Raw genomic sequence first — 71,416 nt, forward strand, 5'->3', positions numbered from 1 at the left:
AGCGTTGACTGTCCTCTTTATCCACCCCACACTTTTATCTATCCCCTCTTTCTTTTCCTGTCCGTTCCTTCCATTTTCTCCTCTCCTTCCCCCACTTCTTCCGCTATTTATTTATTTATTTTTGGTTTTGTTTTTTAAGGGGTGTTGACCTGGGTTTAGTTCTAGTAAACGGAACCCTCTTGCAAGTGAAGCGATTGGTTAATTGCGCCGGTGACTGACGTGCTAAATGAGTGCGGCTCGCAGCAGCCGGGAGCTGATTGGCTGCGCAGGGAGTCTCCGAGGGCTTTGCAACAGGAGCACCGGGCACTCGAATCCTGCAGCCTCCCGAGTAAGTGCCGCGCGCCCGCCCGCCCGCCAGCCCGCCAGCCCGCCGCGCGTCCGGGAGCCGGGTCAGCAGCACTCGGCCCGCCGCGCGCGCTCCCCTTCCCCGCGCGAGCTCCCGCCGCGGCGTCCGCCGCAGGCCGAGGGCCGCCACTCGCCGAGGACCGGGCAGGAGCGCGCGGCCGCCGAGCCGGGCAGCGCTGGGGCCGGAGCCTTTTGTCCCTGGAGGTCCCTGGAAGTTTGCGGCGGGACGCGCGCGGGGAGGCGGCCGAGGCAGCCCCGACGTCGCGGGAGCCAGTGCGCCGAGCCACCATGGGCAGCGGGCGCGGCGCTGGGGGCCGCCGCTGGGCCGCCCCGGGCGTGCTGCTGGCGCTGGCCGCCGGGCTCCTGGCCGCGGGCTCCGCCAGCGAGTACGACTACGTGAGCTTCCAGTCGGACATCGGCTCCTACCAGAGCGGGCGCTTCTACACCAAGCCGCCGCAGTGCGTGGACATCCCGGTGGACCTGCGGCTGTGCCACAACGTGGGCTACAAGAAGATGGTGCTGCCCAACCTGCTGGAGCACGAGACCATGGCCGAGGTGAAGCAGCAGGCCAGCAGCTGGGTGCCCCTGCTCAACAAGAACTGCCACATCGGCACCCAGGTCTTCCTTTGCTCGCTCTTCGCGCCCGTCTGCCTCGACCGGCCCATCTACCCGTGCCGCTGGCTCTGCGAAGCCGTGCGCGACTCGTGCGAGCCCGTCATGCAGTTCTTCGGCTTCTACTGGCCTGAGATGCTCAAGTGTGACAAGTTCCCCGAGGGCGACGTCTGCATCGCCATGACCCCGCCCAATGCCACCGAAGCCTCCAAGCCCCAAGGTCAGGCCGCCCCCTCCCACGCGCGCGAGTCCCCCGACCCGGGCCGGCGGGGCACCCGGGGACCCGCCGCGAGGATGCCGCTGCCACGCTGATCCGCCCCCTCCCCCCAACCCTGCCCCGCTGCTCCTCCCTGGAGTTCGGACGTGCTCCCTGGAGGTTGCTCTCAATCTGTGCAATGAGTTTTAAAAAGTCCGAGGTGTCGCTTAGCACCTCTACCAGCCCAGGTGCACGGCGGACTTGGCCGGCAGCGGTGGCCGCGCCTGAGCCCCAAGCAAGCTCCGTGCGGTGCCCCGGGCGTCGCTTCCTGGGATCCAGGGTCGCTGCCTCCACACCTGAGACAAAGCCTTATGCTCCACAGGAAAGGAGAGCCCTTCTCTCTCTGGGAGGGAACCGATGCCCCATCGAAGTTTTTCACACCCGAGACGGGATGCCCCAGGAGGAAAACACCCAAACCCACAGTGTAGGAAGCCCAGAAAGGCCGAGAAAATGCTAAGGCGCAGCTTCGTTTACTTTCATAGGTTCGACGAGGATTAAAAAACCCCAAAACCAAACACCTCTCGCTTCCCTCCAGCTTTCCTGAGCTAGTCACTGGGCCTAGGAACTCCGGGAGGGCTGAGAACTGGCTGAGAAAAAAAAAAAAAAAGTTTAGAAGCTGAGGATTTCTGTTTCTCCACCCTTTTCAGGTGGTCTGCTTGGGGAGGGTTGGGGCTGGAAAGCTGGTCCTCCCATTCTTGCATACCCCCTGCTTCTCCCATTTACACAAATCCTCAGGTAATTAGAAAGATAAAAATGTAATTAGCTCATTGTTCATCTCTCCTTGGGGAGTGGGGCTCCGCAAATTGGAGACTTTCCTAACAGTCCCTGGAGGGGCCTGAGCTTCCTCTCAGAACCCCTCCCACTTAAAGGGCAGCTTTTGAGTGGGAGGGAAAAAAATCCCCGAGAGGAAAAAAAAGAAATCAAAATAAACAAGCAAAAAATGCAGCGCAGTGGCCTTTTATAGGAGCGAATTCTTCAGAAGCAGAGTTGAGGCTGAAAGATGTGCATATAGTCTGGGATGGGGGCCCCTAGGTGCCCTCAGCACCAGGGCACATGTCTTGCGGGTTTGCTGAGGAGGGGTTTAGGGTGGGGGACCGCCTGCTTGCTGGCTTAGCTCATCTCCAAGGATGCCTGAGAGAGAAGTGTCCTCTGAAGGGCTTACTCTTCCAGAGTGAGGGGGTAGCATGGGGACAGGGGGCCCCAAACTTGAATGCTCCTGCTTCTTCTAGGGAGGGAGGAGATCGGTCCAAAGTGATGGGCATTGGGTGGCATGGACCCCTGCTGGGTGGGAAACCTGGCTGTCTGGCTGCAGTGGCCAGGGCACCTCTGCTCCCCACCTCCTGGGTGTCTGCACAGGGTTAACCTTCGGGGAAGTGCGGCCCTTTGGGAGCAAGAGCTGAGCAATTACCTAGAGCAAACAAAGCACTTTGTGTTCTGCGGGTGTGGAGCCATCCCCTGCAGCCGGCAGGATTTTCCTTCTCCCCTTCCTCACAGGCCAGGAGATTAGCCCAGCTCTGCCCCAGCAGCCTCTGCTCCACTCCCGGTTGTCTGTTTCTGGGACAGCCCAGGCATGTGAGGTGGGGGCCATTGGGGGAGCACCTTCAGAGGGGAAGATGGGGACTGCTTATAAAGGGGGAAGAATCCTCCTAACAGAACCCCTCAAAAGGCTGTGGTGGAAGTAGAGGAACACCGAATAATTGTTGTCTTGCCTTTGACTCCTTGGCTGCTCTTTTCACTTGTCTGCTATCTCCTCAGGGCCCTCGGTCCCATGCTCCTCTCCCCTCCGCTCTGTCCCAGTAGTGCCTAGGCAGTCACCCTCCCAAGACCAGCTGCCCAACGGAGACAGGCTGTGGAGGACCAGTCAGGTGTGGGGCTTGGGGACTGGTTCTCCCCTCAGTGTTTATGGTGAGAGGCCCTGCCCGGAGAGAGCACCCACTCCTCTCCAGTGCTGCAGCCCTGTGGTGGAGGGAGTCCCACAAGACGTCCCCCCCCACCCCAGGATGCCTGGCCACTGTCAGCTGAGGTGGGTCTGGGAGAGCTGTGTGTGTGTGTGTGTGTGTGTGTGTGTGTGTGTGTGTGTAAGGGTAGGTTGACACAGACCAAACTGCCACATGGCTAGTGGCTCCAGAATGGAACCGGTACTTTTGGGTGAGAATAAATACACATGCGTGACTTTTATTCTTTCTTCTGATTCTCTGAAATTAAAACCAAATTTTTAAAGCAATGCGTATCTCTGCATGCTCTAGGCTGGTTTCTGTTCACGTAATTGGTCATGTTTTGGGATATTGGGCAGGCTTTTGCAGCCATGTGTTATTAAAGATAAATTTGACAATGAGAAATGAATGAAAAGATGCTTTTCCCTCCAAAAGGCTGATGCCCCAGCGACACCCACATCTGTTATCGGAAGAGGCATAACTGTATAAACTTTCCAGGAAAGTCGTTTCTAAATCTTGCACTTAACATGAGACCTGTACGTTCCCAGGCTGATAAACTGTTGTTCCTCCTTCCCGCTTAGGTTTCACTGATTTAAGTTCTATGAGGGAGCACATCGTTTTGGTTTTAGTTTTTGTTGTTTAGACCTGTTGTGCATTAAATCAGCCTGGCTGTTTTAGTTGCAGATTGCAGAGGTCATGGTGCCCTTGTGTCTCAAGAGCCTTTCTTAGGGTCCTTTCTCCATGTATCAAGGAGCTGGTCAGGGAAGAACTGCTGTGTGTGTGTGTGTGTGTGTGTGTGTGTGTGAGAGAGAGAGAGAGAGAGAGAGAGAGAGAGAGAGTAATTGTGTGCATGTGTTTGTGTATGTATCGGTGTGTGTGTGAGAGAGAGTGCAAGCAAGCTGTGTGCGTGTGTGCATTGATTTTTGAAAAATCACTTAATCTTAATTCCAGTGTTGGACTTTCTCCTCTACTCCCCCTAAAATATTAATGAGCCACAAAACCTTTCAGTTTTTGGTTCCTTTGCTTTAAACGTTATTTTAAGTATACCTTCCAACAGTGATTTAGTTCTCCTTCTCAGATGGATGGTGGATTTCTCCTACTGAGACAGCCTGCAGGGCCCTGAGGACACGCCGGAGGGGGCGCAGATTAATATTGCATTACACATTCCTCCCTTCCCGGATCAGGCTGCTGCAGAGTGCCATAAGAAAAGTTGAGATGGGGGTTAGCCCTGTGGAGAGCACACAGAGCTCACCCCAAGAGCTCTTTCCACCTTGAGTGGCGCTGAAGGTCAAACATTAATTGATGAGACTGAGAAAATGTCCCTGTTGGCTCCGGAGCCCTCAGCTGCCAGTCAGATCAGGGAACGCAGAGAGTCCAGAGGAGATGATGGGGGTGTGCCAGGGCGATGGTGTTTTATATTCTCACAGCTGCTTGTTCGGTGAACACCATATTCATAGACACTTTCAGTATGATAACTTCCACTTAAAAAAGATAATAATAAAACAAAGAAAACCCCAAAGCACAGTTCACACTCCTAGTATAGGTAACATGTAGGACCTCCTTTCCCTGTTTTTTTCCCCATGGAAGCAGGAACCATAATGCAAAATTCTGGCTAAGTTTTTCCTTTTGTCAGAAACACCACCTCCAGAACCCCATTGCAAGTTCTGACTGAAAAGCAAATTTCCAAATTCTGGGCCCAAAGACAGTCATAGTCTTCTGCTTGGAGTGTAGCTGTGATTCTTGCTGCCCCGAGGACGTGGATGGTGTCCGGCCCTGGGTACAGAGTGAAGGTGGAGGGGTGTGGCCTCTGCTGGGCCATGAGGGGACCCTGCTTGGAAGTGGGGGTGACCGGCTGTGCACTAGGTATATCCTGGGGGCAGCCCTGGCCTGGCAGGGCTTGGCAGCAACTTCCACAGCGTCAGTATCGGGGGAAGCTTTGCCCATTTCACTGAGCCGCAGGGGAACTCCCAGGCAGGAGATGCTGCCACGGAAGCCACAGAAGCCACGGAAGCCACAGGAGAGGAGAGGATGGGGAGGAAGAGGACCAAGGGCCTCACCTCTTACCATTTTGCCTTGGGGTGGCTTTCCTGGGCTCCTCAGCTCCAGCCAGGCTTGGCCTCCGGTGGTTGGCCAAGGTGTAGTGCCTTTAGAATGTGTAAAATGCTTTCCTAGATGGTGGGTTCCACTCCTAGACTTTGATAGGTGATGGTGGGGGTGGGGGTGACGGTGAGCAGCTGCCTCGCCCTTCTGGAGATTCCGCTGCCTACTTTCTGCCTGTCCTCCCACAGAGGCACTTTACTTTCAAGGGATCCCCTCCAGCAGTATTTTGGCTCGGAGACCTCCGGCCCTGGCCTCAAAAGTCTCCTCCCCCTGTGCCTAATGCCTGGCAGTGGCCCTCATGCCTGCCACACACACACCTCCTCTTCAAAGCCCTTCACCGTATTGTGAAAACGCCTTCGGAGGGTCCCCCATCTGCCCCCCCCCCAGCTCTCCCATTTGGCAGCTCTTGCTACCCCGGTCCCCAGCCCCCACTGCCCCCCCATCCCCAGCCCTCACCTGGCAGGCAGGAACTTGCACTGCAATAGCCTTTTTGGAAGGGGTGTTCAGGGCCTGCGGCTGGAGTTTGTGAGTCTGGCTGAGTTTCCTTCTTGGCTCCTAGAAAGGGGTTCAGATTGATCTGCTGTCCTATTGGGAGTTTGGGAATGGGAAGGGGGCAGGATTCAGAGAGGGATGTTTAAGGGAGAGGGGAGAAAGAACTGGAAACAACTGGAATAGATATGTTTCACAGGGACCACCACACCTCATCAAACCGGAGTTCAGAGACCCGCCCTGCCTAGCCCTGGATAAGTTTGGGTTAAATGGTTGTACCATATTCAACAGGTTTTCAAGAAGCTATGTCTGTTTGGCTTTAGGTCCAGGGCTTCAGGACTCTTCTCTTATTCTCTAGTTGCCCTTCAGAAATTCCAGGAGACCTTTAACTACTTTCAACCTGGCCCTGGGGCTGACCTCTTCCCCAGGGGCAGCTCCTTCCAGACACCCCTACCCCTGGAACTCACAGCTCCTCTTTCTCTTCTTTTCCTTTCCTAGGCACAACCGTGTGTCCTCCGTGTGACAACGAGTTGAAATCTGAAGCCATAATTGAACATCTCTGTGCGAGCGAGTTTGGTAAGAAAGCATCCCTGGCTGCCTCTAGGAGGTTTGGCATTGCCTGGTTCTTCCTGATCTGCGTCCCTGGTGAACAGAGAGCCCGGTGACACATCTTTTTGGACCTTTATATTCTCTCCGTCCATTCTCCCCGAATGGTTGCTGTTCTCGGGCCCGTGGAAATCTAGACAGGGTGTAGGGCTGGCTAGTTTTTATTAAAGTCAAACTTAGCTTTGGCCCTTCTGTGTGAGGGATCACTGGACAACTTTTGGGGACCTTCTCTGGGAGTGGAGGGAGGTAGACTTGTGGGCAGACGGAGAGGAGTTAGGTGACAACACCACTCCTTGGATGCCTCCAGGAGGTGCACCCAGGAGGTCCTGCCCACAGCTCGGTCTTCCCTCCACACAGGCTCTTTCTCTACCCACCCCTAGGTGTCAGCACCACCCTGCCCACACTCTGAAATGACTACACGGGGTGTCCTCCCAGGGAGGGAGTGTCCACCCAGGGAGGGTGTTGTCCAATGCTGAGGGCCATGATCAACTCCTTCCTGACACAGACAATTGACATTCCTCCAGTAGTGGGAATTGTCTTCCCTTCTTCTCAAGTCACTGTGCCTTAAAAGGGACTTCTAGATCAGCACCTGCAGCCCCAGGGGGAAGTGCTGTATGTGGCCTGGGGAGCAGATCTCAGGGGGCCTTTCAGGGATGGTTCCTTGTAGTCTGCCTCATAGGAGACCTGACACCCCGAGACTATCTTCTCTGGGAAAGGTAGCTGTCAACCGCATCCATTTGGAGGGCCGACTCCTTCTATTTTATATGGATGGTGAAAAGTGGCTTGGCTCAGGCCAGGCCCACTTTGCTGAAGGAAGGTTCAGCCTGGCACTGAAAGTGCATTTCTCAAGGTTCCTTAGCAGGAGAAACAGAACGGTAGGTAATGTGAGTCTTTGTCCATTTGGGGCTGCCAACTCCATGTTTTCATTAACTAAACATAATAAAGGGTATGAAAGGGACTTGTTCTGGCAAAGTGCTGGGCCTGAGTCACACAAATAGGGCCTACATATGCAAGTTGAAGGAAATCATATAAGTGACGCATACATTCTCAGGATTGTCATCATGACTGAAGACCCCAGGTGGGAGAATTCAGATCCTTTGCCGCAGAGAGCTTCTTGAGGATGAAAATGTCTTGCGTGCTTTATTTCTGCACTAGGTATCTCTGCCTCCTTTGTTCTTGGAGGACCGCAGGACCTCTAAGAAGATTAATCTGGTGTGCATTTTCCCTCCTGTCTTTGAATCACATCCTTTTTTCTTATTGCCGTTTTATTTATTTATTTTTTAAAGTTTATTTATTAATATGCTTTGTGTGAGAGAGAGCAAGAGTGCATGTGTGCATGAGTGAGCAGGGGAGGGGCAGAGAGAGAGGGAGAGAGAATCCTAAGCAGGTTCTGTGCTAACAGCATGGAGCCCGACTCAGGGCTCTATCTCAGGAACCGTGAGATCATGACCAAAGCTGAAATCAGAGTTGGGTGCTTAACCGACTGAGCCACCCAGGTGCCCCTGTTTTTGCCATTTTAAATGTAGCCAGATGAAATTGTAGAGTGTGCCTGCAGTGATGTGTGCAGATCCTGGTTACCCTTCCACCTACTGATAGTTATATTTGCTCCTTGATGCTCACCCCCTTGCTTCATCAGAGGGTGGTGAAAGCCCAGTCTAGCCTGGTACGTCTCCTGCTGTAGAGTCTGTGGGTGCACAGCCCCATACTGCATTAGCAACAAGTTTTTCTTCCACAAATGGAGCTGAGATTCCTTCCCAAAGATGCATGTGGACATAAAGGAAAACTCTCTCGTAAACCCAGATGAGAAGCCTTTTGCTGCATGGCTGGGGCGGAAAGAATCTGTTGAGATATGGCTGTGATCCCAAGGAATCCTTACAAGGGATACCTAAGGGGCCACATTTTGATTTCATGGGTCCTATTCAGATATTATATATCAGCACACTCACTTTTAGGAGTTGGCCCCCTGATATTCCAGCAAATCCAGGACACCGTATTAGAGTAAACTCTGAAAGGTAATATATCAGATGATGTTTTGTGCTCATATGACTTCTGTTGGGCTCACCTCCTGAGGGACAAGTGATGGCAAACTCTGGAACTCTGTGTGTGCAGGTGATTGACTGACTATGCCTTCCTGTTCAGGAACTCAAATTCAATGTATCTGATCATTCATTGATTCATGTATCCCTCCATTCAACATTTCTTGAGTACAAAACACTGTGCTAGATACCATGTGCAAAAATACTTAACTTAGAATAAATTAGAATTTAATTAAACATTTTTTTCTTAAACACTGACCAAGCACTAATCAGTGATTCTCTAGAGAATCATGGAGTCATGACATAACTCACCAACTGTGGAGGGGGCTGTGGGAACTCAAGGCCAAGTTAATGTTAAGGAGGTGTTGGAAGAGAACCCATGTCTTCATGCCCAGAGTCTTTGTCTAGAACTTACCAGCTTAAACTTGTCGTCAGGTCTCCTCCCTCCATTCCCACTTGCTCACCTCAATTCTGGTGATTAGGGGCTTTGTGGCAACCAGTCAAACTAGAGACATTCTCTAGAAGTGGGCCAAAGAGGCAAGCTTTGAGGAGGAATTTGAATGTGGAAGGTTGACCTTGCCGTGTAGGGTAGGGCTCTCAAGGGTGTCAAGTTCCTCACCTGGGGATGGATTCCTTTTCCCCACTGTAGTAGCTGCCTGCTGAGTCAGCAAGCCACCTGCTTACTGCCTGTGGGAAGGAGGGGTAGATCTTATTTTAATAACCAATCAGGTTTTGGCAGATCTGAATGATTGGTTGTTTGGGATTGTTCCTTTTTCCCTGAGATTATTTTCTTCTCAGGTTCAGAGAATTTTTGAGGTCTTCCTGGACCCCATAGGTCATCGTATCACATCCACTTATTTCATAAATAAGGAGTCTGACTTTCCCACCTGGAGTTCTTTTACTCTCTGTCATGCTGCCTTCCTCATTTAGGAGAAGAACAGCCATTGGGCTTTGCCACGGAGGCCTTTAACCCCTCAACATGGTGGGTATGGTGTATGCCAGGCTCCTTTGAACTGGATGCAAGAGAGACTTTTTGGGTGTTTTTGTTTGTAATGTTCTTATAAGGCAATAAATAGGATCTTTTCTTTTTTTTTTCACTCTGCAGGAGCTGAGCTTAGCTCTGCCCTTCTCAGCATCCTGGAGAATGCAGCCTTGTTGAGAAACTTGTTTCTTAGCTCAGTTCATTTCAAGTAAGTGAGGCAGTCAGCCACGCTGATGGGATTCAGTTAGGAAACAAAGAAATTCAGCAATGCAAGCTGACACACAACAGAGAAGAAAAAGAATGTTTTACTCCCTACTCCAGGGATCAAACTTTGCATTAAGTGGCCCTGACATCCCTGGTGGGAAGGCATCAGGTTGTTGGAAGGCTCTCTGTGAGCTCTAGGAAGAAGGGGGTGCATTCCTTCTGGGTCAGCACACACACTCGCCCTCCTGCCAATGCGTCCTCAGACTCCTGCGGCCTCCGTGGAGCTGGGCGTGCACAACCCGTCACCTCTTTCCCAGGCAGTGCATTTTTAAATCTCTGGCGGGTCTGCTTGGCCACTAGTCTCTCCACCTCTGCACTGTACCCCCTCAGTTCAGAGCGCATTTTTTTCCCCCAACAGGGAAAAAGCATCAGTAGAAACACCTGTGTGCTGATATTCAGGAATGCAGCTGGATCAGCCTGGATCAAGTACCAGATGTGGGAAAGCCAAAAGTTAGATGGTGCAGAGTCTCTGAATTCAACATGGTGGCCAGCCTGCCTGCTGCACTTAAATCAGGACGCACTGCTCTGCCTTTTGTTCTCTCTGCTTTTCCTGCTATGTGACAAGAGGGTGCTGCTGCTCCGTTCTCTTAAACAGGCCAATATAGTATTTGCAAGCTGCCACACTAGTTATCTTGCTGTTAACAACTCATAGCCATCTTTCCTTCATGTTAGCTTATCCCAGGCGTGTGAGGATCTGATTTATAATTGCTGTGAGGTTAGGTCCCCACCTCTGGCCAGTCTCTCTAGCTTCTCCAGTATCTGTAAACACCCTTAAGCTTTTCTGGTAGAAATGTGCATGGTGCTTCTGCCAAGATCGTTCAGACCTTCCTCTTGGACTGGCTCCTCCACTTTTTTGAGCTTGAGAGTTCAGGTGGCAGCATCCTTTACCCCAGTATTTTTTTGCTGTGGAAAAAAATTTCTTTGCCCCCAGAAATTTTCCTTGCCTTCTGGAAGGATTTTTTTTTTCCATTTATGTGTTTCCTCATAAAGAGTAAAACCATACTTTGTAACACCAAAATGAGTCAGATATGAAAGAAAAGAAATCAGCGCTCACTGTTAGCATTTGGGAGTATTTCCTAGAAAAGAAATATTTTCAGAGGTTCCTGAACCTTCACTAATTTGTTCTTGCTCTGCCTTACTCTTCTTTCAAGGTGTCTTGGCTGTGCTGCTGTTTGGAGGCACAGTGTTTTACTCCCAAGGGTAATTTGATCTCTTGCAAAAAGTTCAGCCTTTCCAAACTAAACCTTGGGTTTCCTCCTGCAGGTGAGGAAAGCTGGCTGCCAGCACAGTAATTGCAACATCTGTAAGCTGCTTGAGAGCAGAGTCTGTGTCCTGCACCTTATTTTACCTAATGTAAGATGCCCATTAATTATGAGATGCGCTATTCATTTTGTACCACTGACAAAGGAAATATACCTCATGTTAAAATGGGAAGATAATCCGTGTCTTAGAATGAACAAAACAAGGCCTGTTTGTACTTAAATAGTTCCTGGAAAAGTGTCTTCTTCTCCACGGTCGGCATGAGATGCAAGTTTGTCAGATGAGTATTTGAATGACAGGATGGCAGGGATATGGAAACTGGACTCCTTTTTTTGTAAAAGGAGAAAACTCCTTTCCAAGTGACTGTGTACAACAGGTTAATTAATTTCAAGGAAAGGTACATGCCCTGTTTTAGGTGAGTGAGTGTATATGTGTATATGTTAAAAAAAAAAAACCACTCACATCTAGAAATCTAGTTCGTTTAAAGTAAAATTAAATAGACATGGGGAAAGGGCACTGTTACCCCGGGGTGGAGTCAGCGGGCTGAAAACAACTGCTTTTTATTGTCATTGAAGATCTCTAAAATACATATCCCATATACAGATCTGTAAATACTTGGAAGGGATTGTTAAGGCATTTCACGTGCGGGAAAACCCACTCGGTGCTTTAAGTCCACGGGAAGTGTCGCTCATGGCCCGCAGCCTGTGTCTCTATGAATTTGACCATTCTGGGTACTTCATATAAGTGGAATCCCACAACATTTGTCCTTTTGTGTCTGGCTTGTTTCACTTAGCAAAATGTCCTCCTTATCATTTGATGTATGTATAAACTGTCATGGAGAAGGGGAGCAAGGAGGACTGACCCTTCACTTCACCTCTGGTCTCTGAAGCTTTTCTGGGTATGGGTGAAGAAAGGTGGGGGAAGGTATGAGATAACATAAGGGGGCTATTCACAGCCTGCACATGTGGCCCATTCCTTTGGGTGCTGCATTGCTCGTTCGTATCCCTTTGCCATTGTAAAGACATGCTGAGCTGGATGGAATCTCAGAGATCAGCCAGTCCGGGGCTCATCTTACGGAATGAGAAAAATAAGACTCAGAGAAAGGAGTTAGTCATTTGATTGCCCAAGGCCATTCTGCTTGGCATCCATTACAGCTTCTGTTCCCACCACCACTCACCTGGGCAGCCAGTCCAGACTTCATACCCTTCCTCCTTCATATACTCCTGTGCCTGTCACATTCCTGTCCTGCCAGGAGTGCTGGGGAAACTCCCTGGGAAGGGGGCCTTGGGTGCTCCTTCACTGCTTTCAGAACCTGTGGATATAAATGGACTGATATGTGTGCTTGCACTGTGGAAAGAGCTCAGCAGTCATTGCTTACTTTGTGGAGAGGCAGGTAGTACAGTAGAAAGAGCATAGGCTTTGGGCCAGACAGACTTGGATTAAATCCCAACCCTATAAACTGACTGACCACGAGAAAGTCTCTTAACCTCCCTGAGTGTGTCTCCTCACCTGCAAAATGTGAGTGGTGATTCCTGTGTTACTGTGTTGTAGGGAGACTTGAGTCAATCAGGTGTGTGCAGTTCCTGGAACATGGCTGCTGCTCAATCCATAATAATTATTGTCTCTTCTTATTGGAAAGAATTGTTTCAGGATGGAAATTAGCCTAGGTGGGAGGATTCTGGCACGGATGAAATCAGCTTGTTTGGCAAAAGATGTTTTAGGAAATGGAATGGAACGTTCTGGTTAATTCTCTGGTTAACAGAGAATTAAACTGAAGGAGCCTTTTAAGAAGCCCATTTGGAAAAACTTTAAAAGCTTTATGCAGCTTCAAGGTGCTAGAGTTAACCAAACCAAAGCAAACCAAAGCAAACCAAAATCAAATGAAACCAAACAAACAAACAAACAAAAAAAACACAACCTTGTGCATACTAGAAGTTAGATCTGGGTTTTAGTCTGATGATAGCCTTGAGGCACCATCAAAGGGGGAGTACCTGACATTTGTGACAGCAGAACTCAGGGAGCTAGGGCTGACTGTTTGCGCCTCCAGGACGTGGCTCCCGAGGTTATTTGTGTGTGTGTGTGTGTGTGTGTGTGTGTGTGTGTGTGTGACTTTTAGAAATCTTATTCCTGGTGTGAGTTTTCCTATTCATAATTTGTTGGGTTCTATTTAGGAAAGGTTTTAAAGCCCTTGTGTGTTGTGGTGCCCTCCACACTTCTCTTTTTCTCAGGCTGTATCTCCAGGACAGCCAATGCTGCTTTGCCTTGTGATATTTGTGAGATGTACCCGCTCCAGCCAAAAAACAGGCGGTGTTCAGAGAAGCGAGTGAGCATTTAAATATTGGTGAATTCCGTCCAGTTTTGCAGAAATGAGCCAGGAGCTCCAATCTGTTTTTTTTTAAAGGAGAACAAATGGCCAAAGAAATGTCAGGCCCTTGCCCTGCCCTAGCCTACTTCGAGCAGCCAATTAAACATGCATTAGCTTTGGAAGGCTTCTCAAAGGCCTATAGATTACGTTTGAAATCTTTGTTTAGTCTTTCAGGAACACTGTCACACGGATGATTTATCAAAGAAAGTTGTTTATCTGGCAGTAAAATAAACTCTGGGCCTGTTCAGACGAAAATTTCCCGTGAATTTCTACCAAGGTAAACACTGGTAACTGGCAGGTTGCAAATTCCGTGTGAAAGCCAGACACATACAATAAATATTTGAGCTATAGCTTTGCTGTGTAAGAAGCCCAGCCTGTCACTGGCACTGTCACTCCCGCCATGGCCCTGAGGACCTGGAGCAAGAACTGGGAGGGCCCATGTGTGGGCCTCCCTGGACTGCAGTGCCACTTAGCGCTGGCACTGGGGGCTTCCTGGTTCAGAGAGGGCAAGCCTCAGGATGGCTTCCATCAGCATCACACAAACAGCCTGTGATGTGTTACAAGGGAGGTGAACCTGAAGCAGCCAGCTTAGGTTTCTTGGAAAAGAGGCATTTGTTGTACCAAATTGGCAGGGGGCGGGGGCCTGTTGAATGATTTGGGAGCCGGGGCCAGGATGCGGTGGCAGGGGGCGGAATCACCTTGTGAATTCTGCTGAGCTTGAATTGTAGTGGCAAAAAGTGCTGGGGATGTGTCCCCAGGGCCTCTGGCTTTACTTGCTGGTGACAGATCCGCCTGGAATAGAGAGGGCAGAGCTGGTCCTGTAGGTGCCGCGGTAGTAAGTGCCCACGGCATGTTTGAGTGAAGGGTTGAATGAATAAGCTAATGGTAGTGAAAAGAAAGGAGATGAAATAAAACCTTCTAGGTCTTTCAAAGGAAGCTATTGTGGTAATTGTTTATAGTGGCTCTTCAGGGAGGGACTACTGAATGATAAACAGCTCGTTCTCTGACCGTCCTGATCCCAGAGTCTGGAGCTTCTAGATCACCCTGGCCTTGGGCAGGGTCCTTATTGCAGGACTGCCATTTATAGGTGTTCCTAGGCACATCCTGTGACTTAGATCCTGAGACTGAGGTCTTATTCTAACTTCCTTGGTGGGTCAGGGAGAGGAAGCAAGGACCCAGGAGAAGAGGTGACGTTTGTGTCATTTGTGAGGACGTTTGGGGTTGAGGTCTGGGCTCACGTGCAGAGAGAGCATCCACCCTTGTGTTTAAATCTTGAGAGTGACTGGTGTTGGTCTTTCCGGGTGAGAGGGGTGGGTGTGTGTGGGGGGCCAGCTCTCTGGGGATTGGGGTGCAGGTAGAGGATGCTTACTGGCTTGCATTTAGGGGAATTTATTTAGGGGAATAAAGGAGTATTTCTTCAGGGCAGGAATTAAGGGAAGTCATTTACAAATTCTGAAAGGGTGTCTGTGAGTTGTAAAGAGATTACAAAGTAGTGCTTTGGCAGTAGGGAAAACGAGGAACCCGCTTCCCTACACTGGTGTCACTCAGGCAGGATGACGAAGGCGGCTTTCTCGGGCTCTCTCTTGCCAGAGTGTCCGTCAGTGTGCTTCCCAGGACATCTCGCTCTGGAAGAACCTCGGATGTCTTGTCTTTGTGAGCCCTTTGAAAATCACTTCACACTGGTGTGTCTTCCAAAACAGATCCATTCAGTTTTCAGAAATGGCTTTATGGTGGAAGGAACTCTCTAGCTCTGTGTCCGTGGTGGCAGCACATGCAGAGACAGCTGGCACCTGGAGAGTGAGTCCCCTCTGGTAGCACCCCCTGTGTGGCAGTGGCTCCAGCCCGCCACGCTTACCTCCTGACCCCAGGGACTTGTCTGTGGTCCTTCGGGGCTTCTTTCAGTCTTAACTTTAGGCCAAGGACCTGATGTTTTGTCCTCAACAAATACAGGAATCTGGTGAACGAGGCAGGCCCTTCCTTGGCCATGCTTGTTTGTCCGTGTTCTCTGGTAACTTCAGATGCTCTCATGTGCAGTTTCAACTCTCAGGCTTGAGGAGGGAGGGTCTTCTGTTGGGGCTGGAGAAATTCAGGGAACTTTATGAGAGGAGATGAGTATTCTAACTTCAGACAAGATTAATGGAGAAAGTAAAGACAGGGATTCCTGGTGTCAGGAGACAAGGGCCAGGGAAGGAGTCAAGACCCCAGACAAATAGTAATTCTTAAATGACAGAACCTAATTCAGGTAAACAAATATGAGTAGAGAATATCATTTGTCAGCTCTAGCAATTAAGTCGGCATCCTGTGTTAGGACTCAGCCCTGGCCAGAGACTTGGAGACGCAAAGGCTTCGCTGAAGTGTGATGGGAGGAGTTGGCTTTTGGGATGCCTGTATACTCCACTGGGAAGGTGGGGGGTCCCCAGCACTGGGCCTGCTCCTCAGGGAGCTGCAGTTAGAATGAGCTGGTGTGTTATGGTGGTTACCCATTCAATGGGACCCCCCCCCCAGGTGGGGGTCAGCTACAGGAGGAAAGGAGATCAGTCATTAAGTATTGCTGTCTGCTGTGGGCAAGGTGCTGAGACATGGAAAGTGAGGCAGCTGAAGAGGGCAGCCTCTAACTTCCATGTAAGCCATGACTGCTTCTACCAGAGGGTGGAACCCATGGAAAGGGTTACCACCTTTTTTCTAAGATGCAGTAAGATGCAGGGGTGCAAAGGAACTCAGATGTCTGCAAGGTTAGTGTCTTTACTCTTAACCGTCTTCATTTAAAAATAAGTGTATGGGGTGTGTGTGTGTGTGTGTGTGTGTGTGTGTGTGTTTCACAAATCAAATTATCTGCCGAAGGTATGCACTCTTGCACAGATTAAATTCAACACACAGTGGTTGAGCTTCTAGTGAGTACGTGGCCTTGCTAATGCTTTGTACTGCGTATGCTGATTTTGGGATTGACACGCAGGGAGATTCCAGTGGGTACACACAAGTGTTTGTATCATTTCTTCCCAGGGCCTGGGAAGAGGAGAGTCCCATAGTCAAAGCCAAAGAGACCACCTCTTCCTCCCCGTAGGTTTTCTGAACTCTGAGGTGATCTCTTGGCAAGGAAGGTAGCTGGCCAGAAGAGAGCTCATACCTGTGCAGATAAGTACAGGCAAGGGGAGATTTGTTGTAGGCCCACTTCTATCCTGTGGTGCCTTTTACACTGGATTCTAAGTGAGAAGCCCTGCATAGAGCCACCAGATGAGGTAAGAACAGCCTACTTTATCATGCCTCTATCTGACTGAAAAGGAGCTGGTGAGTTTTGGAGGTGGAGGTGGGGGTATATCCGTAGGTGAGCTCATGGGAGACTGGGGCACCTCACCCTCCCCATTCCTGGGGCCATCTTGAGGCCAAAGCTTCAAGTTCGCCCTGGGCTTCCCAAAGGTGCTTCTGTTCTGCCTCCCAGGCCTGGCACCCAGCACTTTTGTGCTACTCCATGTGGTGTTTCCTGCCTTTGAGGTGCCTCAGTGAACTAATGGTATGCTAGTGTTAGAGGTTTAATAAATGCCTGGATTGAGGAAGTATTGTATGTCAGCCTTGGCACTGGTTAGTGCACTTGAGAATGGTTGGGTGGGATGATTAGGATGTGGTGGCTGCCCTCAGAGGGCTTACCTTCTGAGGAGACACAGAGGGAAACAAAGATACACATAATACCATGTCATGATATGCTGAAGTTTCTGTAATAGCTAGGGGGCTGTGGGAGCACAGGAGGGAGTGGGTCTTCCTGGGGAGGTGTCAGAGAAAGCTCCAGAAAGGAGATACCTTTTGTTGTCCTCCACAGAATTGGTAGGAGTTTGCCAGGCTGAAGAGATGGGCATAGGAAGAACACTCTATGTAGAGGGCCTAGTGGAGATCCAGACATGGAGGTAGGACATTATCTGCATATTGCAGAGCAGTGAGTCTTTTTGCCATTAGCTTATAAGGTAGGTGGAGGCAAACATTTAGAAATGAGATTGACAAAGTAGGCAAGAGTCAGTTTGTGAAGGGCCTTGAATGCCATGCTAAAGAATGGAACATTTGTCTTGTTGGCAATAGAGAGGCATCAGGAGCCTATTTTAAAATGTTACATTTACTTACATCTTAAAAGAAGATCTTGGGTAGGGAAGGAGACAGAAAGAGAAGGTACTCGGTAATCCAAAGCAATGAAGTGCGAATGGCAGAACTTTAGGCATCAGAGAGTGAGATACTTTGGAGAGGGGGTCTGTTGGGTAAGGGTGATGAGGGGCGAGAGAAGAGGCCCTCAAACCACCTCCCTTAAGAGAGGGCACAGGACCTGGGCCAGCTCTGGGCCACCCAGTTGAAGGAGCCCCCGAAGGCTGGCCTGATGAGGTCAGCACGTGGCCCGGGCAGCCAGGGAAGGGGCCATGTGCTGCGGTCAGAGCCCCCGGGAAACCTTTGTTCTGGGAGTGCGGAGCAGGAGCCAGAGCCCGTAATCAGCTCGTGCTCGGGTCACCGCCGAGCTGGTCATTACCAAGAGCAGTCATCATTAGGAGCTGTCATAAACTGCCCTGACTTTTCTCTCCAGACCTTGTTAGTGGCCCAGGCAGGCAGCAAATGTGGTGCTTCTGGAGCCAGCCCCGTAATGGTTGGACTGGTAACAGCATTACCCAGGGCCTGAGGGGCTGGGTCAGCTCAGGCGTCTGGAGCTTTCTAGAAGAGGGAGGTGAGAGGGGCTGTAGCTACAACAAAGCACAAGGGGAGAGGCCACAGATGGGGCGTGTGTGGTGTGTGTGTGTGTGTGTGTGTGTGTGTGTGTGTGTGTGTTTGTGTGTGCGTGCACGTGCACGCTCATGTCTGCATGTGTAAGGCTAAATCTGAGGCGTGGGTGTAGATGCATGTGTGTGGCCATGGGGTACAAGCTGTGTGCATGTCTGCGTGTGCACTGCGTGTCTACCTGGTGGGCTTGGCCATGCCAGTCGGCCCCTTGCCCAGCTGAGAGAAGCTGGCCTCTTACAGCCACTCTGGCTTCTCCAGGTGCTAGGTCTCCACTGGAGACTTAGTTTCCTCTCCCCACTGGCACTTTGGAGGGAGGCCTTTGAGAACAGGCAGAGGATGTCCCACACTTCAGGAAGGCTTTAGGGCAGTCCATGAGGGATTTTTCCACAGCACGTCTTTGTGCAAATCCAGGGCCATTTTGTAAGCTTGGGGAACACCCCTGTAGTCTTGGTGTTTTGTTTGTTACCTCAAATGCCAGTGAGGCCTGTTTTGTTGAGGTGCTAGTGTTTGCTAGAAGTCCATTTAGAACGCTGGTTCTGTGGGCAGGAGCTACTTCCTTAGCAGAGTCCAGTGGTCGGCAGGGAGTGTCATAAAGGGCAGGGTGCAATCTCAAGAATTTTGAAAGTGTATTGGCAGGAGCGTGCATACCCTTAAAAGTCATACAGACCTGAATCCGAGGTCTCGTTCTACGTTCTACCACCTACTGTGTCTGCCCAGGTAAGCCACTCAACCTCTCTGAGACTTAGTTTCCCCAGCTGCCAAAAAGCAAAAATAAAAACTCTGTGCAGGAGATAATCTGTCATGTGATAGAAAACAACTTCCAGAGTCCTGGGATCTAATTCCAACACTGACACTAAATAGCTCTGTGACTCGTGCCAGTTCGTTAAAGTCTCTGGATCCGTTTCCTTAAGCAAATCCAAAGGATCACTTGACATGATCTCTAATGCTTCTTCTAGCTCTGAAATTGTACCATTTTTCCCCTCAAATACTCTGACGTGGTTTCCTGATTGGTTGTCTTTATTGGCGCCTCCCCACTCTCCAGGAATGTTCACTGGGAGCCCTGGGCCCTCATCTTTGGCACCTGCAGAAGCAAAGCCTGCATCTAAGAGTGTACAGCAGAGGTAAAGTGAGTTGGATGCCCTAACTGCAGAGTTGAGTTGGGGCTACAGGCCTACTGCAAAGGGCAATGCATTGTTGCACTGTGGATCAGCATTCCCCAGCAGGGCCTGGGTGGCCTCTGAGCATCCTGACCTCAGTGCCTCTCCTGAGGGGACTGGTCCCACATGGAGATCCCTCTCCTGCACATGTTCCCAGGGCTCTTGTTCTTCCCGGGGTCTCCTCAGAAACCCAGGAATGGAGGGCATGGGAACTTCCTTGCCTGCACAGGAAAGGAGAGCCTGATGGGGAAGCAGCTTGGAAGCCTGGTGCACGTGCTTTCTAGACCTCAGAACTGCATTCTAATTCCAGCTCCAGAATTTACCATGAGGCATTGGCCAAGTCCTGTTATTTTCTCATTTGCCGAACAGGGATAATTGTGCACACTTGTCAGAACTGGTGTGTAGACCCCATGAGACTGTATTGAAGCATTGACTGTCCTGGAAATGACAAGTGCAAATTCACATCCAGCCTGTTACTCTGTGGCAGCTGGTCACAGGTGCCATCTTACATTTCTGCATGGTGTCCCCAGGACAGGCTTTTGGTTCAAGTAGGGGCTGTCAGCATGTCCGGCATAGCCATATTTTCCCTAAAGCACTCATAACAGAAAGCCACATTTGGCTTTCCTTAAAAAAGAAAAAAAAAATGAAGGATGGATGTGATTTGCAGATATATCAAATCTGAACCAGGATGGTAATGGTAATATTTTTTCTCAGAGAAGTTTTAGAGATTTGGAAGTTTGTTTTAATTTTTAAAAATTTTTGAAAATGTTTATTTTTGAGACAGGTGTGCATGCACGTGTAGGGGAGGGGCAGAGAGAGAGAGCGAGAGAGGGAATCCCAAGCAGCTCAGAGCCTGATGTGGGGCTTGATGTCAAGACCCTGGGATCATGACCTGAGCTGAAATCAAGAGTAGGATGCTTAACTGACTGAGCCACCCAGGCACCCTGTGTTTTGGAGGCTATTTAAAGTATAGGCTTATGTAGCCCATTTTTGGGCTCCTGGGGAGCAAATCTTAACTGAAGACTGAAATCCAAAGCACTGGGTAGGAAAGGACATTTGGAAAATCTAGGTCTGAAACTTCATGCCAGCCTGGCCCCCAAAGAGGGGACAATGGCCACGCCAGGCCCTGGTGCAGATGTGGCCTATCTAGGACCCTCTATCCTTCAGTCAAGAGTGACTTTTATTGGTAGTCTCTATGCTGTTCCCCTGCACCGATGCCAGCATTCAGACTGAGGGTTCAGCACATCTTTGGTCCAGGATGCGATGGCAGATATTTTTTGCAGATAGGGGATGTGAAGTGGGGGGAAAGTGAGCTGCCGGGCCATTGCACCTAGGTGTTGTGGGGTCAGGTTGGATGCTTCCCACTCTCCAAGGGGCCTGGTAGTTCTCTTCCCAGATCCTCTTTCAAATGGACGAGTCTGTGTGTTTAAAGATGTCCTCCTCTTGACTACAAATATCAGGAGGACAGTAGAGGAGAGACAACTGAGGTTGTCTGGTCCAGCAATTGGAAGATGTGTTCTGCATAGCTCTGATAGAACCTGGCTTGTTGAGGAAACAAAACCTTGATCAACAAGGTAGTGGGGTCTCAACCACAGGAGCTGTTCAAAGGCTGAATGGCGTCTTACTGCGGTGGGTGCACTCTCCTTATCTCATGTCAGATGATTTTCCTGAGGAGGGTGCAGGATGAAACTGGAGCCCCAGCTCATTAGATCACCCAGCAACATGGAAAAAAGCACCTTGGAAATGTGTTTCTATTCAGTCATGGGTAGACCCCCTTTTTCAGCAAGGAAAAGGACACTGCTAGGTGTGCAGAATCAATCCCGATGTCATTCCGATGTATGTGCCTGTGGTGAAGCCCAGATGGCTTGGAGCCTTCGGGTGGCCATGGCTCTTGGGGAGCGGTCCTCCCATTGCCAGAAGGGAGGTCCAGCAGACTGGGAATGAAGTGCAGACCCCGGGCTGGGCCTCCCTCTTCTCCTGCCTCCCTCTTCTGCCCTTGCCTTCATACCAGCAGAACCATCTGGTCCACCCCCACTCCCTGGTATCAGTTTTCCTGGTGACTTCTTAAAAAATCATTTTTTGCCTTCACAGTAACTGTGCATGATGGGGGAGGGCAGGGAGAAGGTTGAGCACGAAGCTGCCCCTTCACTGGGAAAGGAGAATCAATAGATTGTGTTGATTTTTCTCTGTGACTGACAGCTCTTTGCCTGGAGCCTTCTTTTCTTACAGACTTAATGTGTCTTCTGGCAGATTTCCTTGTTTTGAATGATTACCTGAAGTAGCGAGCAGGCGAGCCTAGCAAAGAACTCGGCGCTTTTCTTTTGCTCATCATCCCCACCTTCTCCCCCTTTCCTGATACTCCTCAGGGGTCGGTTGGTGAAGCGGAATCTAGTCTGGGCCAGCTGCAAACTCTCTGTGCTTCTTCCTTGCCCTCCACGTCTCTTAGAATGAGAAACACAGCTTGCACTAGAAAAGCTTCCTGTTCCTTCTATGGAGCCCGTGGCACAGACAGTCCTGCTGGGCCCATGTCCCAAGGAACTCTGGCACTGGACACCAGTGGACAGCTACGTTGGAAGTGGCCGGGGTCGGGGGGATTATTGACACCCACTCTGGGTGTGATCTGATGGCATGCTCTCTGACAAGGGAACTCACGAGAGCCCGTCCATCTGTCTTAGTCCCTGCCTCATCTCCAAATGCTCCTCACAGGCAGGCAGGTCAGGGGCTCACCTGGACAGGCCCCGAGATTGCTCAGTAAGTTTCCTGAGTTGAGGGATGGAGTGCTGGGCTGCAGCCTGCTGTTTTATCTGATCGGCAGCCCTGGGCCAGAACAAGGACCAGGCCTAGCTCCCCTCGCTTCTCCCCGAAGAGTGTGGGGCACTGGGGGAGGGGCCTCTGGTCCCCGCTTTCCTCCTTCAGCTCAGTCACATTTCTTGCAGGAAACGACTTATCTGATATTGAGCTGGGGTTGCACTTCTTCAGCCCGGATGGAGCTCAGTTTTCCAGTGTTTGGCATTTTATCCTGGCATTGAAATAGTGAGAGGAGGGTTGCTTGCATTTGGAGGTGGGAAGGGAGGCTGCATGGTCCCGTGCGCTGGAACCAGAGGGGCTGGGGGTCATCTTTCTGAAAGAGGGTGGGTGCAAAGAGACAGAAACGACAAGGACAAGTGTTGGGAAACTAGGGGATGGGAGACGTGGGCCACAGGCAGTTGGTGGCCCTGGTTCCAGTACCTGACCAGCTGCTGACAGCTGAGACCACAGTTCTCATTCCTCCCAGACTCTGTGACGAGATTGTGGCTGGATGGCCTCTTCGGTCCCCGTCCACTCTAAGAATTTGTTCTTCTATGTCCCAAGTTAGTGTTCTTTAAACACACACACAGGCCATGGAGCAGAACTTTCCCCTCATAGGAAGCCTTACCGTGAACTTCATTATAGAAAACTGGTCAACACAGACTGCTGGGCTGAAAGAGAAGGGGACCTGGAGGGGACTGGCTTGGCCACTACAAATTCCTGGGGCACGTGGGACACGCACTCTGTTATGAAGTTCCTGGGACCTGGGACAGGGTGTCTGACCTCAGGGATGAAGCTCTGGGATTATCCAATGAGACACTCATGCTCTACTTTCTTCCTGGAGGGACCATCGGGGACTTTACCCGATGTGCCCTGGCCTAGCAGCCTCTCGGTACAGATGGTGACAGTTCCATCCAAACTGTGCTAACCTGCTAGCCTGCACTTACTGGTGGTCTCCACCTGCCCACCAAAGACTTTGGGGGTAGGCTCTGCAGGGACTCTCCTCCCTGTGCTGCCGTTGCAGGGCTCCTGGAGTGTGTCTCCACAGGCTCGGGCCACCTGTCCCTGCTGCTGCTGGCTGAGCTGGTGATCCCCAGGCATTGCCAGCTCCACTGTCAGGCCAAGGCTCCCAGCTCTTGGAGACCAGATGTCCAAAGGCCCTACAGCAAGGGTGCCTGGGCCCTAAGGTGTCACAGCTTCTCGTGGAGCAGCTCTTTGATGTGTTTACAAGGCATGTTTTCCTCACAGTGTGGCTGATCCACACAACGGCCATGACTGGAGCCACACTTCCCTCCTTACCTTAGGTCCGGCTTCTGAGTCAGGGCTAATGAGCCACGCTCACTCCTCCTGGACGTCTCTAGTGGCGTCATATCTTCACTCAGTGATGTGGCTCCTGGCAGTTCCCCTAGATGTGCCTGTTTATGTATGGGTTCCACTAAGGATCTTAGGGTTTTATTTTCTCCAAAAAATTCCATGCAGTCATGTAACAAGTTAATTGCAAACGGGTAATGGTGGTGGGGTTGGAGGATGGTGAACACAGCTACCACTTGTGTTCTGGCCCTGCTGGGACACCTGTGTACAGTGATAGGCTGGATGGAGCAAAGAAACAGGTGCTAATCAACTCTGTGCATTAGTTGAGCTGATCAATAGATACAAGAAAATTGGAGGAATGCATTTTTTCCTCCATCTACAAGTTGTATTGATCTGGGAAGTTTTTACAAGCTCAGCTACTGATTTTGATCTGACTTTCTGATTCCTTCCATTGGAATGTCTTTAAGCAAATCTTGAGAATGGCTGAAAAAAAGCCATCTGGTGCCTGCATGTCGTCTTTCTAAGGATGGTTTCCCTCAGTTTCCCATCCAGCTACCAGGTCTGTCTGACGGGAAGACTTGACATATTGCCAGGAGAGGGCCTTCAAGATCATTCTGTTTCCATTTCAAGTGGAGAACCCACAAACTTTTTAGGGGACACGGAGGGGGAGAGAAATGTGATAGTCCTCCAGGAGGCTCTCTAATTCCAACACATCAGGAAATACTTTTCATTGTAGCAAAGATGTGGCTGTGTCCTGGAATTCAAGAAATCAAGATATGGAAATATAAATGACAGAAAGAGAGGGAGGGCAGGGCAGGGGATCCATGTTGTCAAAGGTCACATCATAGAAAGCAAGGATTTAAATTTAGCAGGGCTCTTATCTGTGGAGTCATTGGAGTCTTTAGTCTTTGGGAGTGGGATGAAGAAGAATGAGATCGTGCATAGTTACAGAGAGCTTCTTGAAAGACTGTAGGGGAATGAATCAAAATTGTACAGCTTGGGTTAATTTGGCCTAAGCACAGTAGAAAACTATATTTACACCACTCTGCTTCTCCTAAAGTCAGAGGGGTGCTTAAAATTGAGAAGTTTAAATGAATGACTAAAGTATAAGCCATTAATTTTCACACACATGCTTACTTACAGAATATATAAATTAAATGTATAATTTATTTTTGATTATGTAATTCAGTTTTGAAATGGCAATATATTCACCTGGTATAAAATAAAAATGTTCCAGGGTGCCTGGGTGGCTCGGTCGGTTAAGCGTCCGACTTCAGCTCAGGTCATGATCTCACGGTCCATGAGTTCAAGCCCCACGTCGGGCTCTGTGCTGACAGCTTGGAGCCCGGAGCCTGTTTCAGATTCTGTGTCTCCCTCTCTCTCTGCCCCTCCCCTGTTCATGCTCTGCATCTCTCTGTCTCAAAAATAAATAAACATTAAAAAAAAATTAAAAAAAATAAAAATGTTCCAAACAGTAGAGATTTAAAAGCAGCAGGAACAGTTTGCTTTCTCATACATGAGCTTATTTATTTAAAAAAAATTTTTTTTGATGTTTATTTATTTTTGAGACAGAGAGATACAGAGCTTGAACCGGGGAGGGTCAGAGAGAGAGGGAGACACAGAATCTGAAACAGGCTCCGGGCTCCGAGCTGTCAGCACAGAGCCCAACGCGGGGCTTGAACCCACGGACTGCAAGATCATGACCTGAGCCGAAGTTGGACGCTTAACCAACTGAGCCACCCAGGCGCCCCGAGCTTATTTTTATATTGAGCCTACCAGTGACCCTGTGATGTATGGAAAATATTATTATCCCTCCTTTTAGGTGGAGGAAGATGAAGCTCCAAAGTTTAAGTGACTTGCCCAAGGTCACACAGCAGAGTTGGAAGTCAAACAGGGCAGCCTGGGCCGGTATCAGGTTACAATCATGTGTAACTGATCACATCCCAAAAGACTACATTTCAAAACCACATTCTAAGGTTCCAGTTGGACATGAATTTTGGGGGAACACTATTCAACTCACTACAGGGTTCTAGAGCCAACTTTCCTGAGATTGAATCCTGGCTCTAGGTCATTTACTAGCTGGTGTCTTTTGGGAAATTATATGCCTAAATCCACTTGTCTTAAAAGGTGGATGATAATAGTACCTCGTTCATTAGGTTGCTGGGAAGATGAACTATAGGACCCTTAGAACAGTCCTGGCACTTGACAGTCAGTACCAGGGATCCCTGAGGCAAACTTGGTAGATGACAGTACAGAGTGGTCGTCAGAGGCATTATGGACTCGCAACCACACGAAGCAAAGCCAGCTTCACGCAGTGGGTTATTGATGTGTGAATCTTGTAAAGGGTTTCCACCGAAGAAAGCATTGTCAGTCTGGAGTGCCTGACTTGATAGAGGAAATTCTAGGCATGAGATGGTAACCCAAGGGATGCTGCGTCCCACGTGCTGCGGCCTGGCTCCTGGTAGTTACTGGGAGGCAGGGAGCAGCTTGACATAATAGCCAGTGGCTCTGATGTGTAGCTGCTGGAGACAGCGGTGTCATGAGACCCACTTTCTAACGTGACAGGCATGCTTGTGAGTGGAGCCACAGAAAACCAAGAGCCACGAGGTACATTGTTCTACACCTGAGGTCAGAGGACATCTGCATGCAGCCAGCCTGGGAGAGTCAGATGCAGACGTGGAGGGCAGTCAGCTCCCCAGAAGGTGCTTGGGAAGCAGTGCCCCAGCACTGAGTGCTCAGAAGCTCTCTAATGAGTTGCTCCAGCAGCTCAGTAAAATAAAGATTTGTTGAACGGTAGGCACAGTATCTGCCTTTTGCTGGAGGAACCATGATCAGGGTAGACTTGAGCACGAGAAAACAGTCAGCAGCTTTGCACAGGGATCCTAGATCTTGAGCCTGCATCTTTATGCAATTCTCCATACCACCGGGTGTGTCGGCTCCTCTGACCACTGCCCACAGCCCCTCAGGCTACTGATCATAATCAGCTCTACCGTGCATGCCATATTAAGAATAGTTTCTCAGCAAATCCTCAACTTTTTATGGATTGGCACTGTGGCTCTTGTTTATATGGTGTCTCTCTGTACACATCTGTCCACAAAAGATATAAACTGGTATTGGTGCTTGTATAACACCCCACAGTTGACAAGATGCATTCCCACTTACCGACTTATCTGAAATCTTTGGATGGTAGCCACGAACTTAAACATTTTGTGTTCTGAAGTGACTGCAAGCGCTCTATGTTTGTATGCGAGTTGGGGGTAAGTGTGTGTGTGGGAGGATGATTGGGGGTAGGGATGGGGGTAGTGTGATGAATGCCCATGGGGCACAATCCCAGAGGCCTCCCCCTAGCTCTCTGGGTGGTGCACTGAGAACCAGAGAAAGGAACTAGGCAAAGTGAGTGTGTTTTTGGTGGGAGCGGGGAGAGGGGACTCTACTGACCCTCTCTCTGTACTGGGCACACCTGTTGGGGGAACTGGGTGATCACAGGACTGTCCAAAGGGACTTTGGAGCCAGAGTCATTGCCCCTAACCCCTGGGACTTCGATTGTTCTCAGTAGGAAGGGATGCATCTATGTGGAGAGTACTTGGGCACATTGAAAGACCTTGCCCAGAACTTGGTAAATACCCAGAAGGCATTTGCCACCTGAAGGGTAGGAATGCACTTGCTATGTTCTGTCTCTGCAGTGCCCGGAGTCTTTGCCTATCCACCAGACTTCGTGTGGGTCTCCCTTGGGCCTGGGGTTATTTGTCCCTTCTCTGCTGCCCCAGGGGACCACAGCTTTCACAGCCATGTAAGTGTCAATCCTGAAGAAACAGCAGGGAGTTTAGTTGGGGGCAGAGAGGCATATGCATCCCCACTGCCTTTATTTCCCTGGCACCCTGGGCTCCTCTTAGGCTCCGGATCCCATGGATGGGGAATGTGTGCGCCAGGGGCGTAGGTTCGGGCTGGACCTTGGTACCTGTGAAGGGCCACCGTTGGGCAGGTTGCTAGGGCGACTAGGTCTTCAGAGTATCCCTGCTGTTTACACAAAGACTAGAATGGTGGGGAAAAAAAGAAACAGAAAATTGAAGTGCAGAAAGTTGGGTAGATATGCAGGATCAGAAATGTAAATGAGTAAGTGCACGTAATATCAATGGAGGGGTGGGATCAGGTCTTGAGATGAGGCTTCTGTTTCTGCCTCAGAGCAAAACCATATGACGGTCAGAATGAAGGATTTCGGACACTGGCCTCTGTCTTTTGAGCTTTCTTAGCTTGGTACTTTGGAGAAGACTGTGATGGGTCAGAGGGGTGTTTCCCTCTCTGAGTCCTTTTATTCCTAGCATGCCCTTGAGAGGGAAAAGGGGTACAGTGAGTCCTGAGTGAGAACATTCCCTCACCTCAGACCTGATAAGCAGCTTGCCATAGTGAAGGGAAGATACTTCAGGACAGGGGTCTTCTGTTCTGCATATTATACCTCAAATAGCTTTGTGCCTCAAATCACTGATTGGGCATTGGTCTCCTCCCTAAACTGAGGGAATGGCTTAGGACTCATGGCTGTGTCAAAGGTTTTTACCAGCTGAATGGTTATGTATCTACTGGACTCTGTTTTCCCCCAGCCAGGGCTGTCTCTTTCACCACTTTGGAAGGGTTGGGAGCTCCTGGGTTAGATAAAGTATGCCTTATTCTCTGACTTGTGCACCTGCTGGGTGGCTTGGGGAGTCCAGAGAGGGAGAAGGTGGGGATCTGTCACCTCCTGTTCACCAGACTCCTCACCACCAGCTCCATGCCAGTCACATCTTCATTTTTTAAGTTTTATTTATTCAAGTAATCTCTACACCCAATGTGGGGCTTGAACTCATGACTCCAAGATCTAGAGTCACATGCCTTTCTGACTGAGCCAGGCAGGCATCCTGTAAACAGGATGTTTACTCTTATGTAAAGAGTAAACATGCGTGCACTCTTTACATATGGGCTAGTTTCTTGCTAGGATGGCCAAACATTCTAGTTTGCCCAGGATGGTCCCGGTTTATTCCTGTTGTCCTGGCATACCTTCTTTCTGTCTCAAAAATGTCCTGGTTTGGAAGCTCACTTACATAGTTGGTCCTCCACCCCATGACCAGGGCATCTCTGTGGTGACCACCCATTGAAACTTCATGGCATAGCAAGGAATTAACAAATTTTTTGGTTGGGAAATCCTGGTCAAATGCACACAGGATTAATAGACATTAAATTTGGTGGTTCCTGGGATTTCTGTGAAAATCTCCTTCCCCTCCTGAGGCAGCAGAACCTCTTACAAGGAACAGAGAGTAACCTCTGAACACCTGTCGATGAGCCAGAGTCACGAACTGTAGATTTTAAACATGTTATTTGACCAAATCTTTTCCTGATATGACTTACTTCTTTTTTGGAGAAACTTTTTTTTCCTGATTATAAAATACATATTTATTGCATGAAACTTGGAAAATAGTGAAAAGCATATAAAGAGGTTTGACATCACCTATCTCCTCACCACCCAGAGACAGCTACTGTTAACATTTGGGATGTTTCTCTCCCCTGCATCATTGATGTGCACAATTGTGCGTAGTGACTTCTTTCCAGTTAATTCTTGATTGTAGGTATTTTCCATTCCGAAAATTACTTCGCAGTTTTCCCCATTCTAGGCCCTTTAAAAGTGGAGACTCTTACTTACTGTTTCACTATATCAAACTAATATCACCTTAATTACTGGTACCATTCAAGAGTTTCAAAGGCACCTCTCTGTTAGGATTTCTTAGGGACAGTGTTCGGGATGAACTTGTTGGAGAACATTCTCTGCATGTTAAAGAGAAGAAATAGACCCAGAGGGCTGTGGTTGCCTGCTCAGGCCTCACTCGAGGTCTGCTTGTGCACAGGGACCTTTTCTGAGCACCACCTGTGCCGAAGGCGTTGCACAACAATGACCTTGCCTCCACCCCTTCTGGCAGAGTTAGTTTCCCTTCTGGTATTATTCACACACACTCATATTTGAGCTAGACTCCCTGGGATTAAATTCTGGCTCTGCCATTGACCCGTTAACCATTCTGCCTCCCAATCAGCAAACTGCTTCTAATTAGAATATTTACCTCATAGGGTCGTTAGAGGCTTCATGGAGTTAATGTGTGTAGAATCACCTAGACCAGTGCCTGGCTCAGACAAGTGTTCAATAACTGTTGGCGGTGGCTCTTGTTATTAGTGCTAAAGCAGAGGTTTGTGCAAATAATTCCAGTCTCTCTAGTGAGGCTGTGAACTTCAGGGCAGTGAGTGTGCTGTTGATGTCTCTTTATTCATTCGTATATCCAGTAAATGTTAGCTTGAGCTCTCTGATGTGTTAGGCATGACACTAGTCAATGAACAGAGATGAATGTGGTCCTTGCGCTGCATGCATTCATAGTGGGGATGCTGGCAGGTAAGGCACACTCATGGGTAATTATCATGCCATGCTGAATCATGGTTCACACAGGGAGGGCCATGAAGGTCAAAGCTGGACCGGGATGGGGAGGCTTCAGGGAGAAGATGGACTGTAGCTTGGCCAGAAGGATGGGTAGAAAAAGCATGAATTTTGCTTCAAGTACACCTCCTGCCTTTAGAGAGATCAGCTGAGAGAACAGTAAAGGGATAAGAGCTAAGGTGGGCCTGCCCAAGTTGCCACAGGCACTGGACTCACACCTTCTTCAGAGATATCCCAACCAAGTGTCCAGGAACAGCGATGGGGTCAGGGTACACCCTAGGTCTCTTCTCCCATCTGTGAGATGGGATAGCATGAAGACCTGTCGGCGACCATGCTTGGAGTGTGTCAGATAATCTGGAGCCATCTTTAAAAAAAAATTATTTGCATATAGTAGACACACAGTGTTATATTAGTTTTGGGCATACAACAGAGTGACACAGCTTCTCTATATGTTATGCTATGCTCACCACAAGTGTAGCTACCATCTGTCACCATACAGTGCTATTACACTGTCATGGACTATATTCCGTCTGCTGTATCCTGGGGCTGTCTTTCAGTTTAGACAACTTCGCAATGAGGGCTGGATTCTCAAGCCAATGTGTTCACTGTGGGCCTGGACTACTGTCAATTGAAGCGAGGTCCCCAGGTGATGTAAGCAGGTGAGGGCAGTGGTTACCATGTTGAGATAGAAGGTACTTTCCCTTGGTTGACTGGTGTTTCTATATTGGCTTTCAAGACAGAGAAAGGAAGTATGATGACTTAGAAAGATTGCCAGTGCTAAAAGGAAATTGAGGTTAATTGGTCCAGGTGGCCTCATGAAGACCCAGAGAAGTAAAGTGATTTACACAAGTTTATACAAAAAGTTAGTGATGGAGTCTGAACCAGAAGCTAGAGTCCTTTCCACTGAGATGTGCTGTCTCTTGCTACCAAAGCCTTTGTATTTGCAAGACTCACCTCTGAAGATCGGGGCCCCAAAGACCTTGGTGATTTTGAAAATGGTGCTGGATCAGTTTGCTCAAGGTCAGCTGGGTCTCGGACATATCCATGTTGAACTTGTTGACCTCAGCCAGAACTTCCGTGAGTTTGGAGGGCATAGAGTGTGTCGAGCCTCCAGGATATGCAAACACCAGCCAAGAAAGAATCCTCAGAATTCACACCGCTGTGAACAACCAAGGTGACAAATCAAAGACCCCACCCTATCCTTACCCTTGAATCCTTTCAGACCAGAAGCATCAACATCACTTGGGAACTTTTCAGGAATACAGATTCTTGGGCCCCATCCTATTGCTACTAAATCAGAAACTGGCTCTGCAATCTGCAGAGTTTTTAAAAAAAAACTTTTTTTAAAGTTTATTTATTTTGAGAGAGACACAGACAGCATGAGTGGGGGAGGAGCAGAGAGCAAAGATTCCAAGCAAGCTCCGCACTGTCAACACAGAGCCCAATGTGGGGCTCAAACCCATGAAACTGCAAGATTGTGACCAGAGCTGAAGCCAAGAGTTGGCCACGTAACCCACTGAGCCACCCAGGGGCCCCTAGCAATCTGCATTTTTTTTAAAATTTTTTTTTTCAACGTTTATTTATTTTTGGGACAGAGAGAGACAGAGCATGAACGGGCAAGGGGCAGAGAGAGAGGGAGACACAGAATCGGAAACAGGCTCCAGGTTCCGAGCCATCAGCCCAGAGCCCGACGCGGGGTTCGAACTCACGGACCGCGAGATCGTGACCTGGCTGAAGTCGGACGCTTAACCGACTGTGCCACCCAGGCGCCCCGCAATCTGCATTTTTAACAAGTCCTCTGTGATTCTGGTGACACTAAAGTTTGAGGAGCTTTCTCTTAAATATCTCTTAGAGCTGGGAAAAGCTCATGGCTTTTCAGACCCACTCCCCATCTTTTTTATTCCACGAGACCATTCCACACTCCAACTTGCCATTTAGGCAAACACGGCAGGCTGGAATGGAGAGGAATGGAAACCCAGTGACCTCGCGGCAGGAAAAACTGTTTGCCTTGGCAGGTTTGCATGGACTTGGAGCCAAGATTCAATCAATCCTAATGATTGACTGCATTTAAGCAATTCTCCCATTCTCCTCTGCCCCCTGCCTGGGGATGGGGAGGAGGGCTACAGGGCTTACTGGGAAGGAGAAGGGCCAAAGCCCCTCTTTGTCCCACTCTGAGGCCCTTGTCCCTGCTGCCACGGCTGCCAGTGCACACGTCTCCCCAAATAAAACCCCACCAGGCAACTCTTTGCTCTCAAAGTGGGGTTTTCATTTTGTACCATTAGCTTAAATCAGTGGGGATTTAACACAATCCATGAAATCAAGCAATTAGGCAGAGGGATTCCGGATAGCTGACATGGGTGCTGGTGTGCTGTGTGTGTGTTTCTGTGTGGGTGATGAGGAGGGTCCCGAAAGCTGCAGACTCTTCTCTCCTGCCTGCTGCCTCCACTCCCAACCTCCCCAAGACGTTTGGGGTCCAAAAACCAGGACAAATTCAAGTAAATAATTTGCCTCAAGTAAGTCACTCAGGAGCATTTTCTACATCTGTTGTTTTCTTGTAATGAGAGAAAAAGAAAGCTACTTTCAATCGTTGTGTTTGGTAATGTATGTCCTATAGTTAGAAAATGCATGTAAGTGTTCGGCGTGTGGTTTGTGGTCAGGGGACAGAGTCTGAGTTGTTGTGACCAAGCGCAAGCCTCTTTTTTTGCTAAATGAATTAATGATGCCAAACACCGGCTCCTGCAGGAAACAGAGAGGTCTGTTAAGCCTCCATTGCAGGGTCTTTGACAGTAGGACTCATTGGGTCAGCTTGCCCTGGTGCCCAGACCCTCTACTGCATGTTGGAAGGAGGCTGTGGTTTCTCACAGCCAATCCCTTACCCAGTGCTGTTAAATCTCATCTGCACTATTGCACTTGCTGCCTTGAGGTCGTCCACCTGAGATATTTGTGAAAATGGGGCTGGGAAGTAGAAATCAGGTCCTTTCTGTCATTACTGCTTAGTGAAGTCTTGCTGTCTGAACAGGCTTTTCCATTTAGAGGAGGGGTGTAAACCAAGCCCACCAGGCTGCTACATGGGGTGCCCATCTGTGGGCCTTCCTGATTCAAGAGGCTGGTAACAGGTCATGTTGTAAACAGTTTTCCAGTATTACCCCCCTGCTCCTCAAACTATCTACTGGGATCTTCAGCCCTCTCCACAGGAGAAAGTAACCGAGGACAAAAAGCGAGTTACTAAGGAGTCAGGGTGTGTGGTCTGTTACCTGCCCCAGGATGATTTGTCATTGCCCAACTGCCCCTAGAATCTGCCAGGACCCCATGCACCCCCTTTGCTTTCTTACTTCCTGTTCAGAGGAACTGTGGAATACAGCAGAGAGCTCTGGGTGGAGAGGCAAGGAGCAGAGCTCTTATTCAAACAAAGCCCTTGAGAAGCCCTAACTAATGCCAAGCTCCCTCAGTTGAATGGAGAGTAGAGGACCTAGAAATGTAATCTTTGCATTTCTTTTAAGATCTCACAGTTTTGGGATTGATGTAGAGTTTATATACTTTTAAGTTCTTTACTAGCCTATAAGCCTTTTTAAAGCTTAAGTTTTTTTGAGTCAAAATAAATGCAATTTAAAAAGTCATGGTATTGAAATGTTTCTAACAAAACCTCTGCCTGATGCCTTTCCCACCACAATTCTTACAACCCAAAGGGAATATTTTCCAACTAATTTAGCTACTTGTGATATTTAGCAAAATGGGGTCAGTAAATAATTTTTCATTTTCATTTTTAGTTATTACTGATCTTTTTTTATTGAAGACAAAGATTTATGTGTCTTTTATTTCTGAATTTTAATTTTATTTTTCAGACATCATTTCTGAACTTTAATTTTTAGACATTTTTTGATTTTGTATTATTGAATAATTATTGATATTGTATTATTATTGAAGATAAAGATTTATCTGTCTTATATCTCCACTTCTCCCCATTTTTTATGGTAGAATTATATCACATTTTCAGTTAAATTAATACTCAATGATTAATTTATTACAATAAATAAATATGATCCGCAGCTGAGCCATGTACTACACTGCATTTGTATTTCCTTTCTTTTGTACCTTTTTTTTTCCTTTGAGATAGCAATTGTCTCATTTTATTTTCCCAGTTCTTAATGTTCATAGTATGAATTCAGCCTCGAACTTTTCTGCAGGTAATTTGCCTGAGCCCTCTTTCCTCCTGTTTCAGTGTGGACTGATTGAGCTTCAGGCCTGCCACATGGTCATTCTGGAAAAATCATTTTAAGACTTCCATTGCTTTTATCAGATGTTAGATCTTTGGTTTCCTGAATCCTGTGTCTTGTTCTGCACTTTTGTAGAATGCATCATGGAGTACCTTCCCAAGAAAAGATCTCTGGAAGACAACTTTGTTCTAACGATCGAACTTCTGAAGATGTCTTTATTCTGCACACATACACTGATTGATAGCTTGGCTCAGTGTTGAATTGGGGAATTCTAAAGGCATTGATCCGGTATCCTCCAGCTTCTAGGGTTGCTGTTGATAAATCCAATGCCATTCTGATTGCTGGATCCTTTGTATTTGATGTATAATCTCTTTTTCTCTAGAGGACTGTAAGCATTCTCTTTATGTTGGTGTTTCTAAATGTCATGATTTGTTGAGCTGGGTAACTGTTAATCTGAGAACTCATGTTTATTTCTGGAAATTTTTGTGTATGATTTCTTTGGTATTTCTCTCATCTGTTTTCTTGGTTCTCTCTTGTTCTGTGTCATCTTCCTGTCTCCTATTTCCCAACTCTTTGTCATTTTGTTTGGCTTCCCTGGAAACTGTCTTCAACCACGTCTTAAAGCACTTGTATAGCATTGTTATGTTTTAAATTTCCTAATACTCTTTTTGTTCTCTGAATGTTTCTTAGTTTCATTCTTTTATTTAATTTTTTTTAATGTTTATTTATATTTGAGAGATAGAGAGAGACAGAGCATGAGTTTGGGGGGGGGGTGGGCGGAGAGAGGGAGACACAGAATCCGAAGCAAGCTCCAGGCTCCGAGCTGTCAGCACAGAGCCCGATGTGAGGCTTGAACTCACAAACTTTGAGATCATGACTGGAGCCGAAGTCAGATGCCCAACCGACTGAGCCACACAGGCACCCCTCTGAATGTTTCTTCTAAAAATTTTGTGTTCTGCTTTTATGAATACAATGTCTTATCTAATATTATCTTCGTAAAAGGTTTGTGTCCCCTAAGTGGTCTCTGTTGTCTCTGAATTCTCTTTTTCTTGTTTAGTTTGTATGTTTTGGTCTCTGTTGTTTGCCCTTAGAGGCTTTGCTTAAATGCTTGCTGACCTTTGGCTGGCCATTCAAAGAGTGAAGCATTACATTGGAAGCTCTGTGTGTGCATGTATGACCTGTGATTTGTTGGGCCTCGTTTGAGAGTTTTGTTGGTAGGAGCGCTGTAGGTCTTTTCTTTAGGGCTACTAGTTTCTTTAGATAGAAACCCTTCACTCCTCCCTGGAGGATATAAATGCAGGGTTCTAAGACCTGAGGGACTCACCATTTATTGTGCAGACTTCACTTACTCCTTTGGACTCAGTGCAGTGCCTCGCCACCTTGCCCTTCCCTTGTGTCTGGTATGCCTAAGCCCAGAGTCTTCTGGTTCACACATTCTATTGGAATCAACCTTTTGGATGTTGCTGGAGTTGGTGAGGGGCTCTTACCAGATTTATGGCTCAAGCCTAGCGGACCTGAGTGTCCTTCTACAGACAACCAATTTTTATACTTAATACAGTTTTTTTCACTGTATTTCTGAGGTCAGAAATACCCAGTGGCCCCAATTCATGAGCATTTCTGGGTCTTGCGGTGTGGACTGGCTTGTTTGTTACTGGCACCCCTATCTGTAAGCTGCTAAGCTTCAGTTTTTCTTCTCCCTGTCAAGCCAGGTTTCACCATCCATTTGCTTTCCATTATACTGCATGCTGATATGTTCTTGTTTTCTTGCATGTGTTTATAACTTTTTTTTACTTTAATTTTAAACTGACTTCAGAATGGAATGGAAATGATTGTGTGTGCTCAATCTAATATGTTTGGCTAGAAGTAGCCAGTGGTAACTCTTCACAAACATTCCAGAAGCATGGTGGTTGCCAGTATGGCATACCTTTCCTTTTCACTTCCCAGGGGTTTTTAGCTCTTTGGAATTCACACCCACCCCTTCGGATCAGGATCTGTGCCTTCCATAGGCCACCAGTGACCCCAAGTCACCAAGTTGAGTGATCTCACCTCACACTCATGCTTAAACTGCAGCATTTGGGATGGAGGAGCATGTCCTCTATTTGAAATGCCCTCTCCCTGTGCCTTCTGAGATAACTTGGCCGCCTGGTTTTCCATCTGCGCCTCTGATTACTTTTACAATAACACGTCCTCTCTCCCTAATGATGGTGCTCGCTGAGGGCCCTCTCTCTTTTCCCTTCATTGTAATCAGCTGAGTCACGGATCTGGTTCCTAACTCAGCCCCTTTTCCAGTTTTTGCATCAAATCCTCCTTGCACTCCAGCAGCAATTCCACGTTATTGGTTGTATGAATGGCTGGCTCTCAGCCAAGGGTTGCCATACACCCCAGCACCCTGTTGAGGTAATTGGACTAACGGTGGCACCATTAGCATTAGAGGGCCAGGACGGAGAGGTGGTTTTGAAGAGAGTGTTGGTTTGCAATGGATGTAATAAGTTTCCTGTTCTCATTTTAGCCTCAGAAATATGGCCAAGCTTCATGGGGAAGCTACCAAAGAAGTATCATTTGGGAGCAAAAAATAGGGTTTCAGGTAACTAAAAGTGGGATGAAATTTAAATGTCTACCTGAACATAAGGGATTATTTATTTTAATATTGATCAGAAAGACCCAGATGAACCCTAGTGGCAACCTTACCTGGGGTTTTCCAAGTTTCTGGGTCTCTGAATTCTTGCTGGCAGTGACCAACCAGCAAGGTGAGAGGTAGGAGTAATATTCTACTCTCAGAAGATGTGAAGTTGTTGCTAAAAAACACTAAGGTGTTTTGTTTATTTGTTTTGTTTAGTTTGGGGTCCAGGTGTTACAGGTAGTTGAGATCAAGGGCCGGAGGTAGTTGTAGCATTTTTTCCCAGGATGAGAAGGGCACACAATGAAGGAAGAGAAGACTGTGCACAGCATGGGGAATCCTAGAGATGAGGTTGGCTAGACCCCCAGCATTGACCCACATGGGCCCTCTGGATGATAGTGCTGCAAGGCTAGCAGTCAGCACCGTATGCTTTACAGATGGAAAACTGAGATTCAGAGAGCAGAAACCAGATTTTGTGGTCACACAGTTAGAACCCAGGACCCAGTACTCTGTCTAGTGCCCCAGCTGCTGCCTCTTTGGCTTCTCCTCCCTGCCCACACCATCATTTGCATTGCAAACTGTGAACACAGTCTATGGGCGAATCTCTGGGGCTCAGGCACCCTCTGTGTAGTGGAGGCCGGGTAGGGGAAGAGGAAGTGGTGATCCGTTCCAGGCTGCTCCTGGGCCAGCACCCACCCCTGTGTCAGAAGCCCCTGGATGTGGTATGGTGGGGGGCTGTGCGTATATCCACAAGGCACAGGGAAATCAACCTTGGCCGGCTAATCGCCTATCCAAACATTGTTGGTAATCTGCATCCCTAAAATAAACCCTTAAAAGATGGAAAGATGTTAGTAATTTCTGGCCATATGTGCCTCCTCCTTCCTTACTCTCCCCACCTCAAAAAAGAAACTGAGCCAAATGGCAAGAAATAAAGAGTCTAATGCATAACACATTTCCATCATTTGATTTCCCCTCTCCCCTCGGTGTCCCCCCACCTATGTAAACTAAATTCCTTTACACGGTCATGGCAAAGGAACATTAATTTTTGATTTGAGTTGTGATTAAAAGCAACACAATCAAAAGAGTGAAATAGTTTCCACTGGAGCAATATCATTTTAAACCCAGTCATGGTATAGTAGGAAAGAGTGTGGTCTTTGGGTTTAAGTGTGGGTTTTAATTCTGATTCTATCTCTCTTACATACTGTGGCTTCGTGTTGTCATTACTTGACCTGAGTCCTTCTCCTTGATTGTGATAAATAATAATGATGCCTTCTTAGCATGAGTGCTGTGAGCATGAAATAAGGCGCTGCACATAAGCAGCCTACCCTGTGCCCATCTGTGGAGTGCGGCACTCAAAAAATGATGGCTCACTTCTCTGCAGAAAAGAAGGTGCCCACACTGTCAGCTGAGGCATGCACTCATATCTGCTGTTGATGCATTCCAGCGCTTCTACAGCAATGCTTGGTTGCCAGCCTTAGGTTTTGGGAAGTAGCTTGGGATTCACCTAATACCTTGGGGCCACCTTATTTAAAGGGTCTCATGAAAGGAGCAGAATTGTTCTTACTGCCTTCTCCTCCCGTAGTATTCCTTTCTTTGATGAGTGGTTTCCCCCAGTCCTGTTTTCTCTGTTTTGCAGAGGGGAGGCCAAGATGGAAACTTGACTTTCCCTAGGCCTGGGCAGTGAGTCTCCTCCTCCTGGTTCCTTCTTGAACTCCACTGAGAACCTTCCTCCTGCAGCAAGCCACAGACCAGAACAGTTGAAGTCTTTTCCCAAGTGAACCACCAGGCACAAAGTTTGTAAGCCAACAAACTAACCCAAGTGTAGGCCTGTGTGGGCATGTCTGGGGTGAAGCCCTGGACAGGTAGTTTCTATGCTTTCTGTTTGCCACACTCCTGCCTGCTGGTCCCCATACACCCTGTCTGCAGTGGGGGTAGGAATAAAGCATAATCAGAAGCACTGGGCAGTGGCCGGTTTGGGTCAGGGAGAGCTTAAAGAAAGGAACTCATTGGGAAGCTGTGCTCAACTCACTTCCATGTGTGCTGGGAAGCCTGGACCAGCCTGAAAGGTCAAGGTTAATCCTCAGCAAGAGTCTTCTGCTGCTTAGTGCCCAGTTCCTGAACCTTCTGCTGCCCTTGGGAGTGAGGCATTTCTTAAGGGATACCAGGCCTAGGGTATTATATGAGGTTAAGTAGACTGCAAAATCTGGAACTCCTTTTGTAAAGAAAAGAAAGCAGTGGGAGTGGGTTTAATTTACTGACTTTGACACATTCATTAAAGGTTTGTTCCTAGGATTTTCCCCTCTCCTTCTTATTCTTGGGTTAGCCAAGGGTGTGTTTTTTAATCAAGTAAATACTGAATAATAAAGCCTTTGCTACAGCAGTCTTTTTAAACCAGGAGAAACTCTTTTACCATTTTGTAAACGAAGTTGTTTTGAAATGTGGGTGAAACCAGGAAGTGAGTCTGAGCTCTTCTCCCCTATTTTCTTGATCCATTTCGCCGGTCCTCTAAATATGGGGTTCATTATGAAGAATTTTGCTGCCATAGAGTCAGCATGGACTGCATGGTGATTAAAAGTGCACATTTAAGACATGGGTTTAAATTGAGGATTAGAAACTTTGGCCAAGTTAACTTAACCCCCTACACCACACTTTTCTCATCTATTAAATGGGGAAAATAATTATACCTTCCTCATGGAGTTGTTAGGTTTAATTGAGGAAATTCATGGAAAATACTTAGCACACTTCCTGGCATGCCATATGCTCTCATAATTGTTAACTACTGTTATTCTGTTCACATTCAAGCCTTTCCTCATGGAGCCTGGGTGGGAGTTTCAAGTCATGAAAAAGAGGAGGCTTGCTAATTTTGAAGTTAGAAGAATTCAGAGGATGCACAAATTATCTGGTGACTAGCATCTAGAAAATGACTTTCATCTCCTTTGGTAAATATCTGGGCTGGCCAACCTGAGAGGGGAGTTGAGTGTCACAGTGGCACCATATTTTTAGTGCATTTACATCTTAGAGAATGCCTCCACGCATCGCTTCTCGGCCTTTTGGCTAAGATCAAGTGCAGAATGCCTCCACGCGAATTTAATTATCTTCACTAAATTTCCTGTCCATACATTCACATTAAAATAATGTTAACTCAGGGTCTGTAGAGACAAGGAAAAGATAAGGCGGACACGGTGGATGGGCTCTTTCCTTTCCTGCAGATAGCGGTGCTGAGGAAGGGAAGCCCTTGTCCTGTATTAGACTCAGAGATCATCACGTGGATTTATCTGTCAAGACTTCACCAGGACTTGCTCTAATCTGTCAAGAGCTCAAAGCAGAGTTTGATTCTGTGTGGGTCTACCCAGTGGAAAGAAGCATTAGTGGCACCCGTTAGTAGTTGCTTTGTGGTTGACAGAACATCAGCAGTACCTGCTGTCAGAACTCCCTAGAGGCACAGTGGTAGGGACTATGATTTCTCCAATGCAGAAGTTGGACACTGATTTTTGATGCACTCAAGCATGACTATTTGATGTGCTGTTTAATTTCTCTATTGCCGCATGTGCACACATAGATTTTGTCAGTCTTGTTTATAGGATCCAACTTTTGAGGAATTTTAGGTCCCGTGGATGTTAAAAAACTAAACCAATGGCTTTCTCTTAAAAAAAAAAAAAAAACAACCTCCGGGTAAAATTTTTCTTTGAATCCTGAGGTCTATAGCTTTAGATTATGTGGATTATATTCAATTATATGATTCCCTTCTTCTCTTAAAGCACTGTAGGATATTTTGAGTCACTGAATTTTAAAAAAGAGAAATATCATTTGGTTCTGAAAATTTACTTGAGAATCTCATGGTGTCCCAGGGCAACTACTGTAACTCATTAGACACCACAAAACTAGGGGGCAGACTCAGAACATGAAAATTAACTGAGACCTTGGTTCTTACCTATAAAACTGCCTCTTTCGTTGACTTGCCAGTTGCCTTTCATCTCCCCCTTGAGCCATAAGTTCGGGTTATTGTTTCAGATGGAAAGCTGGGTTCTAAAATGCTTTTTCTCCCTCCTTCTCTCCTCTTCCCCAACCTTGCCTGCACCGTCTCTAGCGCTGAGGATGAAAATAAAAGAAGTGAAAAAAGAAAATGGCGACAAAAAGATTGTCCCCAAGAAGAAGAAGCCTCTGAAGCTGGGACCCATCAAGAAGAAGGAACTGAAGAAGCTTGTCCTATACCTGAAGAATGGGGCTGACTGCCCCTGCCACCAGCTGGACAACCTGAGCCACCATTTTCTCATCATGGGCCGGAAGGTGAAGAGCCAGTACTTGCTGACGGCAATCCACAAGTGGGACAAAAAAAACAAGGAATTCAAAAACTTCATGAAGAAAATGAAAAATCATGAATGCCCCACTTTTCAATCAGTCTTTAAGTGATTCTCCCTGGGTGGGTGGGGAGGGAGCTGTGGGTTGGGGTGAGGGGCGGGGCTGAACATACAACCCTAGAGCCTGGAGGTCTGTGCTCACTGCCCCTTCGGTTGGTAGAGGACATTGTAATCCAGCTGGCTTTGCTCTGGCAGCTTTCCCACTCCTTCCCCTCCATAGCCACGCTCTAGACCCCAGTACCGCCAGTATTTAAAGCCGCATACCCAGGTAAGGAAAACCATTTAGATTAGGAAGTCTTTTAGGATCTACAGTGTGGAACAGCACATCGCTGAGGAAAAGTAGGTGCAAACCATTTCAACCAGAGATAGCCACTAAAAAAGAAAATTTTGCCAGTAAAAAACAAACAAAACCCCCAACCAAAAAGCATTGGGAAAAAAGTGAGAGACAGCAGCAAAAAAACTAAGTTCTGCAACTTTCTTTGTGTGGTCACAAATTGCTTGTGGATCTATTAGCTAATCCATGCCTTTGATGTGCTGCTTTCAGTTCCAGAAACTTCTGTCTCTGTCCACCTTATGCAGAAACAAACACACACCACACTTACAACTGAAGATCAATGCCAGAAAATTAAGTGCAGGGAAGAAAAGCACCAGGACAGTATGTAATGGTAAAAACACAGGGAGGTCATCTCTGCTCTGCCTCTCCACGTGATTGTCTTTTGATCTGAATCAGCTAGTCTCAGGTGCCATGGAAGTGGCAGTGAACATCAGCCTTGGTGAGTGATCTAGCCTCCAGACATGTGGAGGGCAGCATGTGCCTGCCTTTGTGTGAGGAAAAGGAAACACCGTGGGCACCAAACCCACGGCATGAGAGGGACGATGATTTTCAGACTGAGAAGGCAATGGTTAGTGGTTTTCAAAGAACATAAAGAGAAAACAAAGAAAAAAATATTAGGAACAGCCCAGCAAATTGCGAGTCAGTGTGAATTGTAATTGGTTGAAGAGCTTAGTGTTCTGATTTCATCCGTTTGCTCATTTCACTTTTGTTTCTGTTTTTATTTCTGTTTTGTTGTTTTTTTTTTTTTAGAGAACAACAACAAAAACTGTGTTTACTTTTCAATGTTTAAAAAAAAGTCAACATTAACATTTGAAAGACGTACTGGGCTGAGGGTCTTTCAATGCATTTGAGGCTACTTTCTAGCAGAGCTGCTCTCTCACGGGGCATTTGGGGTGGGAAGTGGATTTGCCTGAGAGCAAACCTTGTGGTCCTCTTTCCTGAGGAGTTCTGGGTTGTCCTGGCCCCAACACAGTGCCGGTCAGAACTCACAGTGCTTCCCATGCCTTTATTTCCTGTGAAGAAGTGGATTCCCTTAAACTTGATTGCCTATAGATCAAAGAAATTCAGAACAGCCAGATTGCCTGTCCTCCTTGTACTTAAAAAAATTTTTTTAAAAAAATTTCTGCAGAGGGAGAGTTAAGTCAAAAATGTCTCCATCTAAGGAGAGAGTTTCAAAGACAACACACATCTCTACAGGTTTCCCTGAGTGCCCGAAGATGTTTCTTAAAACCCTTGTGTTTAATAAGTGATGTACATAAGCTCATTCACAGAAGCAACTTTACTCTTCCTGTTCAGTGTATAGGAAGTCATTCTAAGCAATTAATGTGAATTTGTTCCTCAAGCCTGATTCTTAATTCTCTGTAACACCTGAAGATGGTGAACTAGTGGTTGTCCCTCCGGATGAATGTTTATACCCAATCCAGAAGCTGCAGTGAGGCTGGGAAGTGTCACCCCCATGGCCCTGGACTGACACAGAAACAGTGGAAGATTCTGTTAACTTCTGAAGACTCCAGTCTGAAAATTAGCATACCAACTCATTACCTACCTGAGGGTGATCCTGATATAATTAACCTCTCACCATTAGTGATCTTGTTATTTTAACACTTTTGTTTTTTGGTTCTCTCTGACCTTTGATCATAAAGTGTTGGGGATCTTAAGTGATTTGCCTGTAATTTTGGATGATTTTCTTTTAAATGTGTATATACATTAGTTAATTAGAAATATTCTACTTTACTATTGTTAACTGAAATTCAGAACAATTTCATGAGTGCGTGGATCTGGGCCTTAGTTTTGGTTAACTCATGAGTTCATTGCTTATATGTATCTGCTCATTTTGACAGAGCATCATGCAACAGGCTTCTGCCCAAAGCTGGGCCTTGGGAAGGGTTTTGTGTGGGGTATTAGCTGTTACAGCAGAAAGAGTACGGAAGATTAGGCGGCCGTGCTGCGCAGCTGTCTACATGGGAATCCTCAGACAGGAAGTGACATTTTCAGAATGAGTTCAAAATAAATTGGAAATGTGAACTGCAGCTGCACATTTTACCCCAACCATATGGTCCCAGGACTTTTGGATTTGACTGTGGATTTGAGATACACACTCTTTGTCTACAACACACCAGCAATTTGAGGATGCAAAAGGAGGCTGTGGGCTCAAAACTGCCTTCTTACCACAAACCTTTGTTGAGAAACAACAAACCATTGGTAGAACAGAACCAGTGTATAGACTATTGGCTTGGTCATCGGTTTCTAAAAGAGGAGGTCTGTATGTGATTTATAACTATTGCTAGTTCAAAGGTCATATTTGTAAAGGTGAGAAGTAATCCTGCTGGGTAGGATCCTGTGAAGTCATGGCAGAGCTCAGTTTAGTCTTCAAAGATAACTAGTTCTCTCAGAAGATAGAAAGTGAGAACCCCAAGAACACTTCACCTTTAGAATATCCCATGTGACACTTGGCTCCTGGTCCTGGTGCATTAGCACCAAGGGCTTTTGGAGGCAGAATCCTGTCAGAGCTCCAGTTTTCACTTGGATGTGTTGATTACAGACCCCCATGCTCAGAGCTAGAATGTATATTTCTCATCAGACTCCAATTAAATCGTTGCTCTGTTGCAACTCCACAGCTGTCTCTGAAGTGCACCTTTGGGTAACTCCCACAGAATAACGTAGTGGCCATTCCGATCTGTCACCAGCGGATACATAGGGCACAGGTGAAATTCCCGTTTCCCCTAGTCCCCTCACATAGAGTCTAAATCTTTTACAAAAGCTTTGAATACTGTGAAAATGTTTTACATTCCATTTCATTTGTGTTGTTGTTTTAACTGCATTTTACCAGATGTTTTGATGTTATCACTTATGTTAATAGTAATTCCCGTATGTGTTCATTTTACTTTCATGCTTTTCCTGCCATGTATCAATATTCACTTGACTAAAATCACTCAATTAATCAATGATAATGTGAGTTGTGTCTTTCCCCCCACCGTCCCCAGTGATAGACCACTCACTCTCTTCCACTGCACATACATCCCCCTGCTTGAGTTTCTTCAGTGATGTTTTCTTGTCCTGGTTTTACAACTTGCAAATGATAACTGGGCCTGGGTGGGCTGGAGGAGCACCTGGGAGGCACTGCCTGATACCTTCACCCCCATCCCACAGTGATCATCTGCTCCTGTGAATAACTTCCAGAAGCATTTCTCCCAGCTGTGTGTGTTTCAGACCAGAGAAAAGGTTAAATACTTGTTCTACAAAGACTGTGTTTTCAATGCTGCTGTTCTTTTCCATGTTTTTGGTTTCAGATGCCTTTTCCCTTCAGCTAATTCTGGTTAAAATTACCAACTAAAATTTGAAAACTCTCTGGGATCTGGGGTCTTAGACCCACACGAGATCTTAGAGGGAACCATGTCCAACTGTTTAATATACAGATGGAGAAGGTGATAGGGGAAGATGGCTGGGGTTTCATAAGGAGTTTGGGGGTCCCAGGTCAATGGTGTTGCTAGAACCAGAACCTAGGGCTCCTACGGGCTAGACATGTGGGAACAACATCTGAGTTACTGTCCAGCTTCTCTTTGGACCCAAGTGTGGCACTTACTGAGCCCAAGCTGTTTCATATTAGGTTATATGCCTGTTGCCCAAGGGATTCCTCAGGGTGACTTTTAATTCTGTAAGCAATTATGGTGAGAACTTCATTTGATGTCATTGCCTGATTAACAGGGCACTTCCAAACCTCAGACAACTGGCAATTTTACCCAGAAGTGAGCAAATACTGTTGGGTCACCCAAAACCACACCTAAGCACAAAGACACCATTTCTCAGGCATGGTAGGAGGACTTAGGAAAATTCCATTAAAGTTGTGCTCTAGTATCTAAAGATCTTCCCATACGAATGTACATGACTGGTGAACTAGTGATATGCTAGCCAGGTCAAGGCCAATATTGGCATTTTTCCTTTGTATTCCTTGTGGTTAATGAAAAGGAAAATCTCTTTTAGGTTGGGTAGCATGTCTTTGTGACCCCGCTGAAGCCCCATCACTGTGACCCATGATTTCCCACTGCTGTTTTGAATTTTTTTTTTACATATCAGCAAAAAGATGCTGAAGTATGTACAAAGGCATCTTGGCTTGTGCTGCTGGAGTCACCCTGGAGTGTGGGGTACCCAAGGGTCAGGACTACTTGAGCCTTGTGCCTAAGACATGCTGCTAGCACCAAGATTGGCAGCCTTGACCTCAACTCTGTAACATCCACATCTCTTCAGGGAATTGTACAGGTGTTCTCCTACTCAGGGGCAGAAAGAGATGAAGGGTCACAATGTTATCCAAGTTAGGTTGCTCTTACTTCTTAAGTTATTTATTTGTTTATTTATTTGTTTATTTATTTATTTATTGAGAGAGAGCACAAACAGGGGAGTGGCAATCAGAGAAGGAGAGAGAGAGAGAGAGAGAGAGAGAGAGAGAGAGAGAGAGAGAGAATCCCAAGCAGGCTCCATGCTGACAGCGGGGCTCAAACTTACAAACCATGAGATCATGACCTGAGCCAAAACCAAGAGTCAGATGCTTAACTGAATGAGTCACCCAGGCACCCCAGGTTGCTCTTACTCCTAAGGCCATCTCCCCACGGTGGGTCCAGAAGTATCAGCAATTCATTTTTGCTCCTGAGGAAGAGAAATCTGTACCAATCCTCTAATAGTAATCAAAGGAAATAGAACCAGTCTTAAATTTTAGCACGGATCCCTAGAACTATATAAGAAATGCAAATATAGGTTCGTTTTATTATTTCCCCATGAATCTAGCCCATTCCAAGCCCCACATATTTATCCATGCCCTTCAGAGAGAAAAGAACCAGAAGGAAGTTTCCAGTTTCTTTCCCTGTGTAAGAGAAAGTTAAGGTAACACACCTTCGATGACAGATAAACCTCAAAATTTCATTGAGAAAAAAATTTTTTTAGCATAGATCACCCAGGAGAGCCTGCTAACAAGCAGTTTCTGACATCCACACCTGGAAATTTCAGATTCCAAAAGTTTGCCATAGGGCCCTAGAATTGAAACTTTGAACTAGTGCTCTAGGTTTCCCACATACCAGCAATCTGCTGGATCTTACTTTGTAAAATATTTTGTTTGGACATTTTTTTTGGCCTGGGGATGACAGGCGGGATATTATTTTGGTATTCCCCCTTATCCCCACCCACATACTCCATATTGCTGCAGCCCTTTCTGAAGTTCTGAGTTATTCTTATTAGGTATTAGTTAATCAAAGAGGTCGGTTAGAGACACGAGGGCAGGAATGAGCCTATTTCCTTTAGCTGGCTACATGTGGCTTCCCAGGTAGTGCTTCTCAGACTTTAATATGCACAGGAGCCACCAGGAGACTGTATGAAAATGCAGATTCTGATTGGGCAAGGGGGTGGGGCCTGAGTCCTGCATTTCCCATGGGCTTCTCCTGATGAGAGGCTGACTTCTGGTCTGCCAAGCACACTTTGAGGTTGAGGCTGGAAGGGGTAGGTGAGAAGGGCTGCAGGGCTCAGCCGGGTCTTTGCTTCCTGCCGCAATAATGCCATGTCTGGGATCCCTGTGTACAGCCCGTCTCCATGGGACTCAATATTAACCATGCTTCGGGTTGGAAAGAAAATCACACTGTGGGAGAGCTCCAGGTAGAAACCCAAAGCTGTGGGCTAACCCTCCCAACCCACTCTCTGGATTTCACTTTTGTCCCAGATCTTGACAGTTGATTCTTCTTGCGCAGACTCCACTTACTCTGGAAACTCACAGATCCCTTCTTTTTTTTCCTTAGCAATCTACTAACACTCCAAGCCTCTGCCCTCCGGGGAATCCCTTTAGTTCCCAGGCCTGGACCACCAGAGGTCGTTGAAGTTGACCAACTGGCGGTATTTACCTCGACAGCTGAAGTCATACCAGAATCTGACAACAGAATTGGGACTTTTCATGTTCCATTTGTTCACATCTGGGCAGTTTCAAGCTCAGGTTATGGGAGAGGCCAAGAAGAGGGGAAAACTGAAGTATTTGGAAGGGAAATCCCACCTCTTTGATAAATTGAGGACAGCCTGCCGAGCAGGGCTGATTTACTGAGGAACAGGCGTTAGGAATTTCTGTCAGCGAGGGCCTTTTTTGTAGGTTTGGAGAAGATGGGTACCAGAACGAGCTTCAAATAGGAGCAGAAAGCTCCTGTGTCTTTATACATCTGTGGACTATTTAGATAAGAAGGAGCTGTATTTAATCATGGAGAGAATTGTTTGCTTAAATAAAGGGAGGGAAAGTTGCATGTGTGTGTTTAAGGAGAGAAAGAGGAGGTGGGAGGAAGGAGAAAGGATCCAGCAATTTTCCACAGCTGAAACCCAACCACGTGGTTTTAATTAGGATGACCTTCCCATCACCTGAGTGCCAGAAGTGGTGGATGGGGGCTGGGGTGAAGGCTTTGGAATTCTCATGGTCCCGTCCTCAGGATTTCAGCTAAGCTCTGCCATGGGCAGTGTGAGCTCCAAGGAAAAATTCTTACTTAGAAAACTGGATTGATGGTGTTGTGAATCTTGATGAAAAAAAAAAAAAAAGGATTATGGGTGGGTCCCAGTCAGTTTGGATCCTAGCAAAATTTCAACTACAGGGAAAGAGACCCAGTTTTACATCAACCCCTTCCCCAGAGTACCTGAGTCCTGGGCCCTAGAACCATGTACGCCCAGGAAGCCTGTTCATTGGCTAGCCAGGTGGGATCCCTGGCCAGAGCGTCTTTGAGATTCCTTAGATGTCAGGGCTTAAAGCAATCAAAACCCAGAACTTAGATTTCCTTTCAAAAAAGGGAAATACAAAGAAGAGCCCCTGTTGAAGTGCTTTGTACATAAACTCATTTCTTGCACATTTTGATAACTCACACCAGCATCCACTGTCACTATTTGTACCAGGAATGAGTGAGCAGGGGGTGGGGGCTGGGGTAAGGACCTTAGTTTCCAGTTTTGCTATCTAGTTCTCTGGAGAGTTTATGCAGATCTGAGTAGTTGGCCTCTTTGCCTAGAAGATTAAGCCTATAATCTGAAGGAATAAAGGCGACACATGCCAAAACCCAAGTGCCTATTTCACAACGTGGCCCACAACAGCCAGGGTGGGTTGCACAGAATTAACTGGATTCCTCTGGGGTCAGCGCTCCCTACCAAGGCTGGCAGCCGAGGCTACCGGGAATCGAAATTTGGCTGCTATGCTTGGCAGGTGACTTGGTGACTTCTGTGGTATAGCCTTCCAGCACGGTAAATCAGGGCCTGGCCTGGGCCAGGCCTGGAGGAGGCCCCAAGCCCCCCCCCCCCCCCCCCCCCCCGCCCAGGGGTGGGAGGGGATGAGGAGGCAGCTTGTAGTTGGCTAGAAAGAAAAATAAGCACCAGCCATAAACTGCAATTAATGTCAGCATGAAGCCTTCCTAGGTTTGCCCCCAACTTGCCAACTGCCACCACGAGTAAACCATTATTAGCATATTCTGGTAATTCTCTCAAGCTGCCTCCTTATGTTTGGATGCCTCGTCTTTGCAATGCCAGGACCAATGACTGTTTATGATATGGAGGCCAGATATGGGTGATAGAGGCATCCCACAATGGAGGCTAAGCCAGGACAGTTTAGATATGTGCCAGAACCTATAGACTTGCATTGCTTTCCATTAAATGGAAGGAAAGAACATACCTTAAAACCTTAGACACTGGATCCTTGGCACCATGAATCGTGATTGAAAAAGGACAGCTGATGTGGCCTAGTCCATTTGGATCCTAGCAAGATATTTCTATCCTAGACCCTCCTCACTGTGATCCTACCTCTAGTCCTGGATTGGAGAGCACAGCTCTACAGTGGGGGAACGTTCTTTTCTCCAAGTCTGAACATTTTCCAGCAATCCTCAGACTGAACATAGAGCAGGTCCAGAGAAAATCCTGGCCTCTTTTCTGACTCACAATTTCCTCCCTGCCTGGTGGATGGAAATGTGTTTGCTCAAGAGAAGTGGTTTCAACTGCAGGGGAAAGAGATCCAGCTTTAAATCAAGTCAAATGAAATTCATGTGTTCTAAAAGGCATACACACACACACACACACACACACACACACACATACACACTGTCCACATGTGTCAGGGGAGGTCACAGCTCCGCCCCAGGAGGACTCTCTTTTCTAAAGCACAAACTGCTCCGGGTCTGAATTTGTTGCTATCATTTTTATAATCACTGTTATGTGTTCCGATGATTGTGAGTGGCGTTGGGAATGTTTGTTCTCATGTAATTGCTTGTTTCCTACTGAAATTTCCATGTCAGACCCTTTCATTGTTCTTATTATCGCTTGCCTCACATTCTGCCTGCTGGGGAAGACCCATCACAGTGCCTTTGGTATTGTTGGTACAGATTATGGAGTCCGGGTGCAGGATCCCCCCCCTCCCGGGGAAGGCCGTCAGGCGGCTGTCACAAGCCAACCACAGGAATTCAGGCCCGGGAACTCCAGCTCTGTCCTTTCCAGCTGGGGTTCCTGGTTGCTGGGCCAAACTTCAGGGCAAGGGAGACTTGACAAGGTCTGCCTCCTAATTTGGGATTAGGCTAAATTTGGAGTGCATTTTGCACCCCAAGTATTTTAGAGGGAATGTGACCCTTGTGTTTCAGAATCACTCACGTGCACTTAACTCATTCAAATGTTGATTTACAAAGGGGCTATGATGTTCAAACAAACTTCTAGGGCTTCTAGTCCAAGCCAGCTTCCCCCTCGCCCCTTAGGACTTTTTGTGAATATGGTAGGTGGGAGGAAGAAATCAAAGGTTTCGTCTTTGAACCAGGATGCAACCTCCCACTCGGGATGAAACATGGCTGGGAGTCCAGCAACACAGACCTCTGGAACTGAGTGGGTCCTCTACTGGACAAGTCACGTGCTTCTCATCTGGTCAGAACCACCTGGATCTCCTCAAGGCCCAGTTACTGTCCATGCAGCACAAAGCATTTGAACTTGACCTGTGCTGAAAATGAGCCAGACTACATTAAAAGACCATTATCTGTTTACACAAATAAATGCATGTCCATGGAGAACATTTGGAATTCTGGAATAAACAGTCCATGCTTGCCATTTCTCTTCATCTGAAGTTTCAGCAACCCCCTCCCACGAACACTAATTCACTCTTTCAAAAGACCCAATGCTTCCAGGAACTTACAGTGCATTTTCTTTTGGGGTGCACATGAAACCTGTTTGGAATGGAGCCAAGGGGTGATGACATATAAGTTCAATCGTGAGTGCTGTCTTGGGTCACCAAACCTCACTAAGGAGCCCTGGGCATTTGTCCATTTCCCAGTTCTTTCATGAGGAACTGAAAAATAATTTACCCTTGAACTTGTGTGTGAAGAACACATCTCTTTTCGAGGTGTGGATATGTACGGATGGGCGTCTGTGGGTGGGTGTGGGTGTCTGTTAGGGTCAGAGCTCATGGGTGATGGTTTTGGGATATGTGTGCTTGCTTTTCTGTAGGTGTCTGTGGGGTGTGTGGCTTCAATATGAGGCCACTGGGATTTCCTTTCCTCACAAACCCCTCCTCTGCGATACTCACCGTACTTGCTGTCCTGTGGAATGTTCAACTGTGTGATACCAAGTCCATTTCATGCTGATCACTCTGGTTTTGGGGACATCTTTTTTCTTTTTTGTTATGAAGTATGTTTTTTTTAAGTTTATTTATTTATTTAGAGAGAGAGAGAGAGAGAGACAGCACTGAAAGGGCAGAGAGAGAGGGAGAGAGAGAGAGAGAGAGGGAGAGAGAGAGAGAGAGAGAGAGAGAGAGAGAGAGAGAATCATAAGCAGGCTTCGCACCATCAGTGCAGAGCCGGATGCATGGCTCAAACTCACAAACCGTGAGATCATGACCTGGGCCGAAATCCAGAGTTGGGTGCTTAACCGACTGAGCCACCCAGGCACCCCTCAGGGATATCTTTTAATCACTTCGACCTGTCTGTAGGCACCATGAAGTCTAATATTAATACTGAAGTCTACTAGAATCCATGTTATATATTACAATGCATTATACTAGTATTATACATGTGTAATTCAGTTCTGTGCTGCCCTTCATCACTGCCCTTGCCCTCAGCACTGTGTTGAGGCTTGCACTCAAGTCATTTGGACTGGATGGTTAAGAAGGAAGAGGGATGGATGCAGACAACTGGATTATCGCAGCGTTGCAGATTGTGGCCTATGCTGGGCCTTCCAGGAGAAAGGAACTTTATGCTAAAGGGGTGAAGAGCTTGGCAGCATTCCAACAGCTTTGCTGTCTCTGCACACGAAGCCTTTTCTTGTCCCCTGTTGGCACTATTGGATTGAAAGTGTCTTCAATAAACTGGCTCCACCCGCTCCCATTATGAGAGAAGAATGGTGAACTCATGCCAGCAGATTTGAATGTGTGAAGGTTGGTCTGGGTTCACAGATGGTGTCCATCAGTTGCTGACATAATCAATGAAATTAGGGAAAAGCTGGTTTTCCAGTATTTCTTTGGCAGAGGACCCAAGAACTGACACTGGATCTGAATTAGGGCTCATAAAGCATAGAGGCAGGACCCTGAGTGCTGAGCACCCTCTTATAAGATGCTTTCCACTCCTTATCTTTCTGAACAGTTAAATGTCTGCAGTTGGCTCACTTCCTTTGGGACCATTTATTGACTTTTTAGGATTACTCCCTTCTGCTGCAAATAGTGAAGATCTGAGCTGGCCAGAAAACCTGGGACCTTTTCTCCTAAATAAGGGGTTCATTTTGGATCTTTTGTGGACAGTTCAAGATTCCTTGCTGTAGGACCCAACCAGCAGCAAAAAAACAACACAAGCCAAAAACAAAACCCTAAAATTAGCATAGGTGTGCAAAGTAAGACTTTCTTTTTTTTCGAAAAAAATTATTTATGTATTTATTTATTTATTTATTTATTTATTTATATTTGAGAGAGAGAACGCGAGTGAGTGACGGGCAGAGACAGAAAATCCCACGAGGTGCAGAGAGAGAGGGAGGAAGAGTGCAGAGCCCAGAGCAAGGCTCGAGCTTACCCGATATGAAGCTTGAATTCATGAGCTGTGAGTTCATGACCTGAGCTGAAGTCAATGCTTGACTGACTGAGCCACTGAGGCGCCCCAAACAAAGAATTTCTGATAGGCTCATTTACAAACTCTGACACGAAAAGAAACAGAAAGGAAAAGTTAGCTCCTAACCTGGTCCATGCCTGCTCCCTTGGGGCTGGCCTGAGCTACTGGGATGCATACACTTGCATTCACTGGGACGGGGTTCTATCTTGTTCTTTTACTTAACAGCATCTTGAGAAGAGCCGTAATATTGAAGTTGGCTTAAAATACGGTTCCTTCCAGGGGCGCCTGGGTGGCGCAGTTGGTTAAGCGACCGATTTCAGCCAGGTCACGATCTCACGGTCTGTGAGTTCGAGCCCGGGCTCTGGGATGATGGCTCAGAGCCTGGAGCCTGTTTCCAATTCTGTGTCTCCCTCTCTCTCTGCCCCTCCCCCGTTCATGCTCTGTCTCTCTCTGTCCCAAAAATAAATAAACGTTGAAAAAAAAAAATACGGTTCCTTCCAGGCAAGAAAAGAAAAAAAAGAGATTAAATTGGATGACTTCCATAATTTAAAAATTCTGTGCATCAAAGGACACAGTCAACTGTGAAAAGGCAAAGGCAACCCATGGAATGGAAGAATTTGTAAATCATATATGTGATAATATAATATCCAGAATATATAAAGAATCCCTACAAGTCAAAAACAGACAGGCAGACAAAAAAAAAAAAAAAAACCCAACCTGAATAAAAACTGGACAAAGGACCTGAATAGACATTTCTCCAAAGAAGACATACAAATGGCCAATAAGCTCATGATAAGATGCTCAATATCACTAATCATCAGGAAAATGCAAATCAAAATCACAAAGAGATACCATCTCACACACATTAGGATGACTTCTATCAAAAAAACTCAAGAGGGGCCCCTGGGTGGCTCGTCAGTTGAGCATCCGACTCTTGATTTCAGCTCAGGTCATGATCCCTGGGTTGTGGTATAGAGCCCTGCATCGAGCTCTATGCTGAGTGTGGAGCCTGTTTGGGATTCTGTCTTTCTCTCTCTTTCTCTCTCTCTCTCTCTCTCTCTCTGCCCCCCTCGCCTATCTCCCCCATTCACACTCTCTCCTTCTCTACAATAATGTTTTTTTAAATCCCAGAAAACAACAAGTGTTGGCAAGGATGTGGAGAAATTGGAACCCTTGTGCACTGTTCATGGGGATGTAAAATAGTATGGCCACTATGGGAAATAATATGGTAATTCCTCAAAAATTAGAAAGAGAATTACTGGGGTACCTGGGTGGCTCAATCAGTTAAGTGTCCAACTTCAGCTCAGGTCATGATTTCACAGTTTGTGAGTTCGAGCCCTGCATTGGGCTCTGTGCTGACAGCACAGAACACACTTCAGATCTTCTGTCCCCCTCTCTCTCCCTGCCCCTTGCACACTCATTCTCTCTCTCTCTTTCAAAATAAATAAATAAACTTAAAAAAATACAGCGTTACCAATATGATCAAGAAATTCCACCTCTGGGTATATACTGAAAAGCACTGGGGCGCCTGGGTGGCGCAGTCGGTTAAGCGTCCGACTTCAGCCAGGTCACGATCTCGCGGTCTGTGAGTTCGAGCCCCGCGTCGGGCTCTGGGTTGATGGCTCAGAGCCTGCAGCCTGTTTCCGATTCTTTGTCTCCCTCTCTCTCTGCCCCTCCCCCGTTCATGCTCTGTCTCTCTCTGTCCCAAAAATAAATAAACGTTGAAAAAAAAAAAAGAAAAGAAAAAAGAAAAGCACTGAAGTCAGGGTCTTGAAGAGATGTTTGTACACTTGTGTTCATAGCAACATTATTCGTAATGGCTGAAATGTAGATAAGTGGATAAATAAAATGTTGTAATATACACACAGTGGAATATTATTCTGTCTTAAAAAGGAAAGAAATTCTAACACATGCTGCATCATGAATGAACCTGGAAGATGTTATGCGAAGTCAAATAAGCCAGTCACACGAAGGCAAATACTGGAAGATTCCACTTCTATGAGGTGCCCAGAGCAGTCAGCTTTGTAGGGACGGAAAGTAGACTGGTGGTTGCCAAGGGCTGGGGTTGGGGGGCAGGACTGGGGTCTCGATTAATAGGTACAGAGTTTCAAGCTTGTAAAATGAAAGAAGTTCTGTAGACTGGTTGCACAACAATGTGAATATACTTAACACAGTTGAACTGTACACTTAAGAAAATGGTAAGTATGGCAAACTCTGTGATGTGTATTTATCACAAAAATAATTTAAAAAAATATTGTCCCTTTTCTCTTGGGCATTCTGGGACAAAAGAAACTCTCCAAAGTCCAGGGATATATAAATTGGCAGCTATATATGCAGCAGACCCTTATTTTGGAATTACTTACGCGGTTTAGTGGCCTCCTAATGGAAAAAAAACTTCGCGGAGTGTTTTTTCCACCTCCTCTGCTCACCACACTGGGGATTACAAGAGGAAAACAGCTACACCCAAATCAAAAGTGATCAGAACTCTTGCAGCGGCAAGATTTTCCAACCCTGGCAGGAGAGTTCCTCATTAGTCCCTCAACACACACACACGTTCACACGCGCACACACATGCAGACACGCACACGCACATACAGGCACATGAACACATACACGCAATACCTATACACCCATATATGCACACACACATACATACACATATACACACATATGCACATGCACACGCATGTACACCCACATGCGCACACACACATACACGCACGGGCTTTTCCAGCCACCTCAGCAGACATCTTCTGTGAAATGAAACGTTTTTCTGGTCTCTGTGCTGCGCTGGGGTGGAGCCCTAAACTCACGTTGCAGGGCCTCCCAGGACTTGGGCTGCCAAGGAGCAAGAGGAAGGGACTTCTCTGGGCTTCATGGAGAGACTCGCAGCTTTCCCTGGGGAGCCCTGCTCCTTGCTGGCGGGATCAAGGACTCCACCTTGGAGGGGAAATGCATTCAAGAAACATTTATACCAGTCTACTAGGCTCCCCCAAACTGTACCACTAATGTTTATTTACCATCTCTTCTCCCTAGCTTTTAAGATTTCCTTATTTTCCTTTTTTCTCCTGCTCTCCTTTTCTGTCTTTTCTCTTTTTCATTTTTTTTTTTTAAAGAAAATCTTTCTTCATATCTTCCCCTCTGGTTCCTCCCAGCCCTAGCCCCCTGCAACCTCCCTACCTGCTTTCCTAGCTACCCCCTTCTTTCTCTCTTCCTCAGCTCTCTTTCACAGCCAGATAATGATTCTCCACACAGACACTCTTGTTGGAGGGGTGGCACAGCAGGGCCTAGCTCAGGGACCCTGGCAGGGAACCTGTCCCTGCCATAGAAGTTTGGGCAGCCTCCTTCGCTCAGACTAAGCCAGTCTGGAGGCTGTCCCTGCTCCTCACATCTCTCAGTTGCCTTGTCCAGACTGCCTGTGACTCGGGGGTAGCCATGCCTGATTTATGGCAGGGCCAATGTGGGGGAATTGCAGGCACCACAACCTCCCCAAGGGGCTGGAGGGACGTGGGTTTGGTTCCTACAGGTATGAAATGTGGCACGTTGAGCTTGCATGCTGCCATCCGTCCTGGTGCACCCTTGGATGCAGGAACAAAAACAGCCCACGATTGTTTTCCAGCTGGGCGGCACATTCCTTCCACAGCCCATCACCCTGTAATCAAGCCTTGTGCCTGTCGTGCACACGGGAGTCTAAACAAAAGTGGTTTCCCTTCACACAACGCTAACCTATCTTCCATCTGTCAAGTCTGCTTCCCCATCTTGGGACAACTGCCATTGGGCTCTGACACCCCGCTGGGCAATAAGAGGCCTAGGAGAGATGAAAAGAAGCGCCTGCTTGACTGAGACAGGGGACAGCTGGTGTCCTCATTTTCTGAAGAGCTTAGAGAGGCACGGAGCCCTTCAAAAGGGTCCACTTAGCAACCAGCCATTTTCCTCAGTGCTGTTGGGAGTTCTCTGGCTGGGATCCATCAGGGCCTGGAACTTCCTGGCACTCGAGGTAGGAAGAGCAGACAAACGGCTATTTATCTGTGCCCAGCCAGCTCCATCCGGAGTCAGGGAGAAGGTTGTCTTGTTTTCAACCATTGACAAAAGCCCAACTTTATTAGGTAGCCACCGTCCTGGCTATTAGGAAGTTTGCAAAGGTAAAGCAGAAATGAGTCCTGTCCCCAGGTATCTTACAGTCTCTTAGGGAAGGTAACATAGGAATATAAATCACCACAGTGCCGGCAGGACATAAACTATGCTTGAGACAAGTATGGCTCAGCCCCCTTGAGAAACCTCAGGGCAATGCTATCCAGGAGGATCTGAAAAGTGGGGCAGGTGGCCCTGAAGCTGGGCCCCATAGAGTAGTGAGGGCTGGACATGCCAAGTCAGGAAGAGGGTATGTCAGGCCGAGGGAGTAGCATGATGTTTGAGAGAGAGAATTAAGGCATGGAGCTGATGCTGGAGGACCCAGAAGGTTGATGCTTGGAGATTCACCCCATCAGAAGTTGGCCCAGGGAGCCTGAGAGACCAGCAGGGAGAGACTAAAGGTCTCTTGGCCTGGGTCTATCAAAATCCTGCAAGTTTTAAGGACTGACCCACATAGAAGCACAATGGCTCCCATTTAACTGAGCCCAGCTGGTGCCATGCAGCACCATCCGTGGCCTGGCTGCCACTTACACGCAATGAAATGAGTGCAGAAACTGCAATCGATTGGAGTAGCTTTGTGTCTGTCGAATCCAATGCAAATTTTGAGCTTGTATCTTGCATGCTTTGTTTTTATTCAATTTTTCCTGATCATTTGTCAGGATCAATGTAGTTCCATGACAGCCTAGAAAGAAGAAACAGCTAGTCTTTCATGACACAGTTTGAGTAGCACCCACCTTAGCATCTCCCTGCCATTCTTCCTAAAAAACGTTCCATTTTTCCTTGGTAACACATGTTCCCACCTCACGCTCTTTTCTGAGGCCTGTTGTCTGAAACTAATCTTTCCTCGCTCTCAGTAGAGCACAGAAAGCATATGTCCTGTCTGCATTGTGCTGTTGGAGTCCCACATAGTGGGGCAGGGACACGAGTTTAAGGTGTCTGTGAGAGCAGGGGCTGATATTTTGGGCCCCATCCCAGCGGGTTCGCACTCACAGGTAACGAGGAGGATCTGGCCCCAAGTCCTGACACTGCAAGACCACTGATATGGACTTCGGAGAGACCTGGCCACAGCCTGATCTTTGTCTCTGACCTCTGGAGTCCCATATCTTTTCCTATAACCTATTTTCACATATGTAGGATTTGTAACTGGTTTACTGAATGAGCTGGACTTGGCCTGAAATAATGCAATAATGCTATATTTCCCAACTATTGCCTTTCCTACCTGTTCAATTGGATCCATATCCTGAGAACTCATGTAGACACCATAGCTTTCTGGTCCACTTGCTGGTACTAAGGATCAGTCTTATTCTCGTGTACCAAATAATCCAGACTCATCTACAAAGCTTAAAGTTCCTATTCAAGTGAAACTCCTCTTCCTCCATCCCCCCACATTTGCCACGAAGAAAGGATAGGTGGTCTCTTCTTCATCTTGTCCTGCCTCCTCCCCCACCGGTTTTCTTGGTTATTGGGGAGTGGCAGGTGGGATTAAGGAGGACAAGTATGGGTGAAGTTATTATCTTTGGCAAATGTGTAGTTGTCTGGAATAGATGCCCTCTATTTTGACTCGTGTTCAGTGCTAGGATCTTTCTCTCATGGGGACTTTTCATGAATTATTGGAAATCCTTTCTTCCTACCCATGGAGCACCTTATCCTTTAAATGATAACCTCTTTAGTTCCTACTTCTAGAAATACAACCCACAGCTGTCTGTCAGAGCCCTGGAGGGAGTTTTCATGAGTATACTCTTTAGATGGATTCAGCCCAGCCACCATTTCTGGCCCAGTGGAAAAACCCAACAGTCTGGCCCTGTTAGGCCCTAGAAAGCCACTCCCAGTGCAGCTTCTCATAATGCTGCCTTTCCTTATAACTACCCACCTTCTACCTTCAGAGGTCTTCTGTTGAGAGTCAGACACATGATCCTGGACCTGCAGCTCCAGGGGACACTTTTTATTCTCCCCTAAGAACTTTCCTACCCACCTCTGCTCTGGTCCCAACCAGTGTTCCTTTGCTTGAGATGGGGAGAAGGACAGAGAACATCCATATCTACTTTAACAAGCTACCAATCCTCTTCCAAGAGATACATCTCACCAACCCTTTGCCTCCATCTCTTTTCCTTACCCTTTAAACTAAACAAAAGTGATTGCTCCTGACAGGAGAGAGGAAAATAAATAAATAAATAAAAGAATGTAGAAAAAGAGGAGCAAATTAGCCCCCAAATAAGTAGCAAAAGGAAATAACAAAGCAAAGAACCTAAGCTGATGAAAAAGAAAGAACAAAAAAAGTGAAATATGAATGAACTCCAACCTGGATCTCTGCACGGAATAAAATGGATAGACCTCCAGCCGGATTGGCAAGGAAAAAAGAAAGAAGACAGAAATTACCAATATCTAGAATGCAAGAGAAGACTAAGATGCCACATGCATTGAACTCATCATAAAAGGATATTATTTTTAAAACTTGATGCCAACAACTTTGACATCCTAGATGGAAGGGACAGTGCAATAAAAATCACCAATACCCAAAATTGACTCAGAAGAGAATAAAACCTAAGTAGACTCAAAGTAATGAAAGAAATTGAATTCATAATTTAAAACCTTCCCACAATGACTGCTCCAGGCCCAGGTGGCTTTGCCGGAGAATTCTATCAAATCTTTAGTGAAGAAATTATACGAATCTTACACACATCTGGAAAATAGAGGAGGAGGAACACTTCTCAATTCATTTTTTGAAGCCATTTTTACTTAGGCGGTTCTAGCCACTGTCCCTTATACCTTTTGGCCTTTCCTCTGCTGCTCTCAAGTGACCTTCCCATTCCTCTAAATCTCCAATTTTTTTAGAGGACTGTACTGACTCCTTTTTGGAACCGTGGCTGCACTAACAAGTACCGAGCATAGATAGCATCTCACACAGCATGGAGATTCCCTTTAACTATTCATGTGAAACAGTGTCACCCAGGATGGATGGATTGGAAACTCTTTGAGGGTGTGTGTTACATACATCACGTGGCTCCACATGTACGCTACAGTTCTGACCTGCGCTTGCGTCCATTTTTGGGTCTCAGTAAAGAGCTCCTCTATGAAACTGGGATAACATTTTGCAGTCATCCACATGTACCAACATTCCCAGCACCAGCCTCTCCCAGCCTCTCTGTACTCCCCAGGTACCTCTTCATTTCTTTTCCCACTCTCCCTCTCTGTCCATTTCTCATTTTGAGATAGGATTGGATTTTCATCCTGGGCACAGGGTGACCCAGTAGGAGGCAGAAACAGCATCCAGAGCCCTGCTTCTCAGCCTTTTGTCAGGTACCTCTGTTGGATCTTACAAGCCCTTTGGGGACCATAAGACCCAGGTTGCCGGTCAGTCCCATTACACCATTGTCTGTCATAATTGTTTTAGTATCCTTTTCATTCTCAGAATTTCGGATCTGAATGATAGTTTCATGGTCACCCTAGAGGCCCATGGGAGGAAGAATCAGACATTCAGGATTGTTGTTAAGGGTTGAATTGTGTCTCTGAAAAATTTATGTTGAACTCTTCACTTCCAGTACCCCAGAAAGTGACCTTATTTGGAAATGGGGTCAGTACAATGCCAGTGTGATGAGGTCATACTGAAGTAGGGCGGGCCCCTAACTCAATGTGACTGGTGTCCTATAAAAACCACGTGAAAAGACCGACATGCACATGGGGAGAACATCATGGAACATGGAGACAGAGATTGGGGCGATGTGTATACAAGTCAAGGAAACTCAAAGATTGCCAGCCAAACTCCAGAAGCCAGGGAAAGGCCTGGAACAGATTTTCCCTATATTTTCAGAGGGAACCAACTCTGTGACACCTTGATCTTGGACTTCCAGGCTCCAGAACTTCCAGACAATCAGTTTCTCTTGTTTTAAGCTGCTCAGTTTGTGGTACTTTGCTGTGGCAGCCCTGGGAAACTGATAACATTTGTGTTAGCTGGAGTGGCCCCAGACATCTAAGCAAGTCTTCATGACAATGAAGAAACTGAAGCCCAGACAGATTAAGCCATTGCATAAGGTCACCATGCAAGTGACTGATGCTTGGCCCACTGGAGCAGTCAGTGTCCTGGGTGCGCCTTTCTAACAGCCCTTTCTGGACAGTCTTCCTGGAACCAGAAATTATCTTCCCTGAGTGGATGTTTTGAGTTTGGAAAGTTTATGGTCACGGCCCACTGCTTCTGGGGGCTGAGCCAGCCAGAGACTGGGATGTTGGGAATTAACAGTGTTTAGGGAGGTGAGGTGCAGGTACTTGAGTTGGTTGAGAGGCAAGTGCACGTTGTAACTCTCTCATGTTCACTCCTGGCCAGAGCCAGGTTTCTCTTATCTCTGCACAAAGCCCCCAGAACTGTAGCCTTCAGGGGCTGTAGATCAAGTTCTTGCCAGGTTACTAGGATGACAAGTTACGTAGGGTAGATTTCAGCACACTTGATCAGAGAGTATTTGTTGAATGAATGGTTGTCACAACTAATCTCTGAGTTCCCTGGGAGCAGGCAACATGCCATCCATCTCTGCAGAACCTGACTCTGCCTCAGGGATAGGCCTAGAGCAGGAGCCCATTCTTTCTTGTCCTGTGTTCCCTGCTTCTCTCAGGGACACCCCATCCTTCGTGTCACCCTTCCATGCTTGACACACCCATCTTCTCCCAGGACCTTGCACACTGAACCTGGCTATGCATTCTTCCCGGTGACTTCTCACTTCCCATCTTGCCCTCTCATTGTCTCCCTCCACCTCCAGTCCCTCATTAGCTGTCATGTGGATGGCCATGAGATAGGCTTTTGTACCTCAGGCTTAGAAAACAACAAGGATGCAAGTGACAGCGGGAATTTCACTAATATATATTCCAAGTGCCTGTAACAGTGTCTTGATGGATGCTGAGTGATTAAATATTTCCCTCCTTCCCTTGTTAAGAGTCATGTCTTAAACTGCAGCTCTGATCATGGCAGGTGCAGCTCCAAAACTTTCAGTTATTCTTTACAGATAAATTGCATTTTTCTATACCATATAGTTTGGTTCCAAATTAGGTGACCCTAAGCTAGTTGGGTGTATACCACTCTAATACTCTTCTCTATATATGTTTTTGGACTATTTCTACATAGTACATATCCATAGCCATCCATCATAACAATAATAGCATAATTTTGTATTTTAAAGTTTTATTTAAATGGCCTCAAACATATCATGTATGTATATATCATTCTCCAAATTTTAGAAACTGAACTTTTTACTATTATCCATGAATGAAGTCTATGGATTAGTATACATTAGACTGTGCATTTAAACTATGTATTATATGTGTGGCCATAATTTATTGATAAATGCTCTTATTGATGGATGAATAATTTGCTCCTATTTTTTGAAAAACTCTAAGAAACCTCTCTGGGCTCTGCTTTCCTGTTCGACTCTTTTCTGATCTTTACAATAAAAGCCCAGAAGTTGAACTATGAGGGAAGGTAGAAATCTTCTCAGCAGGTAAGAGGAGAAGAGAGGCATTGAATACTTGTGTGAAAAATATGTTTTTCCCCAATACATCAACATATTTATTGGGTGCCTTGCTAACTATGTGCCAGGATCTCTGCTGGGCACTCAGTATGCCATTGTACATGAAATAGTCTAGATTCTGCCCTTAGGAGCTTACCATTCAGTGGGAGGTACTGGCATGGAGGAAAGGCAGAATTAGAAGATGTTCTAGAAGGAATTAGGAAGTACTCAAGATAGGAAAGGTGTTCCTCAGTTCATTTCCAACACTACTACCTCAGACCACTAATGTGTTGCTCCTGAAGACTTACCACCATACTGGCAATAGGCTGGGACATCAGTAATGAGCCAAAGCTAATGGAGTCTTGGGCAATATGGTTGGAGCCCAAGAAGGAGAGGTAGAGCTGGGTGTGGGATCCTGCTCAGATGTTAAAGAGGATTTAAGAGCTGTGTGTCCTCAGGGCCTGGTTGGGGCTGGACATTGAGCAGGAGAACTGTGTTTACTGAACCCAACAAGGGCAGGTGCAAGAAATGGAGGGTGGGAGCCTCACACCCAGCAGGGATGCTCAAAGCTAGCTGGTCTGGACATAGGCATTTTGGTGGCAGGTCCAGCTGAATTTGTAGGAAGGGACTGTCTTCTTCTATAAATAATCTTTACAGTGTGGCCCCACCTTCACAGGGAGGACTTTCCAAGCTGGTTTCAAGAGAAACATTTTCTAAGCTAGTATCTGACAGACTAAATGTAGACACATTCTTTAAGATAACAGTAATAAAAACTAACCATGTGCCGCGCCCCTATCCTAAGTACTTAATTTGTTTTAACTCATTTAATTTTCACAGCACCCTGAGGGTTTTGTGCAGATGAGGAAACAAACCCTGAGAGGTGAAGTAACTTGCCCAAGTTTTCACAGCGAGGAAATGAAAGAGCTAGAAGTTGAACTTGACCTCCTAATGCTTGGATCTGCAATGGACCATGTGGTCCAATGGCTCAGGGCATTTCAGAGTCAGATTGCAAACCCTAGCTTTAAACATGCATCCATCTAATGACCCAGCAATTCTATTCCCAAGTGAAATGAAATCATATGTCTAAACAAGTCCTTCTACAAGAATATTCATATCAGCCTTTTTCATAATAGCCCCAAACTGGAAACAGACCAAATGCCCACAAACAGGAGAATGGATTAACATACTGTATTATATTCATACTCAGCAATAAAAAAGAATGAACTACTTATAGACTCAACATTATGGTTGAATCTCAAATAATTTATGCTGAGTGAACAAAGAGAGCTACTAAAAAGTACTTACTCTATGATTCCATTTTAATAAAATCCAAATATAGGCAAGTATGATCTGTAGTAAAAGATAATCAGATCGTGGTTGCTGATGGAGGTAGAAAGATTCTGTATCTTGATTTGGGTGGTGGTTACAAGAGTACATACAACTGTCAAAACTTATCAAATTGAATACTTTAAATTTATGGATTTAGTTGCGTGTTAATTACACTTTAATCAAAAATAAAGTCTTTGCCACCTATTGTGTGCTCTGGTATTTGAGTTACTTTACCTCCTAGGCTCAAATTTTCTCATTTATAAAATGAAGGACACTGACAGTGTTTCCAATTCTTATATGTTGTGATTTTATATATTTTATGAATCTTCTTAATTACCTGAAAGAAAATAAAGGAAAACATCACAACTGGTGTTGGAATGGCAGAGCTTTATAAGCATGGGATAAATCACAAAGAAAATGGTTGTTAGATTTAACTACATAAGACAAATAAAAACCCAAAACTGTCCATATTCAAAAAAATCCCTTTATAATAAAAATTAAAAGTGAAATGAAGAAAATGGCAGAAGTATTTGCAATGAATATGACAAAGAATAAACAGCTTTATCAAGTCAATAAAAAGATGCAAATACCCAACCGAAAAATGACCAAAGAAAATGAACAAGCAATTTGTAGAAGAAATCCAAATGGTCAACAAACCTAAGAATTGGTCAATAGAACCATTAATCAAAGAAATATGAATCAAAATAATGAGATACCATTTCCTCCTATTAATCTGGAAAAAAAAACATGAAAAAATACTGACTTGTTTATGCTGTGCTTTTGTGTTAACATGTTGCTGATAGGACTATAAATTGGTACAAAATTTTTGGAAACAATTTGGCAGTGAGACTTTTTGTAAATATATTTATGTCCTTCATCACAACAATCCCACTTTTAAGTATCTCCTAAGGAAAATAACCAGAAATGTGATCAAAGACTTGTGTGCAAGGACGTTCATCATAGTTCTATATATAATAGTTAAAAATTATAAACACCCTGAATGTCTAAAATATTGTTCAGCTATAAACATGGTGTTTTTAAAGAGTATTTAATGGCAATAAAATATTTACCATAAAATGTTAAGAGAACAAAGCAGAGTAATAAAACACTTACAGCATCTGATTCAATTTTATTTAAAAATACAGTTTATATTTATATGACCACCAAAAGGAATACACCAAAAGGAATACACCAAAATGTTAACGATGGTTGTCTTGAGGAGGAAAAATAAAAGACCTTAGGTGGGGTACTTGGGTGGCTCAGTCGGTTGAGTGTCCTACTTTGGCTCAGGTCATGATCTCATGGTTCATGAATTCAAGCCCCGCGTCAGGCTTTGTGCTGACAGCTCAGAGCCTGGAGCCTGCTTCGGATTCTGTATCTCCCTCTCTCTCTGCCCCTTCCCTGCTCATGCTCTGTCCCTCTCTCTCTCTCAAAAAGAAATAAGCATTTAAAAAATAATAAAAAAAAGACCTTAGGTGACAATTGTTTTCCTCTTAAACTTCTCAGTGTATTCATCCCTCCAAATTTTCCACAATAAGCATAAGTTACTCTTTCACTTACTTGTTTTTAATGGACAAGTATTACTTTTGCCTTTATAATTAAAGAACAAAAGTATGTAGGGTTTTTTTTGTTTTTTTCCTTGCCAGATTTGGAGACACAAGTGTGGCCTGAAGCTCCTCTAAGGCCATGGGCCAGCTGGGGGCAGCAGAATTATTCTTCCATGGTGGTGCAATTGGGCGCATTGACATCTCCAGTCATTGAGCCAGCTATGGTTCCTCAAGGAAGCCTCGCACTGACACTGGACCTGGAGGTTCCACAGGATGGCTGTCCTGAGCAGAAGGTTTTTGTTTCGCTGTGTATGGTTAACACCTGTATCTCTGACTTGGGTGAGCCAATCCTTAAACACAGGAATTAATCATGGGCTGGAAGAGAACATGTGTATCAATCTGTGTCAACCTATTCCACTGAAAAAACAACTAAGTTATAATTCATGCCCCTCCCACTCTTACCTCATGGCGAATGAGGAGTGGTAACCATGTCTTTCACACAGAGTGGATTTCAACTAGCCCCACCACTTCCTAGATCTGTAGTATAGCCAACCATGCACCACTTCAGGCTTTTCTAAATTCATCTACCTCTTATTCCAACGTCCACTGTGCACAGATGCCATTGACCTCATCCAGTCAACACTGACAATGCCTCACCTTATATTCACTTTGGATTCTCCTTGTCTTTAGCCCTGGGGCTTCCCTGGACTCTACCCAACAGTTATGCATATGTATCCTCCTGCTGCCAGATGCATGGTCATGAGTCGCATCTTATAAAGCTTCTTGTGGGACTGTCTGATGGGGTCAAGCAGTCAGCTGCATTTAGTCATAACCAGCTTGGTGATAATTACACCCTCCGTTCTTCTCTCCTCACGCCCTTTCCCTCTGGTTTTCCTTTCTGGGGGAATCTAGGCAAAAATATGTAATCCTGTGGAGATTTTTTACTTAACTTTTGTGAATGTCGTCATCTTTAAAGTAAGGATGATGTAATGGTATATCACTTGGAGGGGTGTTGAATGAATAAATGAGTCAGTGGATGTAAAGTGATAGAGCAGTGCTTGGCACATGATAAGTGGTCTGTGAGTATGAACTATTACTATTGCCTGTTGGTTACTATGTTACCCATGTGAATATCTCACTTTATAACAGTTTTGCAAGATTCATATTACCTTTTATGCCTTCTTTATTATTAAGGAAGTAGATTCTTAAAGAATTGCTCAAAGTCACAAGGGCGGTCCCAGGTAGAGTCACGATCTCACTCAGAGCTCGTTGATGTGCATGATTGTGCCCTCTTCTCCCCTGTGCACTGCTTCTGGAGCTCAAATCCAATCCAGGTCTCCTGCTTCTACATCCTGGCCCTCCTGCTCATCAGTGACTTTGGGGAATCACTTCAGTATTCTGAGTTCCAGGTTTTCATATGCAAAGTGTAAGAAATATCTAACTGATCTATTTCACAGGGTAGTTATTCTTCAGGACAAACTAAGTACAAAAATCTCTTTTAAGGAAATATTTGTAAACTGGTAACTGATCATAAACCCATAGCTTAGAGGCTGTATCAGTTTGTTCTAGCTGCCTTGACAGAGAAACCTCATTATCTCACTGCTCAAACATAATAAAATGTTACTTTTCATTCATGTAGAGTCCTATTGGTGGGGACTGGGCTCTGCCCTAAATGGGCATTCAGGGATATGGGCTGATGGAGCCTCTGGACTTGTGATTTCCAAGGTTGCCTTGGGGGCCAACTCCCTGCCAGGATATAGGAGAAGACAGCCTGGAAAAGGCTCATTTTTCCTTGTTCATTTTAGATTCAAAGTGATCCAGTTAGATCCATTCATCATTGCATTGGTGAGAACTAATCACAAAGGGGTCTGGAAAATGCAGTCCCTGGCCAGGTAGCTGCTTTCCAGAGGCAGGTCTACATTGGGCTTTGGTGGACATTGAGCATCTCTGTCAAGGATGCAAAATAAGCCAAGAATGGTGATGACATTCACTCAGGAGTATAGGTCTTCTGACTCACACCAAGCGCTTCCATTGTTATTGTCATCTTTGTTACTATTATTAGGAGGTAACTCACGGGATAAACTCTTTTTTGTTCACTTCCCATTGTAGAGGCCTGGCAACAGCAAAGCTGGGGTGACTGTCTTCGCTGGGCTTTCTGTAATATCATCCAAGCTTTGCTGACATAATGTGATAAATTGGGGTTGACAGGACTTTGAAGACCTTCTTCTCTGTTGACCTGTGTACAGTTGTATTTTCATGATATTTCAGAAGGAACAGCCTTTTCTTCTGGTACAGACTCAGGCAGAATGTTAGTGAAATGTCCCATTCTCCCCATGGAGGCAAGTTCATCTGTTACCCACCTCCGCCTCCACTTCTACCCATTCTTTCCTCCTTTTCCTTGCACCCTTGGGTCTGCTAACTGACTGTTACGCCCCCACTGATGAGGATCTCTGAGAAGGTTTTCATGCTTCACCTATTTTCACTTCCTCTCTTCCATAGACATTTCTGAGGGAAACTTGAAGATGTGACAACTTTCCTTCCTTTGGAGAGCTCATCAACATGTCAAGTTTCACTGCCTCTGGCTGGAGTGATGTCAGTACAGGGTAGGAATGTTGGCTTTCTCAGGCTGATGAGCAGCTTTGATTATTTTTCAGTCATAAAAATGGAAACAAATTATTTGGTATTTAACAAACACAGTTTTGAACTGGGAACATAATTAAAAAAAGATACAGGGGAAAACATTAATAAGTGGGTCCTATACAGTTGTGAACCATATCCATCTCAACACTAGGTACTAAACAGCCTATGACATCTTACTGGTTTGACACAGTTGACGGCTTCTAGCTGGACCTATGGCTGATTCAACATGTCAGTGCCTTTTAAGGTCTATGGCAGCATTGTATCAGCCAGGGTTCAGTCAGAGAATGAAAACCACTAGGATATATAATAAGATACTTTTATGGGGATTTGACTCCCTATGATTGTGGGAATTGGCTAGAAGACTAATGAGAGATTGTATCTTCTTTGTCTGGTGCTGGAGCCTGACGTCAACAAGCAGGCAATTGGGAAGGAAAGGTGTTCATGAAATGGGAAAAGCAAGGAGAAACTGACTGACACAGATGACCAAGAAGCCATGAGAATGGACAAGAACCCTTATTGACCCTCTTTTGCCACTTCTAAGCCTCCAACTTTGATGACGGATGGTGATGGGCAGGGAAAACTGGCATGTACTGTCACAGAGCTCAGCACATCTGGCCCAGGAATTGATAAGCTGAAGGGAGAGATCCGACAGGGGTTGGAGTTCCTGCGCTATCAAGGTGAGCCAGCAGATGGGTGGCAGTGTGTGTGAGCTGCAGTAGTTCCTGGTACCCTGCACCAACTTTCTGAGCGTAAGAAGAATATGGCTTCAGCTTTACTTTTGCCTTTCAGATCTCACACAAAATGTGTCCTGTGGCCAGTGCTAACCCAGAACTTCTGGGAAACATCGATCCAATTTAGCTGAGTTGACTTGATACAAATTTGTGACAATTGACCCTTGTACATTTCTTATCCACATGTATCACTTTTAACATATTTAATTTCCTAACAAGGCAATATGAAAATTATGCTTTCACCTATCCTTTATACAACTAAAAACTGGCTAACCCTTTCCCTAAAAGATAAAGTCCCTTTTTCTACCTGTGGATGAGTTTTATTCTACTTCTAGCTGGGTGACATCCCCCTATTAATATCCTCTAATTTAAATACTGAGATACAAAGTTAACTATTATTAACACAACTCAGATGGTAGGAATTGGAAGACAGTACGAAAGAAAATAATTGGCCAATATGTACATAAGTATATGTTTATCAAAAGAAAAATATTCATAACATTATCATTCCTATACTGTAATTGTGCACATGGTCACAGCTATGATACGTATCTTCTTGCTTTTCTCCATGCTTGTTTATTCCTTTTGTTCTTAACAAGCATGTTAGCTTGTCATAGTTCCCTACCTCATGGGGTGACCCAAACTTTCATTCCTGACAAATCTGGGCCATTTGCCGTACTGTCTGTAGTTTTCCATTAATTAGTTCTAATTCCATTAACATTAATTACAGTAATTTAGTCATAGGGCATGGGAGTCCTAAATGTACTTTGTTATTGATCGAATTGTGCCCCTTAAAAATATATATGTTGAATAACCACCAGTCCCTGTGAATGTGACTTAATTTGGACATAGGGTTGTTTCAGATGTCTTTAAATTACAATGAAGTCATTATGATAGGCTCTGATCTCACGTGATTGGTGTCCTTATAAGGAAAGGAAAATTTGGACTTAAGACACACGCAAAGAGGAGAACACCTTGTGAAGACATGGACACAGAAGGCAGATAGTGATGTGATGCTGGAGGTAGAGATTGGAGTCATGCTATAGAGACTGGAGTACCTGGAATGACAGGAAGCTAGAAGAGTCAGGGAAGGATCCTCCCTGAGAGGCTTCAGAAGGAGCATCTTGATTTTGGTTAGCTAGCCTCCAGAACTGTGAGAGAATGAGTTTCTGCTGTTCTGTGGTACTCTATTATGGCAGACCTAGGAAACTAACATACATAGAAGAAAGAATTTACTGTGTCAATACCTACATACAGATTCTGTGGGATGTTTTTATTTTCCCCATCACCTAAAAAATATCAACAACAGCACCTGTAATTGGAGTCACTATCTGATTAAGTTTATGGTAATTTGCTGTCTTTTCTCAAGATCCATCTTTCTTTCCTTCTTTTCTTCTTTTTCTTTCTTCTTTTTTTTTTTTAGTGTTTATTTATTTTTAAGAGACAGAGAGAAACAGAGTGTGAGCAGGGGAGGAACAGAAAGAGAAGGAGACACAGAATCCTAAGTAGGCTCCAGGCTCTGATCTGTCAGCGGAGAGCCTGGCATGGGGCTCGAACTCAAGAAGCACAAGATCGTGACCTGAGCCAAAGTCAGACGCTTAACCAACTGAGCCATCCAGGCACCCCTCAAGATCCATCTTTCTAATGCACAGCTTAAGTAGGTGAGCTGAAAGAGGATGTGGTAGAAATTACCACCCATACAATTTTCAAGGTCTTAGTTGTGTTATTAATCTCTTCAGTCCTTCTAGAAATTGGTATTGCCTTAGGTTTAATATTGTTTTTTTGTAGATAGAAGCAGTTGTGGTGACTTTTATTTGTCTTTCCCTGCCATAATAGCCCTCATTTCATGGGTCAGTGTAGGATTCTGCCAGTTGCTGAGTGTGTGTATTCCCATTATGTGTTCCCCGACTAGGGAAATAGTTACAGAGTAGGCTTAGGTGTTTGGGGACTTACTGGGCATACTGTGAGGTAAACCTGGGATAAAACTTCTTTGATTTTTGTTCACCATAAGCTTCTACACTGACTAGTGTACCATTGTGGTGTTTGGGTTTGTAGGAATTCATGTTAGTTCAGAGTCACTGTAGTATTCTCCCCAAATTCTGATTATCTCCTTTTCCCCAAAGCACAGTAACCCTGGAAAATGACTGCAGGTGCCTTTGGAGGGGACCAGGAGGAAAAAAGTACAGTGCAACATTTTGGTTTTATAGCAGGGTTCTTCCTTAAAAAGACCTGGTCTCCCCTTCATTCAAGGGTCTGTAGGATGTGAATTGACTTTCATAGCAGAATGATAGTGGCCATGACTCTCTTTTGTGACAGAAGTCAGACCCAGAGTTTCTTAGCTTAAATGGATCAAGAAAGACTTCAGTCAGTTGCCCATATATTATCAGTTCTAGAGATATCAAACGTCTCAGCATTCTGTTACAGAAACTGTGTCAGTTACCTTTCTCTACAATATGCCAGGGAAATTTTGGCATTTCAGCCATATTTAGTATGAGTCACCTTTTGGTCCAGATTTCTGTCAACCAGCCAAGCAAAATGTTAGAAGCCACTATCAGCCCCTTAAGTGAACATTTGAATCTGAGTGGCCCATATCAATAGATTTGGCTTGATCCAACATTATTTTCCTTCCAGTCTGATCCCACACCATGAGAAGCCATTTCACATGTTTCCTGGGTTCTCATCAACATAAATTGGAAAAATCATGTGATTCTTTTTGTGTATATCAGACTTCCTTATGGATCATACTTTGTACTTCATCTTCTGGGGCCTGTGAACTTGAGTCTGGCTAAAAACTTAGAAGCATGGAGAAATGGGAAAAGCAGAGCTAGAGAGATTCCTATCCCTTGGACTCCTATCCTATCCAAAGGACTCCAATCCCTTGCAAGTCACCTACTTTAGGGAGAGTGTAGTTTCTCTGGCCAAGGGAACTAACCTCCTTGGAATCTCCTAGGCTGGAATCTCCCCATATGTCTCTGTCCCAATTTTTAGTGTCGCATTCCTTCAAAATTAATGCCATAAGATAAGAAATTCATGGGAGTGGCAATTCAATTTGTGTCACAATTTAGCCACCTGCAGAACTAGACTTTAGGTTTAGATTTATTTTTTAGGAATCTCAATCTGATGGCTACAGGAGATAGGCTTATTCAGGGTTATAATAGAAAATGTTGAGTCCCTCATATGATGGGAAATTTAAAGCCTTAATTTCATCATTTTCTTCCTCACAGTTTTCTGGTGCATGTGTAAACAGTTAACCAGTTCCACTATGTTTTTTATTTTA

General features: G+C 46.1%; 1 protein-coding gene across 3 annotated transcripts; it reads left to right on the forward strand.

Annotated features, from left to right (window-relative positions):
* Nucleotides 1-386: 386 nt before the first annotated feature.
* On the forward strand, nt 387-44,163 carry SFRP1 (secreted frizzled related protein 1). Of its 3 annotated transcripts, none has more exons than XM_019828521.2 (4): nt 387-1,177; nt 6,235-6,312; nt 9,484-9,568; nt 40,614-40,921. In XM_019828521.2, exons 1-4 carry the CDS (start codon nt 634-636, stop codon nt 40,753-40,755), a joined length of 849 nt encoding a protein of 282 aa, XP_019684080.1. In that variant the 5' UTR covers nt 387-633; the 3' UTR covers nt 40,756-40,921. The 3 variants fall into 3 exon arrangements, with proteins under 3 accessions (XP_019684080.1, XP_044911449.1, XP_011279807.1); XM_045055514.1 differs by lacking the exon at nt 40,614-40,921 and adding an exon at nt 9,983-10,031; XM_011281505.4 differs by lacking the exon at nt 9,484-9,568 and having other exon boundaries at nt 430-1,177; nt 40,614-44,163.
* Nucleotides 44,164-71,416: the final 27,253 nt, after the last annotated feature.

This window comes from Felis catus, chromosome B1 (assembly GCF_018350175.1).
Source record: "Felis catus isolate Fca126 chromosome B1, F.catus_Fca126_mat1.0, whole genome shotgun sequence".
NCBI classification, from domain to species: Eukaryota; Metazoa; Chordata; class Mammalia; order Carnivora; family Felidae; genus Felis; species Felis catus.

What these genes read in the sequence shown, in the direction of transcription:
- SFRP1 (XM_011281505.4), top strand. Translation starts at nt 634, where the DNA reads ATGGGCAGCGGGCGCGGCGCTGGGGGCCGCCGCTGGGCCGCCCCGGGC. An exon ending in CGAAGCCTCCAAGCCCCAAG is followed by an intron (nt 1,178 to 6,234) that starts GTCAGGCCGCCC and finishes TTCCTTTCCTAG; the next exon opens with GCACAACCGTGTGTCCTCCG. An exon ending in TCTCTGTGCGAGCGAGTTTG is followed by an intron (nt 6,313 to 40,613) that starts GTAAGAAAGCAT and finishes CACCGTCTCTAG; the next exon opens with CGCTGAGGATGAAAATAAAA.